Genomic DNA, 69,593 nt, shown 5'->3' with positions numbered 1-69,593 from the left:
CTGAGGCGGGGCAGCTTTGTTGCTCTTACAGGCTGTTCTGCTTCAACGCAGGCCCGAGCCTCCTAAACGCCATCAGAACGTTTTCGTCCTATTGAGCATATAAGAAACACATCTCCAACACAACTCTCATTAGGGGTTTTCGAACCCGACCGGTACCCGACATGGACATAGGCAGCGTAATGCGGTGGTTCTCAACCTTCCTAACGCCGCGACCCTTTAATACAGTTCCTCATGTTGTGGTGACCCCCAACCATAAAGTTATTTTCGTTGCTACTTCATCACTGTAATGTTGCTACTGTTATGAGTCGTACTGTAAATATCTGATATGCTATATGTGTTTTCCGATGGTCGCGACCCACAGGTTGAGAACCGCTGCCCTAGAGGGTTACCGGGCTCACATAGGTGGCCTTTCTTCCTGAGCTGTTGCACGGAAGGACAGTGAGCTAAACACCAGACGCGATCCACCTGCCAGTCCCTGTTCGGGGTGGGGTCCGCCATCCTACTTCAGAGACCGGGAGCCCGCAGACATCCGCTGAAGGAACGCACAGACGCCCAGCAGTTCCAGCTCCAGCGAAGCCAGTCCCCGCAAACTTTTCAGCGGGACATCCTTCCCTCCGGTTTCCACGCTGCAGGCTGCCTGCTCCACGCCGCACCGCAGGCCACGCCCCCCCTAAACTGAGTCTCCGGGGGTGTCCGGGTCCCGTGCCTTCCAGCCGTGGCAGCGCAGCCCCTGCGACGTCACAGTGACTCCAGAGACGCGTAACGAGTGAATGAATGAACCCGCAGCCTGGGGTGAAGGAGTGAATGGCCGCTCCGCACGCACTCCTTCTTCCCCCGGGCTCCGCGGAGAAGACGCCGCGCGGACTTAGCCACAGGGTTGAAGCGCTCTGACGGGTCGGACGGACGGAAGTGAACACACCAGATGGGAAAGGCGAAAGAAGGAATAAGGGAGGACCTGCGGCCAAAGCCCCGACCCACTGGGTGTCCGGCCCCGCCCCGCCTGTCCCAGGCCCCGCCCCTCCAGATCCGGCCCCGCCCATTCCAGGGCCGGCGGCGCCCCTGCTCCGCCCAGGCCCCGCCCCTCCAGATCCGGACCCGCCCACTACAGGCCCGGCCGCGCCCCCTGCCCCGCCCCTGCCCGGCCCTGCTCCGCCCCCTCGGCGGCTGCGCGCGTGCGCTGGCGGGGGCGCGGCCGGGCGGCGGGCGTCGGGAGCGCGGCCGGGAGTTTTGACGTGGCAGTTGCCAGCCGGGCTGAAGTCCGCGCGCCGCGAGCCTGCGAGGAACCCGCCCGGGAAGGAGCGGCACGGGAGCGGGAGCCGGGGCGGCGGGCGCGGGCAGCAGGCGCGGAGCCGGCGGCGCAGGTAGCGCGGGGCCGGGCGGGCGCCCCCCGCACGGCCGGGTGGGCGCAGCGGGAGTGGGCGCGGGGCGGCCTGGCGGGCGCGGGAACCCCTCCCGCTGGCTCCCGGCGCGGCGTGCAGTTGGGGACCCGCTGCGGTGGGTGCGGGCGCCTCCCGGACGCCGAGCCCGGGCGCCGCGCTGGGGCCGGGTCCGCGGCAGGCCCCGAACCCACCCGTGGGCACTGCCGGCGGCTCGGGCTCCGGATGCGCTGGAGCCCCCCTCGGCGGGGTGGTGGGAAGGTGCGCTGTGCAGACGTCTGCGGGCTCGGACAGGCCCACGGGACGGGCTGTGCTGTCGGACCGCGAGGGGTCCGCCCGGGGGCACCGGGCCGAGCCGTCGGGGGTCGGATGCCCGGCCGCCCGGCCGCCCTGCCAGGTGGCGCCCTGCCCGTCCCGGGAGCTGACTCAGCTCCTGCAAGTCGGGGCCGAGGAAGTCGGACGTGGCGGCTGGTGCGCGAGGAAGCGACGCCTCCGGGGCAGCTCGGGGCAGGGACACCCCCTCCCCCGTCACAGTGATGGGGCGCGAGGGAGGCCCGCGGGCTCCCCCAGCCGGGTCGGAGCCACTGGCCGCTGCCACGTCTCCCTGTGCGGCGCGGCGGGGGGGGCGGGGGTAGGAGGGGGGCAGTGATGGGCAGGCCTTTGCTCCGCGCCTCCCCTCCTCTTCCCCTCCCCTCCCTCCCGGCCTTGGGCAGGAGCGGGGCTTTTAGGATATTCCTATGCTGGTTGCTTTAATTCTGGAAACTTGTAGGGTCAGGTGAAAACGAAACCAAGGGAAGCGTGCCATGGCCTGAATGTGGGTCTAGTGCGAGTCTCAGGCGGTGTCCCCCATCATCCTCTCCTTGGAAAGGTGTCATGATAAACAGCGGAAGGACGAGTGTCCTGTCCCGGGCGGGGAATGGGAGGAGCGGGGACCGAGCCCAGAGAGGCTCCTCCACTGACCCCAAGACACACAGCCAAGCACGGGCGCTTCCAGGGAAAGGCCACCTGTTGCCGCACCCAGAGCTTCCAATGTCTTGTGAAAGTTGTTCAGAACGCTCAGTCCTATAACATGCCTCTTAGGAAACCTGGAAGAGTCGAAAAATTCAACAAATTGATGTTGGTTTCTGAGTAGAAGAATCAAGAGGGATGTTTCGTGTTTGTGACTCTGTGTGTGTGTGTGTGGGGGGGGTGCCTGCCTAAACACATATGAAATTGCACGTTTTCCTGAAATACGTGTGCATATGTTCCTGGAGGTGTGACATTTAAATCAAAGTCTGTCATCTTTGCCCGAGAAACCACAGACAACTCTCAAATGGTTGTCGGCTGCCACCTGGCTTGGTCCACGTATGACTCATAAGTCCACGATCAACTTCTTTATCTCATGCTGTGTTCGTTGGACTATTGATTTCTCCCTGTCCTGGCTGCCTGATTAAAAGTACTAACCAGGATAGCCCTAAGAGCACAAGGGCTAGGCCAGTGATGGCGAACCTTTCGAGCTCGGCGTGTCAGCATTTTGAAAAACCCTAACTTAACTCTGGTGCCCTGTCACATATGGAAATTTTTTGATATTTGCAACCATAGTAAAACAAAGACTTCTATTTTTGATATTTATTTTACATATTTAAATGCCATTTCACAAAGAAAAATCAACCAAAAAAATGAGTTCGCGTGTCACCTCTGACACGTGTGTCATAGGTTCGCCATCACTGGGCTCGGACATCTGGTTTCAGACTCCGGGCAGTTATGCTGGTCGGTCAGTGGGCTGGCACACGATCCCGGCCCGTGGTGTGCACAGAATAGCAGGTACACGTGCGACAGGCTGGCTGCGAGACGTTTTGGTCTTCCGGTGAAAAGGCGGTGGGCAGCTGTTGGGCTTTCATGCCTGGGCATTGGCCCAGGACTTCAGAAGTGAGCTCCCGAGCTCTGTGGAGCTGTGGTTAGAGCTTTTTAGGGGGGAGTGGTGTGAGATAGTGTCCGAGACGTCAGCCTGATGACTGCACCTGTCCTCCGACCAGAGAAACGGTGAACTGCTTCCCTTTAATACGGTGGTTCTCAACCTCGGCTGCACATTAGAGTCACCTGGGAGCCTTTTTAAAATCCTGATTTCTGGGCCTCAGAAATTTAAAATCAGGATTTTAAAAAGGTTCCCAGGTGACTCTAATGTGCAGGCGAGGCTGAGAACCACTGCTGTAAGAGCACTGAGCGACCCAGCCCTCTCGGTGACAAAGCTGACAGCGTTGCCTCTTCCGTTACAGGGTTCGCTTGTAGAGCTGCCGCCTGGGATGGTATCTTCACCATGAGTCAACAGGGATACGTGGCGACCCCCCCCTACTCCCAGTCGCAGTCTGGGATGGGCCTCTCTCCACCGCTGTACGGCCACTACGGGGACCCCTCTCACGCAGGGGCTCCGCCAGGTAAAGCCATAGTCCTGACCTGGATGCGGGGTCGGCCTGGGGTTGAGGCGGGCGAGCTCCTGGAGGAGCGGTGGGGGCATCTGGCATGGCCCCGTGCGATGCAGCACCTGAGATTGTGGGGCCACCTGGGACAGGCGCTCGGACGGAGCCGCGTCCTCAGCTTGGTGGCTGCTGGAATACAGCATGTTTGGTTTTTAAATTTCGGTGGAAATACAGACGCTTCTTAAGTGTTTTGTTTTAGACTTGCTCTTGCTTCTAATCAGTGGTGTGATGTTATTGGAAACACTCAATAAAAACCAGTATCTGTATCCATAGGCTAAGGTGGGTTTGGCAATCTATACTAATAAAAGGGTAATATGCTAATTAGGCTGGGAGACCTTCCGGACAAAGCCATGGTGGCAGGGCAGAGGCGGTTAGGGGCAATCAGGCCAGGAGGGGAGGGCAGTTGGGGGTGAGCAGGCCGACAGGCAGAGTGGTTAGGGGTGATCAGGCAGGCAGGCAGGTGAGTGGTTAGGAGCCAGTGCTCCCAGATTGTGAGAGGGATGTCCGACTATGGTTAGGGATGATCAGGCAGGCAGACAGGTGAGCGGTTAGGAGCCAGCGGTCCCAGATTTGGAGAGGGATGTCTGACTGCTGGTTTAGGCCCAATCCCACCCTGAGGGGTCCCAGATTGGAGTGGGTGCATGCTGGGTTGAGGGACACCACCCCTCGTGCATGAATTTCGTGCACAGGGCCACTAGTAATATTATAAAATCAATTTTGAATTTGGGAAAGTATTATTAGATTTGCACACTAAAGATTACTCAATGATAATAACAAGGTAAATGCAGTCTTGCCTTGAAATTATCATTGAACAATATTGGTTGCTTCGAAATATGATACCCAGCAGGGAATCTTGCTTTAGGGGCAAAAGTGGGGGGGGGGGGGGAAGGAGTAACAGAGTGGGACTCCCATAGCTCTGGTGCCAGTTACACCATGAGGCCGCTCCCTTTATCAAGGGGCTGCTCTAAGAGCAGAGTCCAGAGTCAGGAGCCAGGCGAATACTAGCTTGTTTCAGGGCTGATGGGCCTACATTCCCTGGAAATATTTGTGTAAGACAGTTCTCTGGGCTTCGGAGAGAATGCTGAGCAATTCATTTCAAACGCTTGGTAGGAGTGGGCTGTGTATAACTCGGTGAGTGTCTGGGGCTCAGGAGGCCTGGCTCATACATGCAGGGCCCAGCTGAGCTAGGTACCATAGCAGGTATGGAGGGCAGATAGCAGGTAGGGAGTGCGGATGACAGGTAGGGAGTGTGGATAGCAGGTAGGAGGGTGGATAGCAGGTAGGGAGTGTGGATAGCAGGTAGGAGGGTGGATAGCAGGTAGGAGTGTGGATAGCAGGTAGGAGTGCGGATAGCAGGTAAGAGTGCGGATAGCAGGTAGGAGTGTGGATGGCAGGGAGGGAGGGTGGATAGCAGGTAGGAGTGTGGATGGCAGGTAAGAGTGTGGATAGCAGGTAGGAGTCTGGATGGCAGGTAGGGAGGGTGGATAGCAGGTAGGAGTGTGGATGGCAGGTAGGGAGGGTGGATAGCAGGTAAGAGTGCGGATAGCAGGTAGGAGTGTGGATAGCAGGTAGGGAGGGTGGATAGCAGGTAGGGAGGGTGGATAGCAGGTAGGGAGGGTGGATGGCAGGGAGGGAGGGTGGATGGCAGGTAGGGAGGGTGGATGGCAGGGAGGGAGGGTGGATAGCAGGTAGGGAGGGTGGATAGCAGGTAGGAGGGTGGATAGCAGGTAGGAGGGTGGATAGCAGGGAGGGAGGGTGGCTGGCAGGTAGGGAGGGTGGATGGCAGGTAGGGAGGGTGGATGGCAGGGAGGGAGGGTGGATAGCAGGTAGGGAGGGTGGATAGCGGGTAGGAGGGTGGATAGCAGGTAGGGAGGGTGGATAGCAGGTAGGAGGGTGGATGGCAGGTAGGGAGTGTGGATGGCAGGTAGAGAGGGTGGATGGCAGGGAGGGAGGGTGGATGGGAAGGAGGGTGGATGGCAGGTAGGGAGTGTGGATGGCAGGTAGGGAGGGTGGATAGCAGGTAGGGAGGGTGGATAGCAGGTAGGGAGGGTGGATGGCAGGTAGGGAGGGTGGATAGCAGGTAGGAGGGTGGATAGCAGGGAGGGAGTGTGGATAGCAGGTAGGGAGGGTGGGTAGCAGGTAGGGAGTGTGGATGGCAGGTAGGGAGGGTGGATGGCAGGTAGGAGGGTGGATAGCAGGGAGGGAGTGAGGTGGCGGTGGCAAGCTCGAGGAGCCCAGCACGGAGGCTCCTGGCAGCAACCACACGGAGTTTGCCGCGGAAGGTGCTCTGAGATTGACTTTCCTGTGGAAAGCTCCCTTATGATTCAGTCTAATTTGAAAAACCTGCGATGAGGCATCCTTGTCTTATCCAGACCAATTCTCTCAAACATTTACATCCTGTCTCTCTGGATCCTTTAGGAACCATTAGCGCAGTGGTTCTCAACCTTCCTGATGTCGCGATCCTTTAATACAGTTCCTCGTGTTGTGGTGACCCCCAACCATAAAATTATTTTCGTTGCTACTTCATAACTAATTTTGCTACTGTTATGAATCGTCATGTAAATATCTGATATGCAGGATGTATTTTCATTGTTACAAATTGAACATAATTAAAGCATAGTGATTCATCACAAAAACAATATGTAATTATATATGTGTTTTCCGATGGTCTTCGGCGACCCCTGTGAAAGGGTTGTTCAACCCCCAAAGGGGTTGTGACCCACAGGTTGAGAACCGCTGCATTAGTCTGTCTTTCTTAAGTTTCTCTCTGTCAGGTGGTTCATTTCCCCTCAGGTTGATGTATCAGGATAATTACATAAATTACTCTTTTTTGAGTGCTCACTAAGTATCAAAAGCTGGTCCTGAAAACTTCAAGTGCATCATCTTATTTACTGTCCACTCAGCGCTGGGCAGTAGATGACTAGCCCTGTTTCACAGTTAAGAAAGCTGAGTGTCCGGTGTACTGTAACTAGTCCAAGGCCACACAGCTGGTGGCGTGGCCAGGACTCATACCCAGGAGCACACCTAAGTGTGACACGCAGCATTACCCACCCTCTTTCCTCTCTCCGCAGCCCTCTTCCAAGTGCTCACTTCACTCAGGGACTCTCACCCGTGCCTCTCAGCCCCCCGTGGCTCAGCGTCCTCCACACTCGTAGCCTGGGCCACCTCCACTGTCCCTTCTCCCACCAGGTCATCGGTGGCCTCTGATTCCGGAATGCAGTAGGTGCCGTCCTGCCCACTTGTGAATCAGACCCTGTTTATCACTTTTGTTCGTTCACAACCCTCTTGTGGTTTCAGTGACACTGTTACTTTTCTTGGTGGCTTTCTGGCCACGTCTTTCTAAGGAGCCCCTTCTTCTACATGCCTGTTACATGTTGCTGTTTCTCCTTCCTCGTTCCAGCTCCCCCTTTTTCCTCCTGCAGTGGGGTCCCCTGAACTGCTTTGTCCATGTGAAGAGCTGTCTGCAGATCTGTCTTGAGCTCACAGGTCTCTCCTACGCTCCACACCGTATTTTCAGTTGCCCACTGTTGATATAGGCACATCACACTCATCATGTTCAAAACAATTAACGATTCTTTTTTATAAAAGCCACTAGAGGCCCGGTGCACGAATTCATGCACAGGTGGGGTCCAGCCAGCCGGCCTGCCCTGATGGGGCCAATCGTTCCAGGCTGGCCAGGGGGAAGGGCTGAGGGAGGTTGGCCACCAGCCCCGCCCTTGATTGGGGCCAGATTGGGGCGAGGCCAGCCAGGGAGGAGGGGCCGCAGGCGGTTGGACCATCCACCAATCAGCAGGTTGGCCGGCTGTAGTGCGCGTCATAGCGACCGGTCTTTCAGTCGTTCCAGTGTTCTGGTCACTTGGCTTTCATATATATAGATTCTATATTGGCATTCTATATCTCACTCATTGGCAGCATCTTTCATTCTTTCAAATTAGAAACTTCCACTGTTAAAAAAACACACACAAAACTCTCCCCTTTACCTTCTCCAACCCATCGGTCCCCCAAAGTCTTCTGGGTAATTGTCCACATCTTTCCCACCGGCTTCCTCCCCTCTGTCCTCCTGCCACTCTTCCTGGGCAGCGTCATTCCTCACCTGGGTCACTAACTGGTCTCATAGCCATCATCTCCCAGCGCTGCCCGTCTCAGACCCTCCGTCCTGGGCTGCGGGGCTTCATACCAAATCCAGTTCTGACTCTTGGGCGTAACCCTTTCTGGCTTCCCATTCCCCTGATTAGATTGTGAGCTCCCGGGCCTTCAGTTGCCCCTTTTCTCTCTCCAGCTCCCCTGGCCCCTCCCACACCTCTTGCTGCAGGGGCACTAGCTCCCCGTCACTTGGAGGATGGTTTGCACTTGTGCCCTGACTTGCACTCTCCCCGGAAGCCAGTCCAGTCCCACCTTGTCCCCAGCAGGGTCCCCCACGCCCTCCTCCAACCGGCCAGGTGGGTGCGTGCGGGCCTTTCTGCCCACGGCCCTTCCTCAGGCTTCTTTATGAATCCGCTGCCCTAGGCCTGCCATTCCTGTGCTGGTGGTAACAGACAGCCTGGCACAGGGAGGGCACTCGGTGAGCCGGCCATTCGGTGAGCGGCAAGTGGCAAGCCGCTGTGCTCATCAGCCAAGCACTCATACCAATACGTGAAAGTCCTCTCAGTGGGTCAAACCCTTCCGGCTTCACTGCTCTCCTGACTCAGTTCTCGGGGGCACCGAGCTGCAGACTGCACGTACCCCTGCCTGTGAGCAGCCATTTGGTGAGCGGCAGTGTTTCATTGGCTGCTTTAGGGCTGTCCCTGAACTGGCCCGCCTTTCTCTCTTTGTGCTCAATAACCGTACATCTCCGTCTCCGGGCCTCCGTGCCTTCTCCTGGCCTCTGGGTGATGCTGGTGTGGGCTTTGTGGCAGACAGGCAGGCGGTGTGGCTTCTTGGAGCATCTTTCTCCTGTAGGTCTGGAGTGCGGCCTTGCTGTGGTTCCTCTCCCACTGCGTCCGCCTGTGCCCCGGGGAATGCCAGTGCTCTGACACCCATGGGACAGGCTTACCGAGCGCACAGGGTGCTGTGGCGATGTTGCGATGAAGACAGCACGCCTGCTCTCAGCCGGTACACTTACGAGTGGACATGCACTCGGGGCGGACAGCGACCGTGCGGGGAGCAGTCACCAGGAGTAGAGGGGTGGGGTGGGAGCACAGGGCAGGGCGCCCAACCAAGGCTTAGGGCTGAAGGGAACCTGGAGGGAATGTTCTGGAAGAGGAGCGTTGGCCGGGTGGGGAGGGTGTGGCGGGGTGTGGAGTGGAGCAGTGAGAGGTGCCTGCAGTGGAGGTGTGGCCTCTGAAGGCTTCTTGTCGGGTTTGTTTAAGGGCAGTGGTGGCTGGAGGCATTCTGAGCTGGGAGGGCCAGGGCCCAAGTGCAGTTCAGGAAGAGTTACTCTCCACGGGCGGGGGTGGGGGGAGAAGGAAGTGGCTGGGGCCCCACTTTAGGAGCCGTCGTTCGCACCCTCAGGGCTTTGGGGGCCCCAGTTCTTTGCCATGGGAGGCGGCGCTGTGCGCGCTGTGGGCGCTGTGTAGGACGTTCAGCAGCATCCCTGACGCCTGCCCATCTGACACCGGTGCTCGCCCGCCAGCTGTGGCAACCAGCCACCCTAGGCTCGCCGAGCGTCCCACCCTGGTCGGGACGCTGGTCTGGAAGCCGAGAGGCAGAACTGTGGGCGTCCTGGGGTCAGGCTGGGGTTCCTGTGGGGATGCCACCGCACAGGGCCTGGGAGCTGCGGTCATGCCGCGTCTGAACCGGACTGTATCGGGGAGCTTATCTCTGTTTACTCTAGAGACACGTTTTTCCACCAGTGGTTTTTGACTTTGGCTTTAGTTTGTCAGATCCAGCGCCAAATCCAAGGCACGCGTTTCTGTGATATTTTGGTCGGTTTCTTTGCTGATAACAACCCACTCTCACAGAGGGATTTGTTAACTGGCATTAGGGTGCTTAGAGGATATGAGAGGGAGCCAAAGAGCCAGGCGAGGCACCCCACCGGGCTAGTCCCTCAGCAGCCATGCCTCTCCCCAGAACCACACCCCGGCCTGGCCAGGGCGCCCTCGCTGTGTGTTGTGGCTGAGTTTGGGACCCATGGCCGCAGTTTGGCAGGAGTCTAGGAAATGGAGACTGTCCTGCTCAGGACCGTCCCAAGAGGCCACCAGAGAGGAAGCGGAATCGGCAGTGAGCGCGCCAGGCTGCCATACCTGCCTGTGTGTGCAAGGCGGTTTGTGGTTTTGATATTTGCTTTTGGCACCAGCTTCTGTAGTTCTTTCCCATGGCCTGGTTTTCCTTTCCTTTTAAAATTCTCACTCTGCTCCATGAAGAACCCGATTTCTCTTCATCTCGGTCGCTTTTCAGTGCGAGCAGCTGGCCAGGGAGACTGGGTCTTTGTAGATAACACGGGTCCTCCCTCCCTTTGCCCGAGGATAAAGTCCAGGTGGCAGGCAGGACTTTGGCTGACCCAGCCAACAGGACAAGCTCTGCTTGGCTCTTCCCACCTGCACCGGGAGCCCCTGCCGTCCCGTGTCCCTGCTCTCCCGCCTCTGCCCTGCTCAGTTCTGCCTGGGATCCCCTCTCTGTCTTCATCCTTCCAGTTCCCTCGGTCCTTCCTCTGAACTTCCCGTCTGTGTAGGAGACCACGCCCCACAGCCGCTGTGTGCTGTGTGGGGTCTCTTCTAGCTTAGCCCTGCCACACGGAGTGCGCTGACCAGGGGCACGTATGAGCCCTTGCTGTTGGGGCGATTTCCAAAATAAAGGGGAAAGAACGTCTTAGTAAGATTGGGGTGCAGCACAGGTCTGCTTAAGGGGAGAGAGCTGTTATTTGTTTTTATTCTTGATAGTATCACATCCCCTCTTCCCAGCCCCTCCCCACTCCCTCCCTTTAGGTCTTCACTCACCTACTGGCCCTGTCCATGAACTATGCAGATAAGTATATTATAAGGAATACTCTTTTTTTTTTTTTTTTTATAAGGAATACTCTTGTTTAAAAAAATAGGAAAATATATATACTAGAATCCAGAGATAAAAGAGGAGAAATAAGAAACATCAATGGTGAGCAAGTCATTTATCACCTGCGTTTAAAACTGAGACCACTTTTAGATGTGTAAGAAGTCCCCTCAATCTCTAACTAAGAACACTAAACTCTCCTAAACACCCCCACCAGCTCAGTTAAGTCACACATTTTTTTTTTCTCTCTTCCTTTAAACCATGTTGTAAAAGCCTTGTTGAAACAAGGCTGCCAAAGATTCTGGTTGCCTCCCCAAAAAAATATTGGGAAAGAGAGAGAGAGAAATGCCTGACAACCTTGTAATGCAGGCCTTGGGTAAAAGCAACTCCTGTTACACTGACGGTGGCTGGTTTCAGCATTCGAATAAAAATTTCCAGCTTATTCCGTAAAAGCGGTCTCATTTTCAGAACATATAAGTGGAAGAAAATTTTAAGTTACTCCTTTTTCAGCTTGAATTTACTCTTGAATATCATCTTTTCCATCTAGCGTCATTTACATATATGCAAATTTACTATGGAGTTTTACTAGAACAAGTTACTCTTAAAATCTTGTCTAGGAAATATTCTTCTTTACATATACATATATATTTTGTTCTTGGGGCCAGCAGATTCGGCGCAGGGTGCCCAGATTCCAGGGCGGGGTGCCCGTGGGCTCAGGCCTGCTGAGTCCAGTAGGTGGCGAGGCTGGGCGCCTTGTTTTGGTTTTTGTTATGGTTTCATTTTTAGAAACTAGTTTATTAACGTGCATAGCACATACACACAGGAGCACCCCAACATGAGTAACTCTGAGAACTGGTTTTGATTCTCTGGACACATGTGTGAGGGGTGTTGATGAAATTGCTACTTTCTTATTTAAGACATGAGACTATCTTTGGTTTCTTGTAGTGCATGTAATTAGTTACTGTTTTAGTGTCGTGAGTTTTCTGCTTTTGTCCAAAATAATGTTTTAAAATGAAAATGCAAGTGTGCATACGTGTTGTTAGAATATAAATTCTTGAAAAAAGGAGGGCAGGGCGTGGCCAGGGGAGAGGGCCTGGGATTTTCTGGGGGTTACCTTGTACCAGGCCTTGTTCCAGTCGCCCTCAGAACTGCCCTCAGAACTGCCCTCAGACGGGGCTGTGTCGTCCTAGCGGTAGGGCCAGGCTTTGAAGGGTACGGTGTCTGCTCAGGGCCACCGCTGTTCAGTGCTGGGGAACTCAGACCCCCGTGCCTGCAAGCCTCATGTCGTTCTCATGAGCTGGGTTTGGGGTTTAGAACTTCACATAAAATGTATGTTGTTATAAGAATCATGTACTTGGTTTTATTCTTGGTCTATGAAAAATTGCTAAATAAAACTGTAAAGTTAATATGAAATGTTTCTTCAGTTTGCGGAATCCCGTTTTAGCGGAGAAACTTGGAAACGTGTGGGTGTTGTTCAGGAACACTGCCCCTCCCCTGCAGTTTCATCCCAGGTCACCCGGCATCGAACGCATGCGGGAATGTGCTATGATGCAGGGTCAGAGACTCTTCCTGCGCCACTGCAGGTCTGGGGACTGAACTCCTAGAGCAGCGGTTCTCAACCTTCTGGCCCTTTAAATATAGTTCCTCATGTTGTGACCCAACCATAAAATTATTGTCGTTGCTACTTCATAACTGTCATGTTGCTAATGTTGTGAATCGTCATGTAAATATCTGATATGGAGGATGGTCTTAGGCGACCTCTGTGAAAGGGTCGTTCGACCGCCAAAGGGGTCGCGACCCACAGGTTGAGAACCGCTGTCCTGGAGGGACACAGAAGGAAGGAGAAGCTGAGAGTGCAACACCCTCATGAGGGCAAATGCAGGCGAGGCGGCTAGGAGGCCGCTGATGGCCGTGCTGGGCGGAGGGCGGGCGGCCCACAGGAGGGAGCGCCTGTGGCCAAAACAGGCTGCGGAGTCGGATGCATTTTTTCTTTCGGTCCTTTCAGAACATGGGGGTGGGGCGGGGGGGTCCTAGGGACTCTAGTGTAAGAGGGCAAACTGAGTCCTCGAAGACAAGTTCTTGCCCAGCCCACCATCTGCCAGCCAGCCCCGGTTTCTCTCCGGGCACCGTTCCCATAGAGGAAGAGGGGAAAGTGAGAGCAGGTCTAGAAACCGGGGCACCGTTCCCATAGAGGAAGAGGGGAAAGTGAGAGCAGGTCTAGAAACCGGGGCACCGTTCCCATAGAGGAAGAGGGGAAAGTGAGAGCAGGTCTAGAAACCGGGGCACCGTTCCCATAGAGGAAGAGGGGAAAGTGAGAGCAGGTCTAAGAGAACCGTTAAGACCGCCCTGGAGAAGAGCGGCCTGGAGACGAGCGCGCAGCCCCGGCCGAGCACCTGGCATCGCGCAGCCCCGGCCCGAGCACCTGGCATCGCGCAGCCCCGGCCCGAGCACCTGGCATCGCGCAGCCCCGGCCCGAGCACCTGGCATCGCGCAGCCCCGGCCGAGCACCTGGCATCGCCTGTGCGTGACCGAGGCCCTGAGCAGCCGCCCTGGGCTGTGGCCACCAGGGCTGGGGTCCTGAGCCGCGCCTGAGCCGCAGGCCGCGCCCCTGCCCGCCTGTCTCCTGCTGCAGCGCACTCGCTGGCCTTCTCGGGGCTCTGTCTGTGGTGGGAGTCGGGGGGCTATGCCGTGTACCGTGTTTTCCAGACTGACTTTCCGGTGTCCAGTCGGCACCGTCCAGGTGCCGGAGCTTGTGTGAAAGGCAGCGTGTTCGGTGCGGGCGCCGCTGCCAGACGCGGAGGCTGCCCTGCGCAGGCCCCTGTTCAGTGTGAACATGCTCCTTCTTTTCTGCTCTCGGTCATGGCCACGGTCAGGTGACACTGATAGGCCTGGACGTTCCCAGACAACCCGTCCTAACGCGGTCCTTCCCTCCCACCTGAGGGCTTTGCGTCCGGCTCCTCTGATCCACGCCCTTCCCTTGCAGGTGCCATGAAGCCAGCAGGGCCCATGGGGGCCGCGCCTCCGGGCCCCCCACCCCCTGGACCACACCAATTTGGCCAGAATGGAGCTCATGCCCAGGGTCGTCCTCCCCAGAGGTGAGTGGGACAGAGTCCAGCCCTCTTTTTTCTAGTCCGCGAACCCTGTCTCAGGTCCCTCCAAACCCTCGTGTTTATCCACTGAAAGCTGGACCTCCTGGTCTGGCCTCATTCCTTGAAAGCATCTACGGGCTGAGTGCCCCAGGATACAAAGCCCTGGAGAGTCAGGAGGGAAACTCAGTGCTGGCGGGGGAGGCGGGGGAGGCGGGGGGCCGGAACCGCGCCAAGTGGCCGACCTGTGGGGCCATGACCGTGGGGCCAGGCCACACCTGGTGCTGCAGCCTCGACGCCTGGGTTCTGCTGGGGAAGAGCTGGGTGAGGCCCAGACTGTGAGAGACGCGTGCTGGGCGAGTCCAGAGGGAGGAGAAGCAGTTCCGAGAAGGAACGGCTGAGAACGCCAGTGTGGAGGTCAAGGAAGAGCCCCTGGAGCTTGGGAGCCACAGCTAATGGCAGTTGCCTGGGTGTTGGGAGGGGAGGGAAGGGAAAGGCAGGGGCCTGCTCAGAGGGAATGCGCACGCCCTCTGGGTTTAAGGGCGGAGATGTTAGGGGAGGTCCCAGGGGAAAGCCTCAGTAGAATATTCAGCAGCTTTTAGGGCGTGGTCTCCGCTGATTGGCCGCACCAGGGCAGGGTCACTGTCCAGTGCAGCTGGTCCTGAGGTCAGCCTGGCTGGTTTTACTGCTTCTCTGGGCCTGGAGCTGAAATACAGCTGAGGCCTGGATGTTGTCTTAGGAGGAAAGGTCACACTGGGGGGGCGGGGCCCCACCCACCATTGCTTCTCCCTCGCTGGGCACCTGGGGCTCCCCCCGCCCCCCCCCCGCCCCCCCCCCCCCCCGCACGTGGCGACCTGCACCTGCCCACGGCCCTTGCTCTGCTCACGTCTCGCTGCCTACAGCATCCAGTGATGGCGAACCTTTTGAGCGCAGCGTGTCAGCATTTTGAAAAACCCTAACTTAACTCTGGTGCCGTGTCACATATAGACATTTTTTGATATTTGCAACCATAATAAAACAAAGATTTATATTTTTGATATTTACTTTATAAACTTAAATGCCATTTAACAAAGAAAAATCAACCAAAATGAGTTTGCATGTCACCTCTGACACGTGTGTCATAGGTTCGCCATCATGGCCTACAGCATCAGTGCCTATTAGGAATATATAACAGTCACTGTGTCAGTACCAGACATTTCACTGTTTGGTTACAGGCATCTTATTTTAGGGTTTTGTATTAACCTTTAATTCCTCAGCTGTCAATGGCCTGTATCCCCAGTACAATTTTAAGCCCCTCGTCTCTCTGCTCCTCCACGGAACTGAGCGCAGTGCCTGCAGGTGCTTGATGAATATTTAAAAATCAAATCAGATGCAGCCCAGGGGAAGAGCGCATTGGGTCTGCCGTCCAGCGAGGGGCCCTGCGGGCAGGCGCAGAGGGAAGCCGGCCGTGTGTGTCAAACGAAGGAAGGGCAGCCGGGAGGTGGGGTGCTCCCAGCCTGCAGCCTCTGGGACTGTCCCTGGGAGGGAGCCTGTGGCCCCGCCCGCTGGAGACCGTGCTTGTGTATCCACTGAGATGTGTGGGAAGCTGTGCCCTGTAGACACTGCGCGGGAATTTCTCCAAGGACCACCTAGCTTCCCGGTGGTCAGGCTGCAAGGTCAGGGACCCCAGTGTGAATCTGGGCCCCGTAGATAGCGAAGCCGTTTCGTCACCAGGTCAAAGGACCCCTGGTCCCTGCAGGTGGGGTGCTCCTGGAGTTTCCCATCGGGTTAACCCTTCTACCTGCCTCTCGTCTGTCCTGACAGCCTTCGCAGTGAAGGGCGGCTGAGCGGCAGGTGCGGGTAAACAGGGCGCAGGGTGAGGCTAAGCCGTTTGCATGGGACTGGTTTGGGGAAGGGTCCGAAGCTGCTGGCTCCGTCTCCTGCTGGTAACTGAGGAAATGGAAGTCTCCATCACGGAGGGTGAGGGGAGGGGGGGGGGGAGGGAGGGAGAAGGCCTGGGGCAGCCCATGGCTGTGACCTGCAAGCAGCAGAGGTTTGTACAGAAGAAACGTCAGAGCTGAACAGCTGCTTTGAAGCGAAGAGAAGGTGCGGGTCCCTGGTGTCAGCCTTTGGCTCTGTCCCTGTTTCTCCTCATTAGGCTCCTTGGGGGCAGTGAGCCGTGGCCATCGCCCGGCAGGCGGACCTGGTGTGGGTGGAGCTCAGCGGGGTCTGGCTCCAGGGTCGGGTGAGCTCATCCTCCCGGCTCAGGCATGACTGGCCGGACCAGGAACTCCCCGAGCCTCCGCTCCCTCATCCCCCTGTTCGCCAGGTGGCGTGAGGGGTGGCTGAACCGTGGGAGGGTGCCATGCACTGCCCGGCTCCACACGTGGGAGCCGCTGTCAGTGCCACATCCACTGGTGGAGACCGCTGCCTCTGTGGCTTCCGGTCCTGTGGCCCCGGCCACTGGTGACAGCTGCAACCTGGAACCCGCCTGTGGTCCCCGGCCAAGCGCCTGCCCACCTTGCCCCTCCCCCACATTCACCTGCTTCCACGTGAACTGTGGATGGAGGTCGGATGGGGTGAGACCTGCAAAGGTCAGGGAAGCCCCGTGTGCAGGCTCAGCCCCGGGGTGACCAGGGCGCTGCTGCATGACTCCCTCTGAGCTCAGCTCCAGAGCATGGATGCTCAGCGCAGACACGCCATTCCCTGGTGCCCACGGGGGGCGCCGTTCATTTTAGTTATTGGTGTTTGTTGCATGTCACGTGCTGTGAAGCTCTATGGTCTAATTCAACATCCTCTTTCTCTCCTAGATTCCCAGGCCCTCCACCTGCCAGCAGTGCGCCACCCTCCTATGCCCCTTATCCACCCGCGACACAGTCATCGTATCCGAGTCCACCGCCCCCAGCATCCGTGTCCCAGCTGGGCCGCCAGCTCGACACCATGCACATCAGCTACGGTAACCGTGCCCCGGCCGCTCCCGGCCGTCGGCGTCGGGAGCGCGTGAACGAGAAAGGGTTCTCTCTTTTCAAAATGCACGCAGCCCGGGTGCAGCCCAACTCGCATTTCGACATTTTTATATTACTCATCTGTACTGTGAATGGCTGTCATTAATTTCCCCCTGACCATGCTGCCATTTATTTTAAGGTAATTGAAGGACCCTCAGATTACCTTACGTTCAATACACAACAGGAAACAAAACATACTGGTGTCACAGATAAGCCTTAGGACGGTGGAATTGCTTTAGGAAGCATGAGGGCAGCTCAGCCTCGCGTGTGTACGGGCCTCACAGGAGAGAGGTTCCACGAGCCCTGGGGTCTGCGCTGGGTCCCGGGAGAGGGCCAGGCGCCGCGGGCGGCAGACAGCAGAGGGAGGCAGCAGGCCGGTGCGGGGACTCGCCCGCGGGTGCCGGTGCTCAGGGCGGAGGGCCTGGCTGCCGAGATAACAGCACAGCCAGCCCCTTATCTTCGCGAAGCATGTTTCCATTGCGTAGAGTCAGTGTGTCAGGATTATCATGGAAAACCTCAGGATATTTCTAATCTCTCACTGATTGCAAAATGGGCCCGTCTCCAGGGAAGCACTCAGTGCACACACTCGGGAAAGGGAGGCTGATCTGGCTGGACAGCCGTTTCCAGTATGATTGGGAGGGTGTGAGTGGCCCGTCGCCCTCCCTGCTCTTTCCTACCCGGTCCTGCATCCACTGGTCAGGACAAGCACAGGGTGCAGGTCACTGGCTGTGTGGGCGGCCTCCCTAACGCCTGCCTCGTAACAACGGTGCGTCCGCACGTCTCCTGTGTGACTGTCTCGGTGCCGCACCAGGTGCCATTCCTTAATGAATGGCGTATGTCACACAAAATTCCTGCACCTGCGTTGAAACTTAGTCTACTCATTTCCTCACTGAAATGATGGGTGCTGTCTTCCCCTTTAACAATGTCCCCGTGTGAGATGCCCCCGTGACATCGGTGTCGCTTTCTGAATGCAGGGCTCCTCTTGTGGCCGCAAAGGAAGTGGATTTGTAGGGGTGCTTCCTGGCTTCACGTCAGGACAGTGTCCGTGTGTCAGTGGCGGGTCACATGGAAATGCCGTGTTGGGTGACTGGTCTTCTTCCCGCAGGTTCCGGCATGGCTCCCCCCGGCCAGGGGCCCCCGGGCTCCCTGTCCGCACCCTCGGGCCAGGGTCCTCCGCCACCTCTGCAGCCGTCCATTTTGCAGCCTGGGTCTCAGGTTCTCCCCCCACCGCCCACCACACTGAACGGCCTGGGTGCACCGCCCATGCCTCCGCCCGGCCCAGCGCCTCCGAATGCCCAGCTGCAGCCCCCGCCTCTTCCAGGACAGACCCTGGGCAGTGGATACCCCCCGCAGCAGGGTAAGGCGGGCAGGACCCGGGCAGGGCCTGGGTGATCGGGGGGCCACCCTTCCTGGGAAACCAGCTTTGTTCCTGTTCCCGGGCCCCCAGCACCAGTTTGACGGGAGGGAGCTTTTGGAACAGCATGGCCGCTGAAAAGCAGGGGCTCCGGGGTGGTCCCGCGCTCCCTGCCTGTGTGGAGGCGAGGGGTGCAGCGCGCCTGACCTGCCAGCAGGACTTTGCCCATGGGCCCCACCTCTGGATTTGGGTTCTAGCCATTTCTTTGTAAAATTTTTCCAAACAGGCAACTATGGCCCCCAGATGCCGGGCGCACAGCTGGCGTACCCCGGAGGCTTCCCCGGAGGGCCTGCGCAGATGGCGGGCCCGCCCCCGCCCCAGAGGAAGCTGGATCCTGACGCCGTGCCCAGCCCAGTAAGCGCCCTCTCGCTCCTCAGTCTCCCTCACGAAGGGCCACTCTGTGCTCCTCGTTCCAGACCCTCTCCAGTGTGTGGGCATCTCCCGTCCCTGCGGGGGGAGGGGGGGACAGCGTGACCATGCAGGGAAGGCTCCCTTCCTGTGTGGGGGGCAGAGGGGTCATGCTCAATGGGCTGTCCGTGAGAGAAGCAGCCCGTGTAGGTTCTTCCTTGATATTCTATGAACTTACAGTACCTACTGATGTTTTTATCATATTGGCAGTATTTATTATGGTCAATGAGCCATTAGTAGTAAGAGTGTATCCTGTATAAACATGCTATTTAAATAACTACGGGGCCCTTTTTAATAAGAGAAAGATCCCCATGGAGAGTGAAAGCATATTGTAGTTTGCATATTTTAAAAAAAATTATTTTTGAACTGAAGAACTTATATACATATATGCATAACCCATGGACACAGACAATAGTGTGGTGAAGGCCTGGGGGCGGGGGGGGGGCGGGTGTGGGATGGAGGGGACCAATGGGGAAAGAAAAGGGGGACATATGTAATACTTTCAACAACAAAGATAAATTTTTAAAATGATTGAATATAGACTTAGAGCTATAACAATTCTTTTCCATCCAGAGGAGGATTGTATCAGTCAGCTTTCACTAAGTTACTCTGTGTAACAAATATCCTCCCCGCGCCCCCCCCCCCCCAGCTCTGCTTACAACTGCAGGGATTTGCTGTCACCTAAATGGCCTGCAGGCTGCAGCAGCTGCAGTTTGGCCCCTGCCCTAGTTCCAGAATCCAGGGTGAGGGGTCAGCCCATTGGGGGGTGTTATTTTACCGCAAAGGGAGAAAAGCAAGAGAACTGTGAGGGGTACAGCAGCTCGTAGAGTTTCCAGTCCCACGTGTGCCCCAGGACGGCCCTCAGCGTCAGCTGGGAGCTGCAAGCCATCATGCTCAGCTGCACCCAGACCCCTGAAGCCAGACCCGGGGCGGGGTCTGTGCTCGCTGGCTCCCCGTATTCTCTGGCGGTTGGGAAGCAGCCCCTCAGCGGTTCCTCTCTAGGCTGTAAATGAGGCTGCGGATAGTCCTGGCCAAGACCTTTCCCTGAACCCAGATTCCAACCCCTCTTCTAGCTCCTCGGCCACAACACTTGATTCCCTTTCTCACACGCCTCACGTTTAGCCCTTCGGCTGCCTCCCTTGGTCCTGGTCCTGTCCTGGTCCCCTGATGTCCTGCTGCTCCCTCCCCGCTGGCTCACGGGCAGAGCCTCCTGTGGGCCGGGGCTGCAGGTGGACATTCCCGTGCTGGTGGAATGAATGAGTGAACATTGGCAACAAAAGCAAGAGCAGTATGTGCTGTGATTCATCCTGACATTAAAATACAAACAGGAAAATCAGTCCAGTGGTATTTGTGCCCTAAAAGCAATAAAACAGCCCTGGCCGGTTTGGCTCAGTGGACAGAGCGTCGGCCTGCGGATTGAAGGGTCCCGGGTTCGATTCCAGTCAAGGACATATGCCCAGGTTGCGGACTCGATCCCCAGTGGGACGCGTGCAGGAGGCAGCCGATGAATGATTCTCTCTCGTCATTGATGTTTCTATCTCTCTCTCCCTCTCCCTTCCTCTCTGAAATCGATAAAAATATATTTATATAAAAAAAGCAATAAAACAGCAATGCCAGGTGTTTATGCTCCTATCACCATAGAAGCATGCTTTTGCCACTAACTCCATCCACTGACCGCCTGCTGCACAGCCGTCTGAGCTAGTGCCCCCACCCACAGCCCCAACGGTGCCCGTGTCCAGCCCGAAGCGAGGCCTGGTCGCCTCCTCAGGACTCCCCTCTCCTCTGTGTCTGCAGGGGGCTCTCAGACCCGCGTTCTGCCCCTGCCCCCAGGTCACATCCCTGCCCTTGGCAGCCCCGAGATACACCTCCGAGCTCCCCGATCCTGTTCACTTCTCCCAGAGAACCCCCCTCTCTCCTGGTTCTGTGTTATGACCCTGAGCACGGGTCAGGCGGATAGTGTGGGAGCGGTTCCCGAAGAGGCACCTCCGCGCGCCCAGGGGGTTTGGCTTTGTCGGGAGTCCCTGCCCCAAATCGAAGCCGGGAAGCCAGGCACACCAGAACCTCTGTTGACGTTTCTGGTAACAGTCTTATCTCCAGTGTATGTATGTATGAGCACATACACGCAAGGTCAGTTTAAAAAGCGATCATATGTTTTAAAATGACTGGAACTGGTACAGTATTTCTTACTCTCTTTGTCGTGTCCCAGCCAGTATGCAGATGAGTTTAGAAATGTCATTACCATGCCCGACACCCTTTCTTTGGAGCCAGTGCTTGTAAATTGCAAATGGCTAATTTAAAAACAAACTTTTTGGAAAGAATCTATTTGGTTCTTAGTAGACTAAGAACCATCTACTAGTATGTTCAATATGTAGATGATCATGATTTCTACTTCACTGTCATATTTGACACTTCCTTGGTGAGACCATTACAGTAAATGTTGATAATGTAAAATCTATTCCAGTTTTGAATGAAGCAGATTATTGTGGAGCTATAGGAACTGTGCCTGGAATATGGAATGTGATTAGTGTTTTGAGTACCCTGTTTGCTTCCTGTGTCTGCCCGTGCTGGCTTGAGTCTCATCTGTGTTCCACAGTAATTCTGTTTGGAGCATTTTCTATATCTTTAATTTAATTAGAATCCCAGTCCTGTGACTTGAAGGGGAGAGACAGGAAGTGTAGACTTACAGGCAGGCGGAACTGGTGTCTGGTGTCTGGTGTCTGGTGTGCCTTCAGACCCCTGGGTCAGCGCCAGCCAGCCTGGAGGGGGAAGCGGGGTGGGTGGACGGGGCACCATTTCAGAGTTTGAGGGAAGACAGTTTATTATTGTGAGTAATTTCTTTAGGAACATAAACAACGATGTATTTTCCAAAGCCTTGCACTTCAGTTTGACACTTGCCTCGTTTCTCCGGTTTCCTCCTTTCTCTCCCCTCTTGTCTCACCCGGGTCTCGTGTATCCCATGAAGAAAGGAGGCGGCAGGGAGCAGAGAGAGGAAAAGAATCCTTAGGGTTCCCTCTTGTTTGTCTGGTCCACACAACAGCCCCTGCTCGTTGTTGTCAGCCCAAAGCAAATACAACAGAAAGACGATGGTTGTCCCTCAGTTTTTCATCATGAAATGTTTTCTTAGAGGAATTTCTGATGTTTCCAAACGAAGCGACACAATTTAGGGACTTGTGTTCCCTTCTGACTTGTGCCCTGTGGGAACCCCACCCAGGACACTGTTTGTCTCACGTCTCAGGGAGCAGGGGAGAGGGGGCCAGAGGGTGCTGAAGACCAAGGGGGATTTGAGGAGGAACTTAAGGCTTGTTTGGGTTGTATGTTGTAAATCCTTTCGTCTACACTCATTTTTAGCCTTCTAGACTTTAATTGCAAAAATTATTTTCTTTAAAAAGTTATTTTCAATTTATTTTCCTACCAGATTTTTAAAAAATGTTTATCTATGTCCCAGTGAACAAATTGAATAAAAATAAAGTTCTCTGGAGGGTTGGGTCAGAGCTCAGAGCATTGAGAACAGAGTTTGGAAGCTGCTGGTCTCACACTGTGAGAGTCAGCATGGGCGGGGCGTACGGCGTGGTGGTCGCTAAGGAGAATTTGCTCGGCAGTGAGGGGCGAGCATGTGGAGAGGACATGACTGACTTGCTCTTGCTGTCTTCTTGATCAGATCCAGGTGATTGAGAACGACCGGGCCACCAGAGGGGGGCAGGTGTATGCCACCAGCACCAGAGGCCAGGTCCCGCCCCTGGTCACCACGGACTGCGTGGTGCAAGATCAAGGTATGGACTCGCAACCGTAGTTCTGATTGAGGTTTTACAATTTTCACAGCAGTCTTATTATTTTTTAAAATATATTTTTATTTATTTCAGAAAGGAAGGGAGAGAGAGAAACATCAATGATGAGAGAGAATCATGGATCGGCTGCCTCCTGCACGCCCCACACTAGGGATTGATCCTGCAACCCAGGCGTGTGCCCTAACTGGGAATCGAACCGTGACCTCCTGGTTCACAGGTCGACGCTCAACCCCTGAGCCACACTGGCCGGGCTCGCAGCATGATTTTTAAGCGCGTGCACGGATCCCTTCAGTCGCGCCTTCACTGATGGGACGTTTATACAGGCGATTCTGTGAAGACCCGTCCGCATCTGCAGAGCCTGAGAGGGGACAGGGCTCTGTGGTCTGGCCACGTCACTCTGTGCGTGTGACCCACGTTGGTACTCACATTCCAGCCTCAGTTTCCCCTGCAACGCTGTGCTTACCGCAGGGTCCCCGTGAGAAGGAGGCCACACAGACAGATCAGGAGCACAGCACCAGTCACCCAAGCACGGAGGTGGGGCTGTCAGCGCGGTCTCGCTCCGGGTGAGGGCAGGGCACCATCGCAGTCTCGGAGGGCTCTGTACGCTCGCCCACGGTGTATTCGCTCGGGCCCTCCTTTGTCACCTTCCTCACTGCACGGACCTGCAGGGCGGCGTGGGCAGAGCGTAGGGCACTGACGCTGGAGATGTCGCGGTGCGTTCCCGCCAGCCGCGCCTTTACAGCAGCTCCTTTAAGATTCTGGGGCTGTGCTCCCTCTGGTCAGCGAGGCGAGGAGCGCCGAGCTGTCACTGCCTGCCATGTCTGCTGTCAGTCCCCCCGGCAGCCTGGGCGGGCTGGTCCTCCCAGGAGCAGAGTGTCCTGTTGTTGATGGCAGTGACAGTGCACCCTGATGAGGTCGGACACTCCGATGACGATATGCTGCTTGGATGGGTCACCTACTCAGCCCCGGAAGTATAGCGTCCGTGTGTGAGCAGCATTTTGTGTCCTCTCAGGGTTGTGGAGCCAGCCAGGGTCCAGGTGGGGGTCTCCCCTCCTCCAGGTCTATCCTCCGAGCTGTCCTCAGCGCTGTCCAGGCAGCAGCTGGGACAGAGGGGCTTCGTGGGAGCCTCCCACGCCTCACACACCTTTATGCCTCACACACCTGCACACTTGCACTCCTTGCACACCTGCACACCTCGCACACCTGCACACTTTCACTCCTTGCACACCTGCACACCTCGCACACCTCACACCTCCTTGCACACCTGCACACGAACCCAGGCTCCTCTCGCCTCTGTGCCTCAGCATCACCCACCCTCGGTAAGAAATGAGAACTGACAGCTGCCCCAGGTGCCGGCCTGGGAACCCCTTGCCTCCTCGGAGGCTTTTCGCTGGTACTTTTCCCTGAGGCCCCTCGGCGACCATTTAAAACGCAGGCGCCGTCCTTAGCCAGGTGGCACCCCCACAGCACTTCCCGCCTTCCGAGGCCACGACCGCTCTGTGGGGTGAACATCGTCTGTGTCCTCCTCGGGCCCACCACGCAGCGCATGTCTGAGAGCGGCGCTCTCTTCACCACAGTCTATTACAGACTTAGTCATCATTTAATTTCAAATTTTATTTTAGGAAAGTTATTCTAGAGATTCAAAGTATTTGTCATGCCATGAAATAAATAGAATTGGTCAGGAAACATAATGTATATGAAAAATAGATTGAAGTGCTTTAAAACACATTTCTATCACCAGTAGAATTTTCATTTCTAGATTTGATTTTTAGTTTAAAACTATCATAATCAAATGGAGTCGTATTGAGGAAGTGTCACCAGATGCTCAGCGCTCTGCAGCAGGGGAGCGGCTGGAAGGTGGGAGGGTGCTGCTCTGTGCTCTGTGCCTTTGCTCTCAGCGCCCTGGGGTCTGCCATCAGTGTGGGAACAGCAGTGAGAACCCCCTGTCTGCTGAGGGTGGTGGTGTGCGAGCAGCCGCAGTGCCCCTAGAGGCTGGATGGTGGAATTGCACAGTCCTCCTGGCACGCAGGCCATGTCTTACCCAGAAGCCCCTCCATGTGCTCACGTCCCGGTTTCAGAGCTGACCTTCCGTGTGCCTCTCACTCTTTCAGGCAACGCCAGTCCTCGCTACATCCGCTGCACGACCTACTGCTTCCCGTGCACGGCAGACATGGCCAAGCAGGCCCAGATCCCCCTGGCCGCCGTCATCACGCCCTTCGCCACAGTGCCTTCCAACGAGGTAAGGGTGAGGGAGCAGCCGTGCAGCCACCTGCGCGTCCCGACGTTCTGCCTGTAGCGCTGTCTTCTTACGTAGCATCTTGTATTGGAAACAGAAACTGGAACATGTGTAGTGCAAAAACACGTCGCCACTCAACCCGCTGCTCGTTAGGAAAACACACAGCTGACAGGCTGCGTTGCGGGCATCCTGCATGCCAAGCACGGGTGGCCGGTCGCTTTCTGGCCTGTTGGGTCGGTGCACGTGAGCCCCACGCCCGCCCGTGAGGCCCTTAGTCCCCAGCGCAGGGCCGCTCCCTGGGGTTCTGGGGAGGAGATAGCAGAGCCCAAGGCCCTGTCTGACTGCACCTGCTCACCAGCCCCTGGGCCAGACGCCCAGCAGTGCTGCCCAGTCCGCGAGATTGGGAGGCAGGAGCACCTGCATCTGCATGCTTCCCCTCGGAAGGGTGTCCTGAGTGCATGGGCAAGCGGGGGAAGCACCAAGGGGGCTATTTAAAGTTCCGATTCTAGGGCGCTGCTGGTGGGCCTGTGGTCCGCACGCCACCCTCCACGCCGCCATTCCTCCTGCCGTGCCCCGGTGGACACCCACCCGCACACAGAGGCACAGGCCCTGGAGCAGAGCTGGTGGGGGTCTGGGGGCAGAACAGCCGTACTTCCGGCTGGAGCAGTGCTCCCCTCAGCCAGGCTGAACCCAGGTTCCTTTTGCTGCGCTAAAGGCAGGAGCCTCAGATTCTCTCCCCAATTTAAACCTCCGCTGGCCGGAATGGTCCTTGGAGGCCGGCTGGGCTAACGTGCCGGCAGCAGCCCCTGAGCAAGGGGCGGAGCATCTGCGAGAGAGAAGGTTCGTACCTGTCTCGGGCAGGCCAGCTGCGGGGGTGTGTGTGGCATGGGGAAGGGAGGAGGGGCCTGCTTAAGTCACCTCAGGGAAGAAAGAGAAGCAAGACGGGCCGTGTGGACATGGCTTTCCTCTCCTTTCGCTCTCCTGTGAGTGGGAGCGCTGCCCTCTCTCCTTCTGGGGAGTCGAGGGGGAGGGGGTGCACAGGGCAGGGAGGAGGCACGGGGCTGTTCCTAGAAGCCAGCCTTCCGTGCAGAAGGACACTCGGGACCGATGGCCCCAGAACCGGGTGCCACGCTCCTCCGCTCCCTAAACCGCGGCGCTGGCGGGGAAAGTGGCCGAGCTGACGCCCAGCTGGGCTGGTTGGACCACATACTGAGCCTCGGTCCACAGTCCGTCCACTGTGACTGTCCCAAAGCAGACGGCCGATGTCAGCGCACTCCCCCTGAGGACCTCAGCAGGCGCACCACAGCCGGAGTTAATATTTGCTCACAGATCCCTTTTCCTTCTGAGGCGCGATTCCCTCTCCGTGAAGGCACGTATCTTCAGCAAACGTTTCACTGGCCCTTGGCAGACGCACGCACTGTGTAAGCCGCGCCCGTTATGCGCAGTGGCACCAGCACCGCGTGCTCCCCCAGCAGCCTCCCCTCCCACGGCCCCCCTGGGCCATTGTTCGGATTGGTCCCCCAGGTCGGTTTTCCTAGTTGAGGCCCCACCCAGAGGACGCACCCTGCGCCGCGTCAGTCCCTCCCTCAGCCGCTGAGGGGGGACACGGTGGCTGCAGGGGTGGCCGTCCCTGCCTCACTGCTGCCGAGTGGCTCACTGTGGCTGCCTGGCTTTCCGCTCTCGCGGGGACACCTGGGCTGTGACTACAGCCTCTGCCCCTGTTCTCCTGCAAGTTGTCCTGTGGACACACCCCTTCTCGCCAGTTGGTGCCTGCAAGCAAACTGCTGGCTCCTGGCACATGATTGTTCACTTCCAGCATTTTCCAGAGTGGCCACACCATTTACAGTTCGAATAGCATTTAAATGTGTGTTTCTCTGCAGTAAGTGACTTGCTTATTTTTATGTCTAGTGAAACGTTAGGCCTTCCTTCCTTGTCAGACTAATATTGCCATTGTTACTGCAATTTAGAAAAAGATACCCTTTAAGATTTCCTGATTTGGCATCGATCAAAAAGATTTACTTAGTACATCACACTTTTCTTTTTAAAGTTTTGGTTCTTGTTTAACGGAACCTTTTAAAGCATGTCATTGTATTGGCGGCGGCCTATAAAATACACCTCCCCCAGCGGTTGTGATCGGAGCGCGCCCTGCGAGCCTTGCTTGGAGATGTGTGCTGCTGAGCGCATACCTGTGTCTCCATGGTTTCATATTCCATTTTCCGGAAATGGTCCTTTGTTGGTATGTGTTTTAAGTGAAACCTGTGCCCACGTTCAATATAATTAACTATGAAATACTCCACGTAACTACCTGGCTAGCTGATAAGCTCCTTTGTTCTGTACCCGTGGTTGTATTGCTGATGCTGTATTGTAGGAACTGAGGTAGAAATGGTGTAGATTTCCAGCACAGAGGAGTGAAGATTAGACTTCATTTAGTTTCGCATTTTCTTTAAGATGGGAAATCGTCGCATTTTGGACAATTGCATGCATCTAACTGTACATGGAATTGAGTCATGTCACCTAGAAACCGGGTGGCAGGGCTTCACTCCATCTGCGACTGGGTTGGGGATGTCTGTGTGCATTTAGATCACAAATGGACCGCACAGTCAAAGCCATTTCCGTTCACATGGAATCAGGTTAGTGCAGAGGCACTTCACCAACACGTTCCGTCCCTTGGTTTCTGTCCCTCCCTCGCTCTCTGCAAGGCCCCAGCCTGGGCGTGGGAGAGCCTCTTGCCCGGGACCTGGGAAATGGACAGGCAGTCACTTCCCAGTGTGAGAAGGCTCTGCTGAGGGTGCCCTCGGCTGGGGTTCAGGTGCAGGCCAGTTCCTCATCACAACTTAATAAAGACATTGTCCTGGTAGGAAGGATGTTTAAAGTCTTTACCCTCAGTGATTGCTCCTGTCCCGATAGAATCAGTAGATATGAGGACGATGCCATTGGGAAGAAAGGCAGGATGTCAAAGACCTGGCGGGCGGGGTTGACAAAAGAGGCAAAGGCTGTCGGAGAGTAAACCCAGCCCTGCTCATCACACCGGCGTGGGGCTCCCTGCCCCCCGTCACCTGCAGTGGGGCTTGCTTGTGCCTCACTCCTGGCCAGGCCTGCTGGACAGGCCAGCCTGGCTCTGCAGAGCTCACGCCGTGGGTAACACTCGCAGGAACGAAACTGCCGCCTCTCGGGTGGGTCTGTACCCTTCACCCTCTTGGGGAGACGGCAGCTTGTGCAGTTGTGTTAGCGGTTTTATGGAGGCGGCGACTACGGCTGGCGGGTCTGGTGCTCCTGGCACTCCAAGTCCAGTCCAAGCCCCTGACACGTCGGCTTGAATGAGCTGGTTGGGCTTTATCTGGGTAAATACGTGGCTGGTGGTCCTTCCGCTGGTGGTTCCAACAGTGGCCTCGTGCTCCGGCAGGCTTGCGCGCTGTCTCTGTGTCCCTCCTACGCCTCCTGGCAGGCCTGGACTCCAGGCCACTGCGCAGTCCTGGAGGCAAAGAGCATGAGAACCTGGCGGTGGCTGGGCACGCAGCAGGCTGGGCCACCAGAGGGCTGGGCACACAGTAGGTGGAGGTCCGGTGGAGTAAATGCACACGCATCAGGCCCAGATAGACATTTAAGCGGCAAAGACGAGCCAAACTGCCGGACGCTGGCTGATCCCACGGCGTTCAGGCCTCTTAACTAGTATTCCCAGCACAGGAATCTTCATTACCACCTCCTCGGCAGTGGTCTGTTGCAGGGCATGTCGCTGGTGAAGTAACCATCTTTACCGTTTTGGCTGTCGTGTTTCATACTTTACGTGACCACAGACACAACTGTTCACCTCTCCGTGGGCAAAGAAATCACCCGAGAGGTCCCAGGTGCCTTCCACCACGTGGGAATGAGAGAGGCCACAGGTGCCTTCCACCACATGGGAATGAGAGAGGCCACACTCGTCATGAAGAGTGGAGCAGCACAAGAAGGAAGACATTTCAGAAACCAGTGAACTGACCACGTTCTCCACAGCACAGGAGTAACCAGGGACAGGGGACTGGAGCCAGGAGGCGACTCCAGTTAGGGCTCACTGGGCCCGCGCCGTGGCCTCGGGCCGCCATTGCCAGGGAGAACTGTGGCTCCGATGGCCTGTCACCTGGGAGTCATACCGGCCTGCTCCCTACCCTCCCTCTTCACTCTTCCCTGGGCAAACAGCGTGGAGACCACGTACCCATCACACGCCCTTCACGTTATTATTGCACAGCCCGACCAAAGGCGTTCCCTCTACGCTCTACTTTAGTGTAAGAAATCCCGAGTGGCCCGGCCGCGGGGCTCAGGGGCTGAGCATCGACCTCGGAACCAGGAGGTCACCGTTTGATTCCCATCAGGGCACAGGCCCGGGTTGTGGGCTCGATCCCCGGGGGGGGGGCGTGCAGGAGGCAGCCGGTCCGTGATTCCCTCTCATCACTGATGTTTCTCTCTCTCTCCTCTCTCTATCTCTCTCTCTCCCTCTCTCTTCCTCTCCCTCTCTCTCTGAGGTCAATAAAAATATTTTTTTAAAAAGAGCCCCCAAGTGTATTATCCACGCAAAGAGCACGTGCAGGTGGCGAGCCTGTGCGTGTGTGCAGGCGGCTCAGGCTTCGCTTTCTGACACGTGGGCCCTGAAGTGAGCCGATCGGGCAGGTGCTCTGTCCTGTAAAGAGCTTAAAGGAGCCGTGATGCTCAGTATTGTTGAGGTGCAGCCTCAGAGGCCCCAGTCCGCTTTCCATACCCAGTGTCCGCTTCCGCCAAGGCTGTGCAGGCGTCACCATGGCCGGGAGAGAGAGTGCTGGCCGCGCATAGAAGCAGGGCTTGAGCATCGCACTGAGCAGACAGCAACGCGTGCAGTTCCTGTAGAGACGGCTGTACCCCTGAAGGGCCCCGTTTGCAGCCTGGACAAGCCCCCGGAAGGCAGGCGCCCAGAGCAGAATGGCGCCCCTTTCCGATGGGGTTAACTGCAGGGGTGCAGGGACAGTCCCATCTGTCAGGGCAAAGGTCATTAGAACCCACTTTTAAGTGAGTTTATTTTTATATATATTTTTATTGATTTTAGAGAGGACTGGAGAGGGAGAGAGAGAAACATCAATGATGAGAGAGAATCATGGATTGGCTGCCTCTTGCACGCCCCCTACTGGAGGTCAAGCCTGCACCCCGGGCATGTGCCCTGACTGGGAATAGAACATGGGACCCTTCAGTCCACAGGCTGATGCTCTACCCACTGAGCCACACGCGCTAGGGCTTCAGTTACACGTTAGAAGCTAATGCACTGAGCTTACAGAGTTATTCTTGCAAATCTTTATTTTTTGTTAAATGAGAATAACTTCAGGAGAAACAAGAATAAAAAAGGAAGCCCTCTGCCTCAGGTTAACTTTAGCGACTGCAGGGGGTGCGCGGCGCTGCAGGGCCTGGTGGGTGTGCGGCCTCCCTGGGCAGACGCCGCAGCAGCGAGGGCCGCGGGGAGGCGACCCTTCACAGCCTCTTGCTGTCGTGCCATCAGCTGTACGGCCCGCGTCTTCTCACGCTTTCACATTCTAGACAGGACTATGTCTTATCAGCAGCGACTTCTTAGGGTTATGTCATGTTCTACCGGGAGACAGGGTGGTGTTTCCTATAATTAACGGAAAGTTGGAGCCTGGGAAATACACTTTTTATACCGGCTTCAAGATTGCCGGCTTTAGTCACATTGGTGGGTATTTAAGTAGTACAGGGGCTTCAAGTGCATGTAGCTGACGTGTCCCCTTAGTGGTCAAGTCTGAGGTAGTAAAGTAATGCTTTAGAGATTAAAGGCTCCCTGGGCATCAGGCTCTCACTGAGTAAAAGCTAAAGAGGTTATCAGCCCTACTCTCAAGGAGGAAGGAGGGAAGAGGGAAGGGAGGAGAGGGGAGGGGGAGGGGAGAGAAGGAAGGGAGGAGGGGGAAAGAGAAGGAAGGCCTGGGCAGCCTTAGCTCGCAGTGGTGCCGGCAGTGTGGGTGCGGCATGTGGGTGCCAGTGAGACAGTGTGGGTGCGGCATGTGGGTGCCGGTGAGGCAGTGTGGGTGCCGGTGAGGCAGTGTGGGTGCGGCATGTGGGTGCCAGTGAGACAGTGTGGGTGCGGCAGTGCGGGTGCTGGTGAGGCAGTGCGGGTGCCGGTGAGGCAGTGTGGGTGCAGGTGAGGCAGTGTGGGTGAGGCAGTGCGGGTGCGGCAGTGCGGGTGAGGCAGTGTAGGTGCAGGCGAGGCAGTGCGGGTGAGGCAGTGTAGGTGCAGGTGAGGCAGTGCGGGTGAGGCAGTGTAGGTGCCGGTGAGGCAGTGTGGGTGCGGCAGTGTGGGTGAGGCAGTGTGGGTGCGGCATGTGGGTGCCAGTGAGACAGTGTGGGTGCGGCAGTGTGGGTGAGGCAGTGTGGGTGCGGCAGTGCGGGTGCCGGTGAGGCAGTGTGGGTGAGGCAGTGTGGGTGAGGCAGTGTGGGTGCGGCAGTGCGGGTGCCGGTGAGGCAGTGTGGGTGCGGCAGTGCGGGTGCCGGTGAGGCAGTGTGGGTGCGGCAGTGCGGGTGCCGGTGAGGCAGTGTGGGTGCGGCAGTGCGGGTGCCGGTGAGGCAGTGTGGGTGCGGCAGTGCGGGTGCCGGTGAGGCAGTGTGGGTGCGGCAGTGTGGGTGCGGCAGTGTGGGTGCCGGTGAGGCAGTGTGGGTGAGGCAGTGTGGGTGAGGCAGTGCGGGTGCCGGTGAGGCAGTGCGGGTGCCGGTGAGGCAGTGTGGGTGAGGCAGTGTGGCTGCGGGAGTGCGGGTGAGGCAGTGCGGGTGAGGCAGTGTGGGTGAGGCAGTGTGGGTGAGGCAGTGTGGGTGCCGGTGAGGCAGTGTGGGTGAGGCAGTGCGGGTGAGGCAGTGTGGGTGAGGCAGTGTGGCTGTGGGAGTGCGGGTGCGGGCAGCGTGGGTGCGACAGGTGTGCCTGATGCGGCAGAGTGAAGGATGGTTTGTCCAGGTTCTGCTGGGTCAGGAGGGCAGGCAGCAGGGCAGGATCTAATGAGGTGGGGCCCGTGCAGAGGGTGCTGCCTTCCAGCAGTGCCCCCTCGGCAACATCACCTCACGTTCTGAGACTCATTTCTCTCGTAAATAAAATTATAACATTACTTAATTTCACTAAATTAAAAAATTGTTTAAAAATAAAATAAGCTGGTATAGAAATGATACTCTTACCATCATCTCAATCATTATTACATGTATTAGCTATACAGTATTAAATTCCTCCATGAACTTTATTAACCAGCAGTCATTGCTTTTGGGTGTCCGCTATGTACAGAAGGAGGAGTATGAAAACCACAGTCATTCACATTTACCTGCAGTGTGTACGTTTAATGGGACGCTAGCTGCTCTCGGCGATGCCGGCAGCTGCCTAACTCACATAATGAGGCGGCGGAAACCGGTGTGCATGCCACAATTTACATCATATGTTAGCGAAAAGAGCTCACCACTCATTCACGTTTTTAAAAAAAACAGGCATGGTATCTGTGTTTCCAAACTGTATCACTAGCTTCTGTTTTTGTTATTCAACTGATAAGCACCCACCTGTATATAAACACTAGTGGCCTGGTGCATGTATTCGTGCACATTGAAAGGAAATTAATCAGAAGAAAGATTTGTGCGGTAATAACGTTACTGCAAAAAATTACATGTCAAAATAGTATATATAATATCTTTAATAATGAAAGTGTAATATGCTAATTAGACCGGACAGCCAAATGACCTTCCAGACGTCCTTCCAGATGAAGCCACGGCTGTGAGGGCAGAGGCAGCCACCTGGGCTGTGAGGGCCAAGCTCCTTGCATGAATTTTATGCATCGGGCCACTAGTAGTATAAAATTAAACCACACATGCGATTGGAGCCAGTGAGCACTTTATATGTATCACACATGGGTGAGTCAGCGGTTATTTTTAAATTGCCAGTGTGCGCCATATCTACCGGTCGGTCGGTTGGGTGGTCGATGAATAAATTGTAATGTGGTTCATGTTGAATGTCAACAAAAGCAACCAAATTCATGATCGACAATGACAGATCGAAACACGTGTGTGATTGGCACCAGCGAGAGCTTTACATGTATCGCACATGTGCAAGTCAGCATTTATTTTTAAATTGCCAGTGTGTGCCATATGTACTGGTTGGTTAGTCAGACGGGCAGACGGTCAGTCACTTAGCCTTTTATATATATATAAACTAGAGACCCGGTGCATGAAATTCATGCACTGGGGCGCGCGGGGCGGGGAGGGGTCCCTCAGCCTGGCCTGCGCCCTCTATCAGTCCGGGAGCCCTTGGGGGATGTCCAATTACCGCGGAGGCGGGAGAGGCTCCCACCACCACCGCTGCACTTGCCAGCCATGAGCCCAGCTCAGGGCTTCTGGCTGAGTAGCGCTCCCCCTGTGGGAGCACACTGAGCACCAGGGGGCAGCTCCTGCATTGAGCGTCTGCCCTCTGGTGGTCAGTGCGCATCATAGCAACTGGTCATTCCACTGTTCAGTTGATTTGCATATTAGTCTTTTATTATATAGGATTGTACAGCTTTTGTGGTTTCATTCAGTCTTCATGGGCATTGGTGTCCTGTCCTTTTAGCCTAGTTAATTTCTATTCAACCTCTAGATTTCAGTCCAAGGTCCTGTCCAGAGCCAAGCTGAGCAGGACCTGCATTTCTGAGTCATCTCCATCCAGGCATCTGTCATTTAGTTCAATTTCCAGGTTGTAGATCAAAGAAAATATTTTATTTCCTACACACATGCTCTTATGTCAAACAGCCTTTGGGGGCCTCACTGCCAGACAGACAGCTGTGACTAGGGCAACAGTTGCTTAAAGAATTTCCTGGACAGTAAGATTCTGCATGTTTGTTCCTTTCAATATCATCACACTATAAATGTGGAGCTACATACATGTTGTAAGAGAGAAAGGGGGAGAGGATATGTAAACATACATATAAAACAAGATTAAAATCTTTGAAATGTTCATTATTTTTGAAAAATCAGGTCATCATTTGGCTTTCTTGAACAGTATTTTGCAAAATGCAGGTAAAACGGAAGAGCTGTTGTTATGAAATCTAGTGTGTGCAGCTCACGGGCCTCGTCCACACGAAGGCCACATCCCTTACCCTGAGTGGAGCTGTCATTGGCGGGTTGGAGTGTATCATAGATGGAACATGGGGACGAGATTTAAGTTTTCACCCTCTATTGTCTATATGCTTTAAAAAGTTTTGAAAAACTCTATTTACTTCAAACATATAATCTTGTCAACATTTCTCCTTTCTTAAGGAAAAAGGATAGAAAATGTGTATTAGCTCATACATATCAACGTTTATTATTTTTTGATAGATTAAGAAGTCATCTTCCCTTCTAGATCACTACTGATATGTAGTAACAAATAAATGTAGTCATTCCCCCAGATGCTGTTGCATTGGGCACACTTCTTTTTTTTTTTATTAAATTTTTTTCTTCAACTTTTTTTGACCCTATGTTTGAATCTTTCCTCCAAATGGCGTTTGGCTATTTGCTCAAAGCAAATTCATTCACAGAAGGTGATTTGCTGTCACTTGGAGAGGCCCCCCAGGGACAGTGACCAGCCAGTGGCTCAGGGACAGTGAGGCCTGCAGGCTCAGTGGCTGGCTCCCACCCCAGACCAGCTTAGGAAAAGCTGCAGAGGTTTTGCATAAACGTGGCACTTCCCTAGCTGTCGGCTCTGAAAGGAAATGGTAGTGGGATTTTCCTGTGATACTTTTTATAGAATCAGTTTTTTGGGTTTTTTTTAATATTAAAGGAAAGTTATTTAATGTGATTTACATAAACTAATATTATATGTCTTAATTCTCTGAAGGTGACCACAGCTGTACAGTGAGAAAATGGGCGAGCAGTAGGCCCGTTCTCCCAGTAGGTTTTTTTTTTTTTCTGATATTCATGGTATATCATATGAGAATTTGTTGGGGTCGAGCCCCAGCAGGTCCAGGGGTTCCCAAAGGTGTGGACGGAGTCAGCGAAGGAAGGACACGGAGGCAGCGTTCAGTTGACCGTCATGGTTGGGTTCTCTCGCCGGTTCTATCCAAGAGCTCAGCCAAGTTCTGTTAGAATCAGTTTTATAATTGTATACTCACACCTGGATTTAGGAATGTTTGAAACCGTCTTACACACCATAACCTGGGCAATATCCCAGTGTCACTTGGTGTGAGCGTTTGTTTCTAAACAGTGTCCACTTTTATAAGAGACTGCCATGCAGTAAACACCTTACTCGAGGAGAGACAGACAGAGACCTGGTGGGTCAGGGCCACCAGCCACCACTCGCTGCCCTGCCTGGGTAGGCTCTCTGCAGAGCGCGGCCACCCTGCTCTCTCCTCAGCTCATGGGCCAGCCTCCCAGCCTCCTCCCTGCCCCCGCTCCTTCCTCCCTCACCTGCTCACACTGATTGGAACCGCCCAGCTCTGCCCTGGGAAATATGACTTCTAGAAACGCCATCTCTTCCTTAACAGAAGCCTCTGTTGGCAAGGGCTGGCTCCAGCAGGAAGCCATGTTGACAGAAAAGGATGGAAACATTCTCTCAAGTGCTGCGAACACTCCAAGTAGCAGGAGGTTAATTTTCTGGACATAAGAAAATGCACAGCTTTAGAGTAGCAAGGGCCAACTGAAAACATCCTGGAAAAGCATAAATACAGCCCTAGAATGAACATGGCACATTGAGTGTTTCATTGTCAGGCCGTTTCTTTTCAGAAGGCGGATGACAGGATTGTAAAAAAGGCATTTGGAAAATATTCTTTCATGCCGGACTTGTCATTGCAAAAACTCGAACAAAACCGCAAGCCTGTGACCGCTGTGCAGGGCCTCCCGTGGCCTACCGTGGCCGTCCGTGGCTGTCCGTGGCTGTCCATGGGGGCGGGCAGGGGTCACACGCGGTGAAGCTGAAAGTGGACACTCATGGGCTGCCCCGCCCTCCCCCGTGGAAACGTCCGCAGCAGTGAGGCCCATGAGGTCCATGCCGACTCTCCTCTCGCTTCAGGCATAACCCCGGGTGCCTCTCTGCTCCTCTGCCTCAGGCCTGAGCGTCTGAGCATCTGAGGTTTCGCAGGTGGTAGCTCATCCCAGGCTCGGGCTCTGTCCCCGCTCCACTCCCTGCTCCCACTCGCCTCCAGCCCCAGGGACCCGGCCCTCGCTGGCTCCCCTGGGGCAGGTGCGAGGGGCAGCCGCCCTTCAGCCTAGAGCACTGCATGCAGAGCCGCAGCCGACGCCAGCCCGCGCTGTCACCCACATCCAGCTGGGGACCATGTCACGTTGGCAGGTCTTCTTGCTGCAAGTCTGATCGGATTTGGGAGCCACCGTGGCCAGAAGCCTCTCCCGTCACCTGCAGGTCTGGCTGAGCTGCTCTGCCAGCCTCGGCCAGTGGACTCTTGATGCGGGGACGTCTGGGGCGGTGGCTCCCCTGGAGACGGCGGGGGCCGGAGGGGAGAGAAGAGGGAAGGGAAGAGAAGTGTACGTTAAAAATGCAGAACACAGATTTTTTCTAAATCTGAACGAGGGTGAGGTCACCTGCTGTGATTTGGGGCTGCCCTCCCGACAGGCCGCGGTTTCCCTACATGAACTATTGTCTACGTTTTTTTCAAGACAAGTCCAGCTCCTTAATCGTGTGATGGTAATAGCTGACGTAAGTTCAGTTACATGCTCTTAGACCTACATAAAGTGAATATGGCATCGTTAACTTGAGTATTTTATTACTGGGGAAATTGTACTGTTTTAATTTTTAGCTGTACAGCGCCACCTAGTGGATCTGTGTTCATCAGCTTTTAATATTTAGCTGCCTTTGCTGCTCATCACTTCTCTAAAACACAGACTCTGTGCAAGATTTCTGTGGCAAGACTTTTCTTAGTTACATAGCTGCCCAGACATAAACACAGAGGTTACACACCTCCCTGCGGGATCCCGGCAGGGTGTGCGCATCGCTCTGCGCACGGTGCTTGCTCTGAAATCCACCGGTGAGCATTGCCTCCTGAGCTGGAGAGAACTATTACTCGTGGTGATTTCCCCGCTGTCCTCTCTACGCCGAGCTATGCTGCTGGTTGCATCGTTGCTTGCTGCTGTGTTTAATGTCCTGGGCCATAGGCCCAGTACCGACTGCACAAATGTTAGGTTGCCTGGGAGAATGGCAGGAAGACTTAGGTAACTGATACTATCCTATCTAATAATAGACAAACATGGTAATTGACCGTACCTTCACTATGCCTCCCATTGACTAATCAGTGAGATATGCAAATTAACCCAACCAAGATGGCGGCTGGCAGCCACATAGCTGAAGTGAGCTGGAGGCTTTCTTGCTCCAGTCATGGAGGAAGCCAGGGTTCCCCTCCTGCCATGGACCAACTCTGAGCTCCGAAAGCAACAAAGTTTCAATTATAGAAGCTAATCAAACCCCAGATACCTGCTTTCAGCAGGCCATGGCCTCAGAGCAGGAGCCCGGCTCTCAGCTCCAGTGACAGCAACAAAGTTTCAATTATAGAAGGTAAATAAATCCCAGAATAAAAAACAAAAGAAAAAAAGGAGAGGTTGGGAGCTTCAGTCGCCAGCCAGCCTGAAAACGGCCCTCAGTCCCTCACCCAGACTGGCCAGGCACCCCAGTGGGGACCCCTACCCTAAAGAGAGTGCGAGCAGCCTGAAAACAGCCATCATCCCCTCACCCCGGCTGGCCAGGCACCCCAGCGGGATACCCACCCTGATCTGGGACACCATTCAGGGCAAACCAGCCAGCCCCCACCTGTGCACCAGGCCTCTATCCTATATAGTAAAAGGGTAATATGCAAACTGACCCTAACAGCAGAAAGACTGGGAATGACTGGTCACTATGATACACACTGACCACCAGGGGGCAGACGCTCAATGCAGGAGCTGCCCTCTGGTAGTCAGTGGGCTCCCACATGGGGGAGCTCTGCTCAGCCACAAGCCAGGCTGATGGCTGCCAGTACAGCAGTGGTGGTGGGAGCCTCTCCTGCCTCAGCAGTGCTAAGGATGTCTGACTGCAGTTTAGGCCTGCTCCCTGCTGGCAAGTGAACATCCCCCTAGGGCTGCCGGGCTGCCAGAGGGATGTCTGACTGCCCTCTTAGGCCCAATCCCCCGGGGAGCAGACCTAAGCCAGCAAGTGGTCATCCCCCGAGGGGTCCCAGACTGCGAGAGGGCACAGGCCGGGCTGAGGGACACCCCCCCCCCCAGTGCACAAATTTTTGTGCACCGGGCCTCTAGTCAATAATAATAAAAGCGCAACATGCTAATCAGACCGGACAGCTGAACAACCTTCCAGTCGCAGGGGGCTGCGAGGGCCAAGCCCCTTGCACAAATTTCATGCATCGGGCCTCTAATATTAAAATAAGAAAACTTTCAAAATTGCGTTAGTATCCCAAGAAGTTACTGGTTGATACGTATTGTTGTCTGTTCTTTCACATGGAAAAGTAGCCAAAAGTGTTCTGTTCTGTTTTGTTTTGTTTTGAACTCACTTATTTCATCTTCACACTGAGCCCATTTCTCAGTGAATTATATTCTCTCTTGTGGCCTCAAATCCACCGTGATTTTATTATACGTGCACAAAAGGAGACACTTTACCCAATTAGAGCATCTTAATTAAAATTAGTACCGACATACCGTTGGCAGCCCTGGTGATCCAAACACAAGCACAGGACCAGACAGCGTGCTCCCTCCCCTGCTCAGCTCCCGCCTCAGGAACGGACTGCGATCACCATGGGGGTTCGGTCCAGTGTCCGCTCTGTCCACTGAAGCGAAACACAGAAAAGAGGAGCAGGCAGGAAGGCACTAGAGGCCAAAGGTTTTAAGCACATTTATTTTAAAAAATTATAAAATCTGAAAATATTCCTGAAGCAAATATGACATAATGTCCTTGGTAAGGAGAAGACCAGCTTTTGGGGAGAATGTTTGGGGAAGTGTGATGTTTACAGAAAGCGGGGGACACTGCAGGGGAACCCAGCAGAGAGGGGAGACTGGCTGTGTGAGCTCGTTCTCACTGCTGGGGAGGTCAGCGGCATCTGGAGATGGAGCAACCTCTGCAGGCGCCGGCGCTGCGCCCGCCCCGGGCCCCCAGAAAACAAACACTTGAAAGCTTTTAACATTCCTGGCGGTCACCTCGTTGTCTGAAGACCTTCCTTACCTATCCATCACCTCGTTTCCCAGAGAGAAGGGCAGAATGTGGGTGTGCTTCACAGCCAAGCAGTCATCACTGGACTCGTTCGTTCCTAGACTCCACCTCCAGGTCTGCAGGCCCGAATCTGCCAGGCCTGCGATGTGTAGGTGTCAGTTGCAGACAATTGCACAGTAATTTAGGCTGGGCCTGCCTTTGAGTAAATCCTAGCAGCAAGAATAAGGTTCCTCTTGCTTGCATTGCCTCTGCTTCGCCTAGCAAGTAATTGCATCCGACGTTGTCCCTGCAGCTCTCAGGGCGTCAATGGTGGCCTTCGAGTGCTTGGAAAATAAAAGGAGAGAAGAGTAGATGACGGGAATGCATACAGATTGCAGACTTTCTTCCAAACTGAACTCTGAAAGTGGGTCTGGTCCTGGAGGCGGTGGCGCAGGGCAAACGGCGGCCGAGGCGGCTGATGGGCTTGCTCTGACCTCCTGCTCTCCGCTCCCTCCGCTGCCTGAGGCTCTCTTGTACCTACAGCTTTGTCTGCTCCCCTCCCGCCTGCCTCAGGGCAGACGTTTACCACTTTGTGCCTGTCACACGAAAAGCACCTACAGGGAAGTGTTGTTTAAGTCACTGCTTGAATGTGTACGTGTATTTAAATCAGATTCCTAGCGTGTTTTAAAAATCTACTGTACTTCTCAGCTTCTAACCATTAGATTCCCTCAAAAATCTGAAAGATAGATTTCTTCCTTCTAGATCATTTTACAATAACATTTTACAGTAACAAGTTAGCCAATTTCAGAATCTGTGTGAGTAAATGCCTCTAGAAACTCAAGCCTCCCGCCTGTCACTGAGCACCCTCTCCGGAGCTGAGTGGTGCCGAGGGAGGAAAGGCCACTGTGGTGGGCAGCAGTCACCACGCATCCAGCAGCTCGCGCCAGGCACGGTGCTCGCCACGGAACACGCGTCTTCCTCTCGTCCCCCTCACAGCCCCACGGTGGGCGCCAGGGCTCTGCCCGCAGGGAACAGAAGAGATAAAGGAGAAAGTCCAACCCATGTCTCGAGTCCTTAGGCAAGCTGTGGGGGAGGGGCGGGAGAGGCAGAGGGAAGGGTTATGAACTTAGAAACATTTTCCCTTGATTCTTTCCTATATTCTACTAAATCTGTTTTTATTTTCTTGCTCTGAGGTCTCACAACTCATTTTTGAACGAACGCTCAGCAAAGAGTTAGCTTCACAGTGAGCATCTGGGCAGGGGCAGAGCACCTCTCGGTTTAGGATGAGCGGAAGTGGCCTTCTGAACCCCACCCCATCCCCACCTTCCTCCTGCTCTTCAGGTCTCTGCTAAAAGCAGTCTGCTTCTTATGCTTCTTTTTCTTTAAAAAACAAACAAACATGTAGTTGATGTGCCAAGTCCTGCAGTTCTCAAGCTTTTCCGTGATGTCCTCTTTAGGGCTTTATAACAAGAGCAGCCTGTGGTTTCAGCCTGGCGCCGGAAGAGCTGAGACGCAGGCAGACCCCGAACGCTGCACCTTTCCACTTGAGCTGCACATAAAGGACGCGCAGCGGTTTCACGCATGTTTATGAGGAAGAAGCCGTTGGAATGTTTATTTTTCGGTTCTGGCAGAGCGTGCCCGGCCAGAGAGAGGGCTGTGTGAGGCATGTGGCCTGGGCTGAGGACAGGCAGCGGCCCCTTGCCGGGCTGGTCAGCGCATGCAGAGCTGTGCGGAGAGCGCGTGTGGCCTGGGCGCTGTGTGCGGGGTGGGGAGACCCGTCCCTCCTGCGTGCGTCCCTCCTGTGTGCGTATCAGTGCAAACAGCAGGAGATCGGTGCACGGGGTTGAGGATGGTTGTGACATGGTAGTGTTAGTACCCTCTTTCATTCTGTCTCCACTCAGGTAATCATACACCCACATACATACATAGATACATGCATGTGCGTGTGTGATAAAAGGCATTGATCTTGTTTCTGTTGGGGTGTGGCCTTGAGTCCACGAGGCATCAGGAGGGGCACCCGGCTGCCCTGCTCTTCTTGGCGCCTGGAAAGGCCTCACAGCAGTGCTCTTTGACTTGCTCCCTGCAGACGCCCCTCTACCTGGTGAACCACGGGGAGGCGGGGCCCGTGCGCTGCAACCGCTGCAAAGCCTACATGTGCCCCTTCATGCAGTTCATCGAGGGCGGCCGGCGCTTCCAGTGCGGCTTCTGCAGCTGCGTGAACGAAGGTGAGTGCCAACGTGTGGACGGAGTGAGTTCCCGAAACTAGAAACTCCGCAGCGCACACCCCAACACGGCTGCTCGGAGCCCCCAGCTCAGTGTCGCCAAGTGGCCGCTACGGCCTCCCGCGCACCAGCTCAGCCGCATCTTTGCAGACATTGGCTTCCCACATTCCGAGACCTACGTGCGCAAAGGAACCTGTAAACTCTCTAAAACAAAATGGCCGTCATGCAGCAGGAAAGTAGGAAAGTCAGGCCTCAGGTTATTTTTAAGTCCAAACCGTGCAATCCCATTGCAGTCCACATGGTAGTTCACACCTGGAGGCTGCACTGAGCTGCTGGCCTGAAACAGAAGGCACTGCCACCTCTGTGGGTTCACAGGAGGTCAGTGGGTATGGGGGGTCCTGGCGCTTCTAGCCAGCACTTGCACTCCAGCCCACCGTCTCGGAGCAGGGCTCGCTGCCCAGATGCCAGGCCATATTTGTGCAGGCGCTCGGGGACTCCTGGCTGCCCTGGCTGCTGGACGGCCTCCAGGCCCTCGCCAGCGCGAGCCCCTCAGCCATTCGAACTGAAGCCAGAGTCCTGCTGAGATGGGAGCGCGCAGTCTTTCCCTAATACAGTCATCGCCGCCCCGCGGCCCAAGCAGGAAGGTGGCCGTGCGCACCCCGCCGGAGGCACCCTCGTTACAAACACTGTAGCTCACAGTCCAGTCCCAGTGACCACCCGCTCCTGTTAGGTGTGCTGAAAGCTGACATGGTTAGAAAGCCAGCACTGCTTTTCAAAAGACCATGGAGGAGGGACAGCTGGGCCTTGGCCGTGACCGTGAGAGCAGTGCCTGCGTCCTGTTCTCTCCAGTGCCCCCGTCCTGACTGTTCCTTGTCACCAGCAACTTGTAGGAGGTCAGGAGGGGTTTCTTAGAAACGCTTTTAAATGTGGGTCTTTAGAATATGTTACATTCCAGCTTCAAATACTTGTCCCCTCCTACTAACTCCGTTCCTCCCACAATAAATTCTGAGAACTCACTACATTGTCTGTGTTATAAAAACAAAAGACTTCCTTTCCCGTTTTGTTTTGTTAGTCCCGCCGTTCTACTTCCAACATCTGGACCACGTCGGCCGGCGGCTGGACCACGGCGAGAGGCCGGAGCTGTCTCTGGGGTCCTACGAGTTCGTGGCCACGTTGGATTACTGCAGAGTGAGTGTCCCAACGCCAGTGTTCGCACGCATGTCCAGTCCACGTGAATGACCTTCACGTGCGAAGAACTGACAAAGCATGCCGGTGCCACGGGCGCAGAGCACGCCCCGGGCTGGGAACACGCGTAGGTAGCAGCACACACTGCAGTGGTCGTTTTGTAAAACGCGCCAGGCACAGAAAGCAGTGACTTCATGCTGTGCCCCCTCCAGGCAGAGCATGCGGGTCCCAGTGCCGCCCCCCTCTTTGCTCTGTCATCTCACGCCATAGGCCTCACTTCCAGGCGCAGGCCCACAGGGTGGGCTGCAGACAGGGACATGTTTCTGGGCTCCCGTCTGTGTTGTCCCCACGAGAACGAGGGAGCGACGGCCCTGAGAACCCTGACTCTCAGCATCTGGGGATCCCGGCCTTGGAATGTGGCCCTGCAGCTCCCCCACTTCTTAATCTAAGGCATTAAGTTGAGTGATATAAGCTTCCTTATAAGACCACTGATGGCTGGGCCCAGACTGCCACCAGCGCTGTCCTCACTTTACAGAACCAACCTGCTCTTATCCGCCCCCTTGGAGGCTCTGTGCTTTGTACACGGTCATCCTTCCGTTAGAGATGGAAGTTCTATGTGCCCCCGCCTCCCCCGACTCCTGGCCGGGCTTTTGTTTACGTGTGTGTGTGCGTGCGCGTGCACAACAACTGTCTCTGAGGTCATCATGGTGGCCGTTCACTAAATCTTCTGTTGTGCTGTTGTTTTCATAGAACCTGGTCCGTGTGTTTTAGCCGTGACCCCTGTGGGTTTTAGATCTGTGTCTTCCCTCTTCAGAGGTTCCGATCTCCCTGGGGACAGGAATCTTGTCCCAGCTAACTTTGTGGTCGGCCACGGCGTCTGGCACAGGCAGGCCGTGGCCCAGGGGGTGGGATGAGTAAGTGAGTGAGTGAGCGACTCTGCAGGTGCGTGCCTGTTCCCAGGGCTGCTGTGTCCCTTCTCGGGGGCGCAGTGATGGTGGCATCAGCATGGGCACCTGGCAGGGCTGGGAAGTTCTGGGTGACTTGAAGTTTTCTTGTTACCAGTTCAGGTTTCAGCGTGTGTCTGCAGTGCCACGTGTGCACCTGAAGCAGCCCCTGACCACTCCCTGCCCCCCTTCCAGAGAGGGCAGCGCGCAGGCCGGGGCGAGAGAGAGCCTCTGAGCTGAGCGCTGCCGAGGGTTCGCAGGCCCCGTCCGCTCAGTGCAATTACAAAGCACATTTTCCAGCTGGAAGCTTTTCAGCTGCTTGGATTTCAACATGTTTTTAATTTAACGTTTGCATTTGTTTTAGTGTTTTGTCTGGGTTGTTTTTCTACAGCACATAGAACTGGTTATAAAAGGTTAACGCTTTATTAGTTCAAAATGTACCACTTGGACGTGGTTTCGGGAATGTAAGAACATTCTCGGGACAAATGCTTTATTTCAGGGAGAAAACGTGTCCTAAAGCATCAGCCGCCTTGGGGGAGTTTGCTTTCGGACGCTGTTGACGGGAGGATGCTGGGCGGACATAACGTCCTAATGAAATGTGATGAAGCCTTCAGGACTCGGGGACAGGATTTACTCGCTGATCTTTGGAACCGAGGCATAAATCTGACTCTGTCTGTGCCCCCAGGTCTCTGCCATCAAGGCCACAGTATCTTGATTTTATGCTTTTTAAGTAGAAACTAAGCAGAGAGTCAGATCTATTTCTGGGAACAGATGTCTGACCGGTGGGAAATGTCCGTCACAGGCCAGGGACCGGACAGAACCGGGGCGCCTGGAAGAGCTGGTGTGAGCTTAGCCTTCCTCTGTTACTCCAGTGCGGCTCGGGAGAGAAGAGGCCGTAGTGCCGTCCAGTTTAGTTGTAACTTAAATGCACATTAAGTGTCACCGTGAGCGCTTTACAGATTTGGGTGATGGGAAAGAGCTTATTTCATTTATGTGTAAATGTTTTAACGTGTAGAACTTAAAGGGGAATTGCAAGCGCACATTTCCCTATTCACTTTAGTTTAGTGAATACCAGTTTACAATTATTTAACATTTACTACGTGCGAGGCTGTGCCCCGTGCTCTCTGTCTGTGTGGCCTCCTCCCGGGGACCCTGCGGTGAGCACAGCGTTGCCGGGGAAACGGAGGCTGCATGTACGTACCAACGTGGGCCACACGTACAGAGTGACGTGTCCGGACCACAGAGGCTTGTCCCCTCTCAGGCTCTGCAGATGCGGACGGGTCTTCACGGCCGACCACGAAGCCCCTGGAGGAGAGGCCCCGGCTGCCACGTGACGGACAGCCTGTAGGAGCCGACGGGCCGTGTCTGCATGTAAAGTGCCTGAAATTAAACGCTCATTCCAAGCAGCCTTCATCTCTAAGGGAAACATCCTTTTCCTCTTAGTTTTACTCCCTTGGACATTCCTTGGGCGCCCCACTTGGCTCTGTGCCGTGAGAGACCAGAACTGGCCAGATAACGAACCTGACCCCAAGGTGCCCGCCCTGCGCAGGCTGGCCACCCCATGCAAGCGCTGCACATGCTGCAGGGCGCACAGCCAGGTGCCCAGGAACCGCACCCGGAACTCAGGGTGGGAGCCAGGGCGGGGCTTGAAGGAGCGGCGTGGAGTGGGTGTGGCCACGTGCGTGGAGTGGGGTGTGGCCACGTGCGTATTCTGCGCTTTCTCGGCTTTCCTGGGGCTGCGAGGCCTGTGGGTGCGCCCGGGGGCCTAGGGTGGGCCCTGGCGGAATTGGACAGTATATCCCCAATCTTGGGCACTCCAAAAAACAAAGTGAAATATTTTTAAAACACTTTGCCAAACAAAACGCTTTCCTGGCCAGGCCCTTGGCCCAGGCCCCGAGGCCGTGGCCTCTGGGTGGGAGGGGCTTTGAATGGCAAGCACTAGGCCGCGGGAGGAGCGTGTGGGAGACGCGGAGGGAGCGGGACGCGCACAGGCTCTCCTGCCGCCGCTGGCCTCGGCCCCCTTCTCTGGCCTCTCGGGTTTACAGGTCTGATAAGTGGCATCTGAAATGCCAGCCACGGGAGGGTGTGTTACGTCACTAGGCCGTGAGCACAAGTGCAGGGAAGGAGGGAGCCTCCCGCACACTCGCCCGCCGATCCCGGGACTGTCCCTCGGTTTTGTGCTGGGCCCTGCACTGAGCCTCCCCAGGCCATGCTGACGGCAGGCACTGCGCCCTGCACTGAGCCTCCCCAGGCCATGCTGACGGCAGGCACTGCGCCCTGCACTGAGCCTCCCCAGGCCATGCTGACGGCAGGCTCCACAGCGAGAGGAGGGGTTGGAGGCGGAGGGTTAGACGTCAGTGGAGGAGTCCAGGCAAGAGGATGGGGGGGCGTGGAGAGGGTTCCTCAAAAAGTGAAAGCGAGCGTCTGTGTGCCCAGCAGCTGTGCTCTGGGTGCACCTCCCACAGGAAGGAGCAGGGTCTCCCCGCGGCACTGCACCCCCGTTCACAGCGGGGGCGCGCCCCAGTGTCCATCGTGAATGGATGAACAGCCCGTGGACACCCATTCGATGGCATATCACTCGCCTTAAAGAGAGGAAGCTCGGACACGCGCTGCCACGCGGATGAAGGCTGAGGGCTTTGTGCGAAGTGAAGGGAGCCGGTCACAGAAGGGACAAACACTGACGCTCCTTGTGCCGCGCCTGGCGCAGCTGGCTCCGCACGGGCAGGCGTGGGGGGGGCTGAGCCGGCCGGGGCGGGAGGAGGGCGGTGGGAGTGACCGCTGAGGGCGCAGGCTGCTCTGCAGGGCAAAGCCCTCTAGACTTGGTGGTGGCGGTGGCCGCACAGCACTGTGCCCGCACTTCACACCACCGGCCTGTGACGGTGCGTGTCCTGCCATGTGCGTTTGACTCCAGCTAAAGGTCATATAAGAGAGACACTGAGGTCTGTGTGTGGGGCCGGGACTGGAGGCACAGAGGCTTTGCAGGTGACAGCTCCATCGGGAGAGATTTCAAGATGGTTTCAGACGATCAGAGTTCTGTAAGTTCTCACAGAGAAGACCAGGACAGCGGGACTTGGTGTGAACGGCTAGCATTCGAGTGTCAGGTGCTGGACCAGCAGGTGGCGCTGCGCTTCGGTCAGTCAGATGCCGGCCTGGAGCTCAGAGGAGCCCCGATGAGAGAAGATGGGGAGTCGCCTGCATGGAGGTGCGGGTTCCAGCTGAGTGAGTGGAAGAGGTTTCTGTGGCGGGGCTGTGGGAAGGGAGAGGAGAGGGGCTTTTAGGGAAAGAGAAAGGGGTGAGAAGCACAAGCCACAGTCAGGAAGCAGGGAGGAGGCGCAGCGTGGTGTTTGGTCGCTACAAACCTGAGTGCGGCCTGCCGAGCCTGCAAGTGCAGACGCTCAGGGGGAGGCTGGGTCTGTTCCCAGTCACAGACCCAGGAAGCAGTGACCTCTGAGAGCGGTTAAGTCAAGTGTCATGGAGTGAGGTGTGGTGGAGGGCGGGGTCAGGGAGGGCGGCAACATGGAATGCGGTGTCATTTAGAGCCAGGTTTGTACCGAGGTCAGACATGAGCTTGGCTGGGCGAAGCAGCTGGATTGAGTGGGTAGAGCAATGGGTTAAGGAAGCCAGCGAGGAAGTCATTACAGTTTCTGGGCCCAAGATGACAGAGTTGGATGGGGAAGCGTAGGGATGCGTGAAACGTGAAAGGAGCATTTTGAAAGAATTAGCCCGTGGGACTCAGTGATGGGAAGGGAAGGAATAGTCAGATCTAACCCACGTCTCCAGCTTTGGGTTGGCGTGTGGTGATGTCATTGAGAGAGAAAGAGGCGTGGGAAGAGAATGCCACTTAAAGGAACGATGAATGAGCTCTGCACACACGGGCCACGAGCTACAGGAAGCTTTCCGTAGGAATGTGTTCGGTGGCGCCATGGAGATGCTGGGCCAGGCCAGGGCCGGGGGCACGAAGGCGTTCTAGTTTAATTGATGGGAATGATCATTTTCATTCCACATGCATCAGCATAGGTCTATGTCCGAGGCAGAGTAGGTGGAGCCAGGAGTGATGTGCAATAAATGCTTACGTGCAGAGCAGATTTCTTTCACTTGTTTGTTGGTCTGATTTTGAATCTGCCAAAGGATGGAGGCTTTCAGGTTCATGATTTTTTACGTCCTATTACTTTTTTCTTATTTCTTTCTTTTTTATTGATTGATTGATTTTAGAGAGGGAAAGGGAGAGAGGAACGTTGATTTGTTGTTCCACATATTTCTGCATTCGTTGGTTGATTCTTTTTTAAAAAAATATATTTTATTGATTTTTTACAGAGAGGAAGGGAGAGAGATAGAGTTAGAAATATCGATGAGAGAGAAACATCGATCAGCTGCCTCCTGCACACCCCCTACTGGGGATGTGCCCGCAACCCAGGTACATGCCCCTGACCAGAATCGAACCCGGGACCCTTCAGTCCGTAGGCCGATGCTCTATCCACTGAGCCAAACTGGCCAGGGCGTCGGTTGATTCTTATATGTGCCCTGACCTTGGATGGGACCCAAAACCTGGCAAATCTGGATGATGCTCTAACCAACAGAGCTACCCCACCAGGGCCTTTTCCTCTTCCTTCAAATGAGAACTTTTACTCGAAGAATGTATATCTAGCCTTGTAGTGCTTATAGAATGAATCAGTAAGATAACCTATAATAATAAAAGAGCAATATGCTAATTAGACCAGACGTCCTCCGGATGTCCTTCCGGACGAAGCCGGGCTGCAAGGGAAACCCGGGTCCTGGGCGCCTGCTGGTGGCCGGAGGGAAGCCCGAGTCCCGGGTGCCAGAGGGAAGCCGGTGCCAGCAGCCAGGGGAAGGAATGAATTGCATGAATTTCGTGCATCAGGCCTCTAGTATGGAGATATTATCATTAATTTTATAATTATAACAATTAAAGTACAATTTTTTAGACATTTGTATTATTTATTATTAGAAGCCCAGGGCGCCCGTGCTGGTCTTTGATCGTTAGGGCGTTAGGGCCACAGGCCTTTTATAGTATAGATAAAGTTAAAATGAAATTAGCCTTACCTCTTTATTTTTTCTGTTAGTGTGAGTCACTAAGTCGTTGCCTGTGGCTCTTTTCTAAATATTTGTGTAAGGTCGGCTGACGCATCCCTTCCTCAGTGCTGGACCCCGGCCAGCTGAGGGGCCGCAGAGCGTCCGTGTGGCAGCTGCTTTGTGTTAAAGTGATTATTTTAAACAGAAAAGGCCACGCCATCCATGCTTCATCATAAAGACGTTGGAAGTGGGCAGCATTTAACAATGTAGTTTAATTTTTAAGTACAGTTAAGTTGAGAATGGCGATCTGAAACTAATGCAATTTTACTGCAGATTCAAAGACAAGAACTAATTATCATGTGTCCTCTTTTCTGGCACCATTTGTGGGTTCATCTCCCCTGAGGCAGGTTGTCAGCGAGTCCCCAGCCCGCTCCCCTGGGCACTGGGAGCCAGAGCCGTCAGGTCCCGGGGCTCCCAGCAGGATGTTCCCCAGCATGTGGGGCTGACCGGGTCGGGGCCTGGAGAGAAACAGCCTTTGCCGTGTATAGCCTGAGACTGGGATGGCTTAGTCCCCGGCCGCGGCCCGAGTCGTGAGCGAAATACCTGGTGGCCTCCGAGTGCTGTGTCATGTGACCGTCGCTCTATAATCGTTTCTGTCATTTGTCTGCTTCCTGCAGAAGAACAAGCCTCCCAACCCTCCCGCCTTCATCTTCATGATCGACGTGTCCTACAGCAACATCAAGAGCGGGCTGGTGCGGCTCATCTGTGAAGAGCTGAAGACCGTGCTGGAGAGGCTGCCCAGGTAGGCGCCAGCCGCGCGTGGAGTCGGCGCACAGGCTGGGGAAATTGGTGCGAGGGACCATCCCACCTTTATAAGCTCGGAGGGTCCCGTGGGCGGGGAGACGTGGGAGCCTGCTGCTCGTTCTCCAGGCGTAAACCAGCGGTTGCTGGGGGTGGTGGGAGCTCCCGGGCCCAGGTTCCCTCGCCCTCCGATGGGCCTGTGGCTCTCCTGCCGCCAGGGCTGGTGCAGGGGAGCGGTGGCTGGTAGAGTGTGCAGACTCGGCTCAGGTGGGACTGGCCTGGCGAGAGGCTCGGAGCAGGCAGCCTCCCGTCACGCGTGGGAGACGCGCTCAGGACACAGGCTGAGTCCGCCTGCACCGCCTCGGCACGAGCACCCTGTCTGGAAAGCGATGCTTGGGGTGGGTGCCCACCGCCTCCGGGCCCCAGGTCCGCGCGTGGGCAGAGGAGTGACTGGCCCGGCAGGAGCAGTTTTGTTTGTATCCGTGACAATATTCCTGAGGGTGGTTTGGAGAAGGGGTGGGGGGTACGGTTGGGGGGAGGCTATTTAGAAACAGTGAGGTGCTTTCAGCGGAACCCTAAAGGGAAGGAACCCTAAAGGGAAGGGTGCTGAGAGCGTGTGGAGGTGGGTGTGAGAGGCCTGGCCAGGGCGCAGCTTGGGACCCGGGTCCCACGCCCCCCCGGCCGCCGGGTCTCCTCTGAGCTTCAGCTGGGCCCGCGAGAGGAAGGGCTCTGACTCCTGGAAACGGCCTCACTCCTCCCCTCTCCCTCTGTCCCCCCTCGAGCTGAGAGTTCTCCTCCTCCCCCGCCAGCCTGTCCCTTCCACATGGGGTGTGAGCTCACACGCCTCCACATGTCTGACCCCCGCTCCCTCCTCAGGCGTCGCACAGCCCGTGGGAGCAGACAGGTGACCTGGCAGAAGACAGAGAGCAGTAATAGGGCCGCAGGGGTCCCTGCGCTCTGGACACACTCCTCTTAGGAGTGTTTATTCAAACCCAATACCTTCTCTCCCTTGACCTTTCCAGGCAAACCTGTGTTTCCTCCCCCAGCTTCACGTGGGCTGTTATGTGTGTAGCTGATGTTGTCTGTGTAGGATTGCCGTCGGTGGGACTGACTGCACACCCGCTACTGGGGATCGAGTCCCAGTCCAGGCATGTGCCCTGATGGAGAATCAAACCGTGACCTCCTGGTTCATAGGTCGATGCTCAACCACGGAGCCACACCAGCTGGGCACCCATTTTTTTGCTATTTAACTCTGAATTTACATCTTTGAAATTGCCAGGTCACCTGGCTTTTCTGTCTGACTTCTCTGGAATAGGAAAGAAAAGATTTGAAGTGTCTCAGCTGATGTGCCCACCAAACTCTTGTTTTTTTCTGATTGTGTGTAACCTGCGGTAGCTAAAGTGCTCCAGATGTGTGGTCTGGAGCACTCTGGTTCCGCGGTTACTAGCGTCCTCAGTGTGGCTGTCAGTCCTCCCACCGGAACAGTCGGGCGAGCGCTGAGGGAGCTGGGAGTGGGCACGCCGGGCAGAGCGTGTGGTCGCATGAGTCCCTGATGTCTTCTCACACGGGCGGCACTGATGGGAAGGCCAGGCGGGGTTTCGCGTTCTCTCGATAGGATTGAGCCAGGCAGTGAAACTGTTACAAGGAACATGTTAAGATAGTTCCCTGTTCTCAATTAGGAAAATACGTCCCCATGGAAATATGTACTGATACTGTGCACTGATGTGAGATGTTCTGATCAGATGCCTTTTAAACGTTGACTTGATTTTAAGGGAGACCACGAACCCAGGATGCTCCTCTCCCATCACTTGCAAATGTCCCAACCCCGTGGGGAAACCCACCTGGATTCTTGTGTGTCGGTTTCTTTTCTGCTTTACACCTTCGTTGACTCCACATTAGCCATTAAAAGAAAGTAAGTGCCCTGCGTCGTCTGCTGGGCGTTTTCCACCTGATGTCATCGACGGCCGCCGGGACACAGGCATTAGCGGGGGGGGGGGGGGGGGGGCTGGGACACAGGCATTAGCTGGGGGGGGCGCTGGGAACCCGCCCCCGATGAAGCCCGAGGGCCCTGTGCTCACGCCTGTGGTGTTCACACCTCCGGCCGGGCTGACTTCCCGTCGAGGCGCCGTCACGGCACTGAGCTGCGAGGTGCGTACAGTCAGTGCAGTGCCTCCCCGTCCTGGTGGCCCCCACAGAACCCTGACTCCTCACTGGACCCGTGGGAGCAGAGAGCCCGGGCTCCCGGCCCGCCCGCATTGGTTTCCCGTCCAGGATTCATGAGTGTGAAGTGAAAGGCGCTGTCTGCTCAGAGCCCAGTGGGAGTGACTCAGGAGTTTACATGGGGAACTGCGTTCCCGTCCGTGCCACAGGGACGCCCACAGCGGGGGGAGCGTTTGTGCTTGGCCGAAGGGGGGCGTCTGTCAGTAGGGCGGGAAGGGGAACGTGGGCACAGTGGTTCGCACATGGAGCACAGTGTGGGGCCCCAGGGGTGTGTGTGTGTGCATGCATGCACTTGTGTGTACATGTGTGCGCACGTGCATGTGTGTGCGTGCAGACCCCAGAATGGAAACACTCACCCAGTACTTTGGGAAGGGATTGTGAGGCTCTGCTGAACTGCCCACCCATTGTTGCCGCCACGAGGAAGAACAAATACCTCAGTCAGCGGAGGTGGTGGAGGAGAAATAAGACAGGTGCGGGGCAGTAGCCTGTCACCCGCTGGAACGTCAGAGGAGCGAGAGGCCAGGTGGGCCTGACACTTCCATCAGGGCTCCCTCTCCTTCCTCCTGTGCGTCACTGTGTGCCACACCCACACTCTGTGCCACGTGCACACTCTGTGCCACGCCCACACTCTGTGCCACGCCCACACTCTGTGCCATGCCCACACTCTGTGCCACGCCCACACTCTGTGCCACACACACACACACTGTGCCACGCACACACTCTGTGCCATGCCCACACTCTGTGCCACGCCCACACTCTGTGCCACGCGCAGGTTCCGGCACTGAGACAGCGGGCGAGTCTGCAGGCCCTGCAGCAAAGCCAGCTGCACCGAGGCCTGCGGGCCACAGCTGCCTGTGCCTGAGGGGCAGGGACCCTGGGCACTGCCAGAGCCACTCTGAAAGCTGGAGGGCGCCTGGGGGGGCTCAGGGCGTTATTCCAGGGGGAGACACACACAGACACACCTCCAGTGACCACAGAACTGCATCTAGACCACGCAGTTCTGAGCATACTTGGCAAGGATTGCATGAGGATACACACCTTCATACTCTCCTGGCCAGATTAAGGCTTGGTCTTGGAATTCCTCAAAAAACGTGACTGTTTGCTAAGTATTGGAGCTCTGTCGCCACAGTGGTCACCTGTGAGCTAGTGAGGATTAGCTGATAGGTCGCAGCCCGTCTGTGTGACCTATTTCACGTATTTAGACTATGTGGGCACGTGGCTCTCAGGCTCTCCCATGACTGTGAGGTTCTCGGGTGTCAGGAGCCACACAAGGGGCAGGGCCCACATGGGGGGCAGGGGCCACACAGGGGACAGGGGTCACACGAGGGGCAGGGCCCACACGGGGGGCAGGGCCCACATGGGGGGCAGGGCCCACACGGGGGGCAGGGGTCACACGAGGAGCAGGGGTCACACGGGGGGCAGGGCCCACACGAGGGGCAGGGGCCACACGGGGGGCAGGGCCCCTCCTCCGGGGAAGAGCTGTCCCGTCTGCAGCGCGCCCTTCTCTGGCTTCCGATGCTCCATGTCTCGGACCGGACGGCGGCTCCAGAGGGCTCTGCTTATAACGAAAGGAGGGGCCTCGCTGGTTTTTAAAAACTTAGCTGTGGATGGAGAATAAGTAGTAGAATTACGAGATGAAAGAAGTCCGAGCATTTTTTAATAATGTCTGTTTGGCCTTCACTTAGAACTGAGAGTGTTTTCTTTGCCAGCTGCCTGGTGCCTGTGCTCCCCTACCCCCACCCGCCATGACTCCGTGGCGCGCATCTGGCAGCCATGGCTCAGGCGGGACTTTAGCGCCTCTGCCCTGGGAGCCCCTCCGACCCCAGGAGGCGCCTGAGGCTGAGAAGGGCTCCGCGCTGTCTCCCTCCCAGGGAGGAGCCCGAGGCGCCGTCCGCCGTCCGGGTGGGCTTCGTCACCTACAACAAAGTGCTCCACTTCTTCAACGTCAAGAGCAACCTGGCGCAGCCGCAGATGATGGTGGTGACCGACGTGGGCGAGGTCTTCGTGCCGCTGCTGGACGGCTTTCTCGTCAACTACCACGAGTCCCAGTCTGTGATTCACAAGTACGTGCGCTGCTCCCCACGCAGCTGCCCGGCAGGTCTGCTTTGCTAGAGTCAGTCACACGTCGTCTGCTTTTGCCACAGCCGCGGTGTGGGCGGGTTATCAACCTCCGCCATCGCTGTCAGCCCACCCAGCCCAGCCCCTGCCCTTTGCGGGGAGGTCACGGGGCAGGCGCTGCCTCTGTGGGTGCGTGTGTCCCGTGATCACTGCAATGACGAGAGAATTACTCAGGAATGTGCAGCCCGAACTATGGGAAATGTAGAGGATAGGAAACATCTACAAAGAGCAGGATTCCGTAAATGTTTCTAACGCATCGTCCATTTTGGTGCCAAACCGCACCAGCCGTGATTCCCTAGGAATGACCCCGAGACCCACCCTGGTGTTGGGGCGAAGCACGCCGGGTGTGGAGGTCGGAATGTGAGGGCTGGTTTGGTGCCGGCTGTTACCAACCACCTGTGCTCCTGCCCCGCAGTTTGCTGGACCAGATCCCGGAGATGTTCGCCGACTCCAACGAGAACGAGACCGTCTTCGCGCCTGTCATCCAGGCCGGCATGGAGGCCCTGAAGGTGAGGGGCTCTTTCAGTTGCTAGTAAATGCGGTTCAAACCAGACACCCACAAAGGAAGTCCCGCCGGGAAAGGAAACGCCGCCTGTGTCAGCCCACGGCGGCTGCTGGCGGCTGTTCCAGACTCGCCCACAGGCCGCAGGGAAGTGGCCCAGCATGTTCACACCCCCTGCGTCCCAGCCTCTGGTCTGTCAGGGCTTCCGGCTTAGCTCCTCCCATTGGCGTTTATGAATATTATACCGTCCATTCAAAATAGTTCAACAGGATCTGACCTTCCAGACCCAAAGGGAAAACTCCCTCTCCCCCCTCTCCTGGGGCCTGCGACTGTCGGTGACAGATGGGGGGTCCCAGGGCCTTGCCCAGCGCCCGGCAGGTGCAGGTGCAGGCAGTGCCCTGCTTTGTGAGGCAGCGTAAGGGCACGGCCCCGCCTCCGTGCTCCGAGCTCCTCCTGTGTGCTAGCACGGGCATGGCGTCGTCCTCTGGATCCCACAAAGGGGGCAGAGAGTCCCCCCCTGAGCCCGTGCAGACCTGCTTGAGGCGCCTCCCCTCCCGTGGGAGGTACACCGGGCCCTACCGGACGCCAGGCGATCCCAGAGGCGATTGGCAGACAGTGGGCAGGAGCGCAGAGTGTAGGCTTGTTGCCGCCACGTGGAGGCCTGATGGGATAGCCTCGGCTTCCCAGAGCCCCGCGCTGTCCCGTGAGGCTCCACGCGGTTCCTGCTGCGTGTGCTTCACCCACAGCGTCCGACACGACACTCATAGCTCAGCTCTCACATCTCACTTGGCAGAGAACTGACTCCGAGTGGGCGCGTCCTCCCCTTGAGCCCACACGGAGGGTTGGCAGGAAGCTGGGCGTGGCCTCAGCGGCCACTCTCTGGTAGGTCACTGGTGGGGGGTGATCCTGATGGGCGTCTGCATCTGATTTCAAGATGCGGCATCACATTCCCTCCACAAGGGCCCACGGAGCCCCAGGCAAAGGGCCCGGGCCCCTGGGGCTGGAGGAGCCACGCAGAAGGTCAGGGGTCCTTCCTCACGGAGCCTGGGTCTGCAGGAGGCAGCAGGAGGCGTGCGCTAGGCTGCGGCTCCGGTCGCCCGAGCGCGGTCCTACCCACAGAGGAGAGTGCGACACAGGCCGGGGGGCCCGGGCAGACGCCGCGGCTCAGCTCTGTCCTCAGAGTGTGGGACCTTCTCCACGGGCAGAGGGTCAGATCGGGAACCACAGTGTGTGCAGCGGGTGCAGGGGCAGCTCACCTCCCCGCTCCTCCTGCCTGTCCCCGCGCCCGCCCTCGCTCCCCAAAGGACCTGGCTCCTGTGCCGGGCGTCTCCAGGGCTCTCAGGAGAAAAGCCCAGCCGTGGCCGGGCCAGGCTGTTACTCAGACACACGCTCTGGGGCGCGTGCCAGGCAGGGCGAGGCACACGGGAGGCGCGAGGGGCCCTCGCATGGCGGTCCGGCTCGCTGGGTCAGTGGCTTCCTGGCGCCGTGAAGCAGGTTCTAGTCTAGACGCTCTCACGGCCGGATTCGCTCCCGTGGGGCCGGGTCACCCTTCCGCTGCTCCCGATGCTCGAGACAGAGTCCAGCCCAGGGGTGGGCAAGCTTTCTGACTCGAGGGCCACAATGGGTTCTTAAACTGGACCGGCGGCCGGGACAAAAGCATGGATGGAGTGTTTGTGTGAACTAGTACACATTCAAAGTAAACACCATTACATAAAAGGGTACGGTCTTTTCTTTTTTAGTTTTATTCATTTCAAACGGGCGGATCCGGCCCGCGGGCCGTAGTTTGCCCACGGCTGGGCTAGGCCCACGCTTCTCCCGCGTCAGCCTCCTGGGGCGGGTCCTGTGTGTGCTGTTGCCGCACACCTCAGCCTTCTTGTTCTGTCTCTTAATCTATATTTTTTTGACTTCAGAGAGGAAGGGAGAGGGAGATAGAAACACCAGCGAGGAGAGAGAATCATGGACCGGCCGCCTCCTGCACGCCCGCACTGGGGATGGAGCCCACAGCCCGGGCCTGTGCCCTGACCAGGATCGAGCCCCGACCTCCTGGCTCGCGGGTGGTGCTCAGCCCTGCGCCGCGCCCCGGGCTGCACGGCGGCGTTCCGTGCTTCCGCCTCAGGGTTAGTCCTGTTGACCCAGTTTCTCAGGGTCTGCTGCGTCGTGGCCGGGAGTCCTGTCCCTTCCTTTGGCGCCATGAGTCCCTGGTCCTGAGACACTGCTGTGTGCTCAACACCAGAACACGCAGCCAGTTGTTAAAGCCTCGCGGGGTGCAGGCTGCGTTTCCACGTGGGCTCTGTCGTTTCTCAAAGCCTCGGGTCCCATGTCTACCGGGGGCTGGACTGCCCGGGGACGCAGGCTGCTGTGAGGTTCGCTGACGGTTGCAGTGCGGGCTCGTGGGCGGCACTTCCGTTTCATGGACTTGCTGGTCCCTAGAGTGAGGCCTCCCGTGCCCGTTGCAGGCCGCCGACTGCCCCGGGAAGCTACTCATCTTCCACTCCTCCCTGCCCACGGCCGAGGCCCCCGGGAAGCTGCGCAACAGGGACGACAAGAAGCTGATCAACACGGACAAGGAGAAGGTGGGTGCCAGCTGCCCCGCAGCACCCCGCCCGCTCTCGGGGTGCAGGAGGCTGAGGGTCGCAGTCACGGAGGAAGCGTCCTGTCCTGGAGATACTGCTGTGAGCTGCAGCCACACTGAGTGGGGTCTGACTGTCTTCATAGGAGACAGGTGACGAGACGGTTGTAGGCCGGAGGAGCTGGGGAGACAGGGGCAAAGGCAGAGGGACAGGGGCTGCTCCTGTGCGGACACAGTCTGCTCTGCTCATGCCCGTGATGCGCAACCTGGGGAGGGGGGGTCTGGGCAGGACGACACCCAAGCCAGGACCTGTGGCCTCGTCCAGGACGAGGGAGGGCGGGGAGCAGCCTCGCAGGTCGTGTCGGAAGGTCAGAGGTCACAGCGTGTCAGACACACGCCTCTCCTGCCGCCGGCCGTGCCGCTGCGCGGATGGCTGTCACCCACCCGTCAGCAGTTCGCTGCGCACAGAAGCAGGTTCCGTTTCCACGGAAGCACGTCCAGTGAGAAGGCAACAGGGATTCGCAGTGTAAGCCAGCCGTGCTGTGGCTCACGCTCCTTCTGCGCCTCTTCCCGCAGATCCTTTTCCAGCCCCAAACCAGTGTCTACGACTCGCTGGCCCGGGACTGCGTGGCCCACGGCTGCTGCGTGACGCTCTTCCTCTTCCCCAGCCAGTACGTGGACGTGGCCTCCTTGGGCCTCGTGCCTCAGCTCACGGGAGGGACCCTTTACAAGTACAACAACTTCCAGGTAAGGCAGCCACGTGTTCCCCGGGGTTTCTGCGGCCTTTCAGTCTGATACCCGGGCCCGACAGAGGGGAGCTCAGAGCCATGGGTGCGCCCCTCCCCCGGCCCCCCCCACCCCCACGCCCGAGTGTCTGCGATGCTGAGCTCAGGCAGCCGGGAGCTGAACACCCGCGGGGGGAAAATACACTTGAAATAAGACCTTTCTGTTCTGTGTATTTAGACAGTTGTAAAAGTAACAGCATATTTGTTCTAAATTGTTACGATTTGGGGGTCAGTTCATGACCCCGTCCCTTCTGAGAGTGGAGAGGAGCAAGTGTCGGTGCTGTGACAGACCCGGCTCCCGTGCCACAGGCGGGACGCCAGGCACAGGCGGGCACAGCACGCGCTTCTCCTGGGGACACGGGGCCCTGGAAACGGGCCATATCGAGGGCAGAATGTGCCGCCGCCTCCCCAGGAGGGTGCAGAAGAGGCGCAGCTGTGCCCATGGCTCCTCCCCCCAAACTTACTAATCACATCAGCCCCTGCCCCGCCTGACAGAGGGTCAGGGCCTCTGACTTATGGCCCTGCACCTGGGAATGTGGAGTGGGCGCCAGTGTCCCCAACGTAACGACAGATGTTAGTCACTGTCTGCTTTTATTTATCAATAGTTACCTTAAATCACCTACCCCTGTTAACATCATGAACTAGTTAAAGGACTCGGTGAGACCAAAGACTGAGCATGAAATAAAGTTGAAAAAGTTTTAAGAGCCCTAGTCAGTTTGGCTCAATGGATAGAGCCTGTGCGCTAAAGGGTCCCGGGTTCGATTCTGGTCAAGGGCACATGCCCGGGTTGCGGGCTCAATCCCCAGTAGAGGGGTGCAGGAGGCAGCCGATCAATGCTTCTCTCTCATCATGGGTATTTCTATCTCTCTCCCTCTCCCTTCCTCTCTGAAATCAATAAAAATAAATTTTTTAAAAAAGCTTTAAGAACCCTTTCTAAGATTTCTGGATAAAGTAGGTTTGAATTAAGATTTTAAAAACGAGTTGCTATGCTTCACTGCCATCTGGTGGGCATGGCTCTTACTTCATCTTCTCAGATGCACTTGGACAGCCAGCAGTTTCTGAATGACCTCAGGAACGACATTGAGAAGAAGATAGGCTTCGACGCTATCATGCGGGTCCGCACGAGCACAGGTATTTTCCTGCACGCTGGCTTCGGGTCTCTGTGGTAGATTGTTTCCTCTATACGTTCCTGACAGGCCAGCGAGGAAAACGGTGACATACGGAGAAGCCACGTCTCCCTCTCCCTCGTCCTCAGGTTTCCGAGCCACTGACTTCTTCGGTGGGATCGTCATGAACAACACGACCGACGTGGAGATGGCGGCCATCGACTGCGACAAGGCGGTGACGGTGGAGTTCAAGCACGACGACAAGCTCAGCGAGGACAGCGGGGCCTTGATCCAGGTGCCAGCTTTCATCCCAGCTCTCCTGCACTCCCGCAGGGGTGGCGGGGACAGGCCCTGGCGGGTCTCGGGAACCCGCTCTTTCCCCAGAGGCAGAGGCGGCAGGTAGCACCTCCCCTGCTCCGCACGCCGATGCTCCCGTTGTCTGTATCCGTAGCAACCGTGTTGCTGCCTGAGAGCCCATGGGCCATGGTCAGTGTCAGGGCGTCAGCAGGCCAGGCCAGGACTCGTTCTCGCGGTCAGCACCGCCACCCGGGTCTCTTGCCCCTGCCGTACGCCAGGCGCCGGGTTCTGAGCATAAGTGGGACTGGGCGTGGGGGGCAGCAAGACCAACTAGACGCCCTGGAGACATGCCCAGGGTCCTCGTTTCACCCCAGCATCACCCTCAGAGACGCAGAGACGGGGAGAGGCTGCCCGCGTGAGGAGGAGCTCCCTGATGTTTGCGCTAAACCACAGGCCTCTGGGAAAGGGTGCTGCTCGCCTCTGCAGCTCGCCGGCCCCATGGGCTTGAGCATCCAGCGCATGTTTCTGAGGGAAGGGGGTGCGGAGGCCGCGGGATGGAGGCGTGGCTTCTCCTGTCCCTGCCGTGAGATCTGAGCTGGGGGATGGAGGGGAGATTCAGGCCGACAGCTCCCTGTGCAGCCGATTACTGGGTGGGCTTCTCCCCGAAGCCCTGAAGGCAGCCCAGGGCGTGGGCACCTGCCGTTCCTTTGGAGGCCGTAGAGGAAACCGTGGGGGGAGGAGAGGGCTGGCAGCCACAGTCTAACCCGAGGCCAGGCTGGGGGTGCGTGCTCACGCCCTCCCTGTCCTGCCCGCAGTGCGCCGTGCTCTACACCACCATCGGCGGGCAGCGGAGGCTGCGCATCCACAACCTGGCCCTGAGCTGCAGCGCGCAGCTGGCCGACCTCTACAAGAGCTGCGAGACGGACGCCCTCATCAACTTCTTCGCCAAGTCAGGTGAACTTTGCTGCGCCTCGCCCAGGCCAGGGCCCTCCAGACCCCTGGATTCCCCGGCTACCGAATCCGTGGCTGCTCAAGGCCCGCGTGTGGATGCACCGATGGCGGGGTGCTGGCATACAACCTGCACACACCCCTGTAGACCTGAGTCCCCTCGGGGGACCGTCCAGAGGCCCCGTCCAGCGCAGATGCCGTGGGACAGCCCTGCTGCCTCGCTAGGCAGTGAGGACGAGGCTGGCCCTGTGCCCCGGCCTCGCTGGCCGGACTACACAGGACCTGCCAGCAACTGCATCGCTTTTTTTAAGTTCTCCATCCATGGTTGGTTGAATCCGCGGATGTGGAACCCGTGAATCCGCAGGCGGCGGTGACCAGTCAGCCTGGTGGCTAGTGCAGTCGTAGTGACAGGCGCTGTGCTGGTGCAGCCTCTGTGGGTCAACACAGGATTTATAAGCACAAGGGCGGGGGGTGGCCGGGGGGGCGACCAGCCAGCATCAGTGAAGATGGCCCCTGACACATTGATCGCTGTGCAAACCACGGGGACTGCGAAACGCAGAGGCCGGGGGTGACGCCCCCCCCCCCCCAATTCCAGTGGAGACTCTGTCAAGGGTTAGAAACAGCCTCCAGCCACAGGAACCAGGGTGTCCACAGGCGCCTCCTCTCTGGGTGCGGAGTTCCACGTCGCGTCCTGGGGAAGTCGGACGTCCCGGCCCTTGCTGTGGCCGTGTTCTCCCTGGCGGGCGTCACGCTGCATCAGGAGGCGCTAGCGAAGGGGCTGGCACTTCATGGGCTGCTCGTCCCTGTCTGGTCTGCGGGGACGGCAGTTGGTGATTTCCGTCCCGTGTGAAGGGATCCGTTTCTGGGCTAAACGCACCCTCGCTCTGTTTGTGCCGACAGCTTTCAAGGCGGTTCTGCACCAGCCCCTGAAGCTCATCCGGGAGATCCTGGTCAACCAGACGTCGCACATGCTGGCGTGTTACCGCAAGCACTGCGCCAGCCCGTCCGCCGCCAGCCAGGTGAGCGCCGCCCGGCCGTGGGCCTCCTCGCCCGCACCGCACCGCGCCGGGTGCTGAAGGCTTGGGCAGTGCAGGCCTCAGGGACCCGCAAGACCCGGACGGGGCTGCGAGGTTTATGGCCGACGTCCAGCCTAGCGGCCGGAGAGCGCGTGCCGTCGGGTGGGCAGCGCCTGCGCGTGCGAGCGAGGAGACCTGGGAGCTCCGCACGGGGCATGCGGCTCCCTGTCCTGCGAGGGCGCGGTGCTGGGGACTGTGCGCTCTGCACTTGCAGGTGAACTAACGAGCTGACACCAGCGGAGGCGGGATGAGCCCTCTGTCTCTGTGACGTGGGTGCGATGGATCAATGTCGGAGCTCCTCACGTCTCAGAGCTCATGGCAGGGAGGCTGTGAAGCATGTCCTGGCCGGCACACAGCACGTGGACGTTTCAGATGCTTCCTTAAAACCCGCGTCTCCACCCCCCCCCACTGTCCCCCAGGCAGAACCTCCCGCCCCCACGCCTGCGCCTCTCCTCCCCACGCCCTCCCGCCAGTCACACCCGGGCCGTTCCTCAAGCCGCACCCACATTTCTGAGCCTAGAATGAGGGCTAAAAGGCGACCGTGAGCAGCAGATGGGAAGCTCTCTGGGTTGTTCTTTGTCAAAAGTGGGTGCTGAGAGCGGACCTGAAGCCCCACCCACACGTATCAGCACCAGCGCCTGATCCTGCAGCTTAACTAGAACCCGGGTTCCTGCTCCCGACACAGCCGGCCTTACGGGGTGGCACTGGGCCCGGGCACTGCTTTCACTGACCGTGGGGCCAGGCCGAGGCCGAGGCTGAGGCCAGAGAGGTGCGTAGGGTGCGGAATGGAAGGAGGTGCCCCTGGGGTCGTGTGGCCCAGGCTCGCTTCAGACGTGTAACCACAGACGACACGGAAAGGATTTCCTGAGCTCCCATCGCAGGCAGACTCGTTCCGCTACGTCTCACGGCGGAGAAACGCTGTGCCTGGCCTGCCTGGTGCTCTGAGGGGAGAACAGGGAAGCCCTGCCGCCCAGCTGCTCTGAGGCCGGTGGGAGGGTCCCCGCCTTCCCTGTCGCTGGGTCAGGATGCGAGACGGGGAGGGAAGGGGGGCGGGGACAAGGAGGGCCAGCCCAGCAGGCCCTGAGGGCCCTCTCCCCGTGGAGTCCGCTGGTGGATATTCTTTCTCACTGTTAAGCTGGAAAGGGAAGACGCCAGGAATTCACAGCCAGACACTTGCTTGCAGATGGCCATCGCCCTCGGCACGCTGTCTGTCTCAGGGCTTCCTCGCCCGTGGCTGTGCAGGGGCAGGGGTGGTGGGGAGGCCCTGGCCAGCTCCTTGCTGCCGTGTGCGAACGGAGCTGGGAGAAGGGCGGGCGGTGTGAACGGGGCTGGAAGAAGGGTGGGCGGTGTGAACGGGGCTGGGAGAAGGGCGGGCGGTGCGAACGGGGCTGGGAGAAGGGCGGGCGGTGCGAACGGGGCTGGGAGAAGGTGGGCGTCTGAAGCAGCGTCTCTCTTGCAGCTCATCCTGCCGGACTCCATGAAGGTGCTGCCCGTGTACATGAACTCCCTGCTGAAGAGCTGCGTGCTGCTCAGCCGGCCCGACATCCCCACAGACGAGCGGGCTTTCCAGCGGCAGCTGGTCATGACCATGGGCGTGGCCGACTCGCAGCTCTTCTTCTACCCGCAGCTCCTGCCCATAGTGAGTGCCTGTGGGGGTGGGGGGGGGGCTCCCGCGTGTGCGTGCTCGGGGTGAGGCTGGTGGAGCCCCTGCCCTGGCTGCTCGGTGGCTCTCCTCCTCCCGCAGCGGCATCTCTGAGGTGGGGAGGGTGGAGAGGCGGTGCTGAGACCCCGAGAGCGTTAGACAGCTGCGTGTGCCATGGGCCTCACAGGCGTGTGTCCGTGGCTCAGTCACACCCCGTTGGCTCGCGCTGAGTGGCCTGACCGAAGGCTGTGGCCGGCGGGTCAGCGTGTGAGGGCGCCTGCGTGGTGAGGGACCGCCCTCCACCTCCAGGCGGTGGTTCTGCTTCTCGGAAGCCGGCCGGCTGCCCTGCACTGTCCTGTGAAGGTCAAATTCCAGCTGGGAGAGCGGAGGGGAGGGGAGGGGAGAGCCGGCGGTAGCTTCTCTCTCATCCGGGCTCACACCAGCCCAGGCTGGCACATCAGTGCAGTCAGAGGTCTGCGAGGTTGGAAATAAGCTATCTATTCTTCCGTCACTATGAGTGTTAGAAGTAAATTACTGCCAACAGCTGCTTTTCCGATAAAATCGGATGGTGGACGGTCTCCATGAGAGAAAGTAGAGCTCTGAGGGACAAGAACAGCACCCCCAGGAGGGGAGGGGCAGGAGGAGAGCAGAGGCAGAGAGAGGAGGAGGGTGGGGGAGAGGCAGGGAGGGGAGGGACGCGTTTCTAACTCTCGCCTCCGTCTGCCCAGCACACGGCGGTCACCCAGAGCCCGAGCCCCGCGTTGCCGGCCGCCGTCCGCTGCTCGGAGGCCCGCCTTTCTGAAGACGGCGTCTTCCTCCTGGCCGACGGGCTGCGCATGTTCCTGTGGCTGGGAGCCAGCAGCCCCCCCGAGCTCATCCAGGGCATATTCAACGTGCCCTCCCTGGCGCATGTCAGCGCGGACATGGTGGGCACCTTTTCGTTGTTTCTACACAAAGTCCTGAGTGTTTTTGTTCATGTGCAACCACGTGTCACCAAGAAAACGGGGCAAGTAGTTCTGTATAAGAACGGGAGAATTCCGTGTTGACGGATAGCGATTAGCTGCCGTGAAGCTGTTGGTGGAAAGTATTAGACGAACAAAACGTGCCGTGAGCAGAGCTGCCGGCGGCGCTGAGCCCTCCCCACCTGGCGGTCACTGACCGCAGCACCTCACTGAGTCCGCCGCGGCCTGGGCACGGTGCCCCCGGGTCAGCGGGGCCAAGGCGGCGACTGAGGCCCTTCTGGGGCTGCGGGCTCAGCTGGAGCTGACTGCACGTCTAACGGGGCAGACATCTCTCACCCGCGCTCAGCTGCAGGCATCGCAGCTCAGCGCCCTGCAAGCGAACGCTCCCCAAAACATGGCGCCCCTGTGCAGGGGCGGGGGGCGGGGGGGCGTGCAGGGGGCACCCTGGCCTCAAGGTGCACGCGGAGGAGCAGCGGTTGCCGCTGCCTGAGGCCATTTATTGGGAACCTCACTCACACCATTGCCGTGAGCTCCTGGCTGACAGCTGTGCTGTCCTCTGTGACGGCTGGTGGTTCCGTAAGAACCAGTCTGTCCCCACTTGCTGGTCTGAGGGCAGGTGCACAGCACCTTGGGGTGGGGGTCGGGGGGCGGGAGGGCGGGGGGCTGACGCTGCAGCATGGGAGGAGGAGTCAGCATGGCTTTCAGGCTTTAAAGGGGCCGCATCCCATCCAGAGGCTGGTCTTAAGATGAGGGTGAAGACTTAGGAATGGTAAGACATCTGCATGGGGTGAAATTAAGGAATGATTAGAAATGCAATTTCAAAAGAAAAGTGCAATTAATAAAAATAAAAATTCAGGAGGCAGACAACTCTGTGAATCTCAAGGATATATCTGTGAAACAGAGGAAGTGCCTCTACTTTTTTTTAAGTCTTTATTTATTTCAGTCCTCACCCGAGGATGTTTTTCCATTGATTTTTAGAGAGAGTGGAAGAGAGAGGGAAAGACAGAGAAACATCAATGTGTTTGATTGGTTGCCTCCTGCGTGGCCCCAACCAGGGCACGAGGGGGAAGAGCCTGCAACAAGGTACGTGCCCTTGACCGGAATCGAACCCGAGACCCTTTGGTCTGCAGGACAACACTCTGTCCACTGAGCATCCGGCCAGTGCGCTGACGCAGTAGCTGTCAGTGCCGCTCTGCTGGAGCGTGGCGTGCGGGTGAGTCGCCGGCCTCCACAGAGCGCAGCGGCTGGCGGGCCTGCTCCCTCCGCCGCCTCCTCTCAGCCTCGTCAGAGATGCGCACGGCGCCGCCTGTCGCTCTCTCCGTAGAGGCCGCTGGCACCTCGCGCCGTGCACGCGGGTGCACGCACCATGTGTAACCTGTTGCGTAAAGCCTCCACCTTAACATCCGTGAATACCGTGGGAGGGGCCTGGGACTGTACCTCTAGAGTTCTGCTGTTTTACATCCTGTGGGAACGGCCGGGGGCTGCTGGGATGTGTGGCTGCGGCACGGTGTTGGGGCTCAGCGCCAGCTCACAGGGTGGCGTGCCGCTCGGGGGCTCTGCTGAGAAGCAGGCAGCGTTTACTGTCTTACTGGGCGGAGCTCACGTCCCCACAGCTGTGCGTTCTGTGGACGGTTAGCCAGAGGGGACTCTGGGGGCCACACTCCCCCAGGAATCAGCGTTTGGGCCTAATGTGCAGCAGTGGTACTCGGATGGCTGTTTCCAGACCTCGGGGTGCCACAGGGTCCTGCCGCTGATCACTCACAATGCGGCCTGGAAACACGCCTCGCGCAGGGATCGCACACCTGGCTAGCGGCCCAAGGACGCCCTCTTCATAAACAGCTGCTGGGTGATCAGGAGGCCGGGCAGAGCCTGCTGGGTGGTCAGGAGCCCAGAGCAGAGCCCGCTGGGTGATCAGGAGGCCGGGCAGAGCAGAGCCCGCTGGGTGATCAGGAGCCCAGAGCAGAGCAGAGCCCGCTGGGTGATCAGGAGCCCAGAGCAGAGCCCGCTGGGTGGTCAGGAGCCCAGAGCAGAGCCCGCTGGGTGATCAGGAGCCCAGCGCAGAGCAGAGCCCGCTGGGTGGTCAGGAGCCCAGAGCAGAGCCCGCTGGGTGGGCAGGAGCCCAGAGCAGAGCCCGCTGGGTGATCAGGAGCCCAGAGCAGAGCCCGCTGGGTGGTCAGGAGCCCAGAGCAGAGCCCGCTGGGTGATCAGGAGCCCAGAGCAGAGCCCGCTGGGTGATCAGGAGCCCAGAGCAGAGCCCGCTGGGTGATCAGGAGCCCAGAGCAGAGCAGAGCCTGCTGGGTGGTCAGGAGCCCAGAGCAGAGCAGAGCCCGCTGGGTGGTCAGGAGCCCAGAGCAGAGCAGAGCCCGCTGGGTGGTCAGGAGCCCAGAGCAGAGCAGAGCCCGCTGGGTGGTCAGGAGCCCGGGCAGAGCAGAGCAGAGCCCGCGTGCCCGCAGGATGAGGCGCTGTTCAATGCGTTGTTTCACGTTTGTGACGTTTGGGTAAATGAACTAAGTCAATAGTGAAATACGAGGTTCAGAAGGATGTTCTTAACTTCAATATTCTAATACTCTCATTGCTGCTTCCACACAGAGGTTACAAATTACACTAACTTGTCTGCTTGATGTGCTTAATCCTAGACGGTCCTGCCCGAGGTGGGAAGCCCGCATTCCCAGACGCTCCGGGCGATCGTGGGTGCTCTCCAGCGTAAGCGGCCCTACTCGATGAAGGTGAGGCAATCGGACTCCTCTCCTCCTTCCTTCAGTCTCTGAATTTCATTACAGACTTTTTAAATGCACGTCCTAGTTGTTATGGGGTAGGAAGCTCACACACCTCTAAGGATGTCCACCTGCTCACCAGCCACACAGACGTGAGTGAATGGCCACTGCCCGGCCAGCCCTGTGCGGGCGTCCCGCCCCGTCCCCAGGAAGCCCCGCAGAGCCTGAAATGCCTTTCCGTCAGCGCAGGCTGCTGACTCAGAGCCTCCTGCAGAACACGGGCAGTTTCCTTACGACCTCAGGTTTCTGACGCCTGCGAAGTGTCTGGCCCTTCGAAGCCCCTTTCGGGCCTTTTTTGAGATTGAGTGAAAGGGCTGCAGAGGCCTCTGATTCAGGGAGCTTGTGTCTGCTGCTGGGTCCAGCCCCACCTGGCTTCCTTCCCCAGCCCAGGGCCCCTCCTGGGGTTTGGGAGACAGCCAGTCCCACGGGACAGGACGCTCACCTGGCGGCAGCCCCCTCCCCCGCCCCGCACTGCAGGCAGCGTCCCTGACGTGGGTGCCAGTCCAAGCAGCCCCTGTGCTGGGCCAGGTGCCCTCGGGCAGACATCGGCTTCCGGAGGCCGGTGAACTCATGGAGAGCTGCCAGGTGAACACAGAACCTTCCAGAACAGTTTCACTCCACATGGCGCCTGCTTGGGTGCTGTTTCAGGACAAGACCTAGTGATGGCAGGGGAGCCCCACCCTGAGACGCTGCTGCCAGGACACTGACCCCCTGGGGATGTAGACAAAGGGGGGTCTCCTGACAGTGGAAGGCGCTGGGGTCAGAGTGCACAGCGGTGACCCCGTCCCAGCTGCACTGCCGCTGGCCCCATCACTCCAGAGCCCTCCGCCCGGGGAGCGCCTCCTCTGCTCCTCCCGCCGCTCCACCCGAGGGAGCCACGCCAGCTGTGGCTGTAAAACATCGGGTGAAGGTGGCATGTGAGCAGAGTGTGAGCAGCTGCAGGATAAGATAATTATAGCCGAGCACTTAAAGAAGCCGCGATTCCCATGTGCCCCTTGCAAATGCACCTGTTTGTGAGGTTCCTCAGGCCGTTCTGGGCCCTGTCTGTACAGAGACCTTGAAAATCTAGGGCTGCAGAGTGAGGGAGAGCCCCCCTCAGCCCCCTCCACGCACAGAGCCCCCATCAGCCCTCTCCATGCAGAGCCCCCTTCACCCCTCTCCACGCACAGAGCCCCCCTCAGCCCTCTCCATGCACAGAGCCCCCCTCAGCCCCCTCTCCATGCACAGAGCCCCCCTCAGCCCCCTCCATGCACAGAGCCCCCCTCACCCCTCTCCACGCACAGAGCCCCCCTCACCCCTCTCCACGCACAGAGCCCCCCTCAGCCCCCTCCACGCACAGAGCCTCCCTCAGCCCCCCTCAACGCACAGAGCCCCCTTCACCCCTCTCCATGCAGAGCCCCCCTCACCCCTCTCCATGCAGAGCCCCCCTCACCCCTCTCCATGCAGAGCCCCCCTCACCCCCGCTCCACGCACAGAGCCCCCCTCAGCCCCCCTCCAAGCACAGAGCCCCCTTCACCCCTTCTCCAAGCACAGAGCCCCCCTTACCTCCTCTCCATGCAGAGAGCCCCCCTCAGCTCCTGGCACAGAGGTGAAGGTGAGCGTGAAGGGGCTCCCTCACCTGCCAGCCTCCCAGGAGGTCCTGGGCCTGGAGATTCGATGCCCAAAGGGAGCAGCACGGACTCCCCAGGTCCCCCAGCAATGAGGTCCTAGACCTGGAGCCTCCCGTCCTCCGCCCAGTGTCTCCCTGCCCGGCGCTGCCTGGCCTGTGGCACGGGGGCCAGACTCATGCCGCCACCTGTTGTGGACGCAGCTGAGTCCTGGGCACGTGGGGGAAGGTAGACACAAACCAAGTGAGACAAGAGCCTTGACTGCAGGCTCACCAGGACGCAGGGCTCCACGCTGCTGTGGGTCGCCTCCCAGCCCGGCCCACAGCGGGGACCGGGCACGTCCATGTCCTTGCCCACAGACCTGCTGACCTGACGCAGCGGCGGCAGCTGCTGTTGGATTAGCATTTTCACAGGCCAGGGCCCCGGCCAGGTACCAGGAACGAGCAAGCGGTGTTGACCGAATTGTCCTGCTGGACGACTGGAGGCCGAGGAGGCAGCGTGGGGGCGCCGGGCCCTCCTGGCCAAGGGGGCGTCCCTTCCCGCCTCGGCTGGGGGTGCGGGACTGCAGGCCGGGCCGCGGGAAGCCGGGCCCTCCACTCTCTGCTGGTGCTTCCCGCCTGGTGGGACACGGCACTTCCCCGTCCCCCGGCCTCGCAGTGGACACGGGGGGTTGGTGACGCGGGAACATACGAAACGGAGCCCCGAGCGCGTGTAACCGCTGCCTGTGCTGTCTCCTAGCTGGTGATCGTGAAGCAGCGAGAGCAGCCGGAGGTGGCATTCCGGCAGCTGCTGGTGGAGGACAAGGGGCTGGACGGAGGCCCGTCCTACATGGACTTCCTGTGCTGCCTGCACAAGGGCGTCTGCCAGCTGCTCAACTGATGCCTCCTCGCGCCCGACTCCCGGCACAGGCAGCAGCTACGCGGGTCCTGGCTGGTTGGCAGACGGCTTGGCGGTGCCCAGTGGGAAGCCGTGGAGGCCGCCCGCCCGCCCGCCCGCAGGGACCGTCTGCCTGGCCGCCGCGGGCGGCTGTGGACGCGGCGGCCGTTCCACCACAGTTTACAGAGCTGCAGGCACCCTGCTCCCTTCTCTGTGCCACACACATAAATTATTTTTCAAATGTACAGATCGGGGTAAAAACTTGTCTTGGTTCCTCTCCCATTTGCAGTGAGGGGAAAACTTAATTTTTACATTATATTTTTTAAAATCATGTAACCCCCGAACACATTTTTCAACCTGAGGTTGCATAGCAGACTTTTAATGGCCTTGGGATCTGTTAGTGGAGCCGTTTGTGTTCTGCGTTTTTTCAAGATGACGTGCTGCAGACGGTACCGCTCTGCCCGCTGTGTGTTCTGTCTGCACAGACGCCATCAGGCCTCGGGCGGCTCTCTGCGGCGCTGGAGGCCTGTCTCAGCCTCAGCCGGGGCTCAGCCAGCGCCAGGCCCTCAGCCCGCCCCGCAGGAGCTCACGCAGGGCTCGGGCCCGGGCCAGGCAGGCGCACGTGTGCGGGGGTCACGCACGCGCCGCCTTCGCCTGGAAGTGCCCCAGGGGCAGACGGGATCGCTGGGAATGTATGTTCATTTGTTTAATGTCTGGTCAGATGGAAACCTGTCTCTCCATTAATGAAGCAATAAAGAGGAAAGATACGCGTTTAGATCATGTGTTGGAAGGAGAGAGAACCCGGAACGGACTTGCGCCCAGGAGGAGGCGCTGCGGCTGCAGTGTCCGAGCCCCGCCCCCGAAGGCTGGCGGGGAGAAAAGGCCGCGCTCTGGGGACAGCTGACACGTGGGTGTGGTCGCTGCAGACAGGACGGGATGCTGCTGTCTGATGCCAGACCCACGGCTGGGAATCCCCGCGCCGCCGCCAGGGCGCTCGGCCCCCATTCAGACCAGCCCTGCCAGGAAGTGCTCCCAGCCCTGTCTCCTGTGTGTGCGGATGGTTCAGAGGTCACCCCCTCCCGTCGCACCTTGTCCGGGCCGGCATACCATCCGGAAGCGTGT

General features: G+C 57.5%; 1 protein-coding gene across 1 annotated transcript; it reads left to right on the top strand.

The window, feature by feature from the left end:
• Window positions 1–16,676: 16,676 nt before the first annotated feature.
• On the top strand, window positions 16,677–69,247 carry SEC24D (SEC24 homolog D, COPII coat complex component). Its single transcript, XM_081092660.1, has 20 exons — window positions 16,677–16,816; window positions 17,971–18,222; window positions 18,506–18,633; window positions 22,346–22,457; window positions 24,584–24,711; window positions 40,893–41,031; window positions 42,101–42,216; window positions 48,866–48,990; window positions 53,081–53,272; window positions 53,743–53,836; window positions 56,286–56,402; window positions 56,975–57,145; window positions 58,218–58,314; window positions 58,439–58,584; window positions 59,402–59,540; window positions 60,435–60,553; window positions 62,070–62,249; window positions 62,981–63,178; window positions 65,851–65,940; window positions 68,334–69,247. Exons 1-20 carry the CDS (start codon window positions 16,801–16,803, stop codon window positions 68,472–68,474), a joined length of 2,700 nt encoding a protein of 899 aa, XP_080948786.1. The 5' UTR covers window positions 16,677–16,800; the 3' UTR covers window positions 68,475–69,247.
• The last annotated feature ends 346 nt before the right edge of the window (window positions 69,248–69,593 follow it).

The sequence above is a fragment of the Myotis nattereri genome (assembly GCF_964212035.1).
Source record: "Myotis nattereri genome assembly, chromosome: 5".
Lineage (NCBI taxonomy): Eukaryota > Metazoa > Chordata > Mammalia > Chiroptera > Vespertilionidae > Myotis > Myotis nattereri.
The sequence above is the reverse complement of the archived record's forward strand: the minus strand, read 5'-3'. Positions and strand labels throughout refer to the sequence as shown.

Excerpts from the sequence above, each read along its gene's own strand:
- SEC24D (XM_081092660.1), top strand. Across the intron at positions 18,223-18,505 it reads TGGATACCCCCCGCAGCAGG|GCAACTATGGCCCCCAGATG; the intron begins GTAAGGCGGGCA and ends TTTTCCAAACAG. Across the intron at positions 22,458-24,583 it reads CTGCGTGGTGCAAGATCAAG|GCAACGCCAGTCCTCGCTAC; the intron begins GTATGGACTCGC and ends TCACTCTTTCAG.